General features: G+C 40.3%; 6 protein-coding genes across 7 annotated transcripts; 3 read left to right on the top strand and 3 right to left on the bottom strand.

Moving 5' to 3' along the window:
* The first annotated feature begins 22133 nt into the window (after positions 1 to 22133).
* Positions 22134 to 26733, top strand: LOC115681576 (auxin transporter-like protein 5). The gene is made up of 8 exons (XM_030605555.2): positions 22134 to 22542; positions 22710 to 22895; positions 23022 to 23134; positions 23320 to 23503; positions 23847 to 23944; positions 24549 to 24756; positions 24958 to 25215; positions 26163 to 26733. The coding sequence occupies exons 1-8, from the start codon at positions 22384 to 22386 to the stop codon at positions 26433 to 26435; spliced, it is 1479 nt and encodes a 492-aa protein (XP_030461415.1). The 5' UTR covers positions 22134 to 22383; the 3' UTR covers positions 26436 to 26733.
* A 9635-nt stretch (positions 26734 to 36368) lies between these two features.
* Positions 36369 to 37535, bottom strand: LOC130137503 (glycine-rich protein 2-like). Its single transcript, XM_056308948.1, has one exon. The coding sequence runs from the start codon at positions 37299 to 37301 to the stop codon at positions 36723 to 36725; it is 579 nt and encodes a 192-aa protein (XP_056164923.1). The 5' UTR covers positions 37302 to 37535; the 3' UTR covers positions 36369 to 36722.
* A 15487-nt stretch (positions 37536 to 53022) lies between these two features.
* On the top strand, positions 53023 to 57795 carry LOC115665206 (uncharacterized). Of its 2 annotated transcripts, XM_030587091.2 has the most exons (8): positions 53023 to 53340; positions 54361 to 54566; positions 54661 to 55114; positions 55200 to 55407; positions 55988 to 56095; positions 56201 to 56350; positions 56461 to 56530; positions 57354 to 57795. In XM_030587091.2, exons 1-8 carry the CDS (start codon positions 53039 to 53041, stop codon positions 57437 to 57439), a joined length of 1584 nt encoding a protein of 527 aa, XP_030442951.2. In that variant the 5' UTR covers positions 53023 to 53038; the 3' UTR covers positions 57440 to 57795. The 2 variants fall into 2 exon arrangements, with proteins under 2 accessions (XP_030442951.2, XP_030442954.2); XM_030587094.2 differs by lacking the exons at positions 56461 to 56530; positions 57354 to 57795 and having other exon boundaries at positions 55988 to 56111; positions 56201 to 56227.
* Positions 57796 to 58264: 469 nt separating this feature from the next.
* On the bottom strand, positions 58265 to 59657 carry LOC115665205 (uncharacterized). The gene has a single exon (XM_030587089.2). The coding sequence runs from the start codon at positions 59463 to 59465 to the stop codon at positions 58509 to 58511; it is 957 nt and encodes a 318-aa protein (XP_030442949.1). The 5' UTR covers positions 59466 to 59657; the 3' UTR covers positions 58265 to 58508.
* A 1784-nt stretch (positions 59658 to 61441) lies between these two features.
* On the bottom strand, positions 61442 to 61941 carry LOC115665207 (uncharacterized). The gene has a single exon (XM_030587095.2). The coding sequence runs from the start codon at positions 61868 to 61870 to the stop codon at positions 61442 to 61444; it is 429 nt and encodes a 142-aa protein (XP_030442955.2). The 5' UTR covers positions 61871 to 61941.
* A 4227-nt stretch (positions 61942 to 66168) lies between these two features.
* Positions 66169 to 66975, top strand: LOC115664493 (uncharacterized). Its single transcript, XM_056308939.1, has one exon. It carries the CDS (start codon positions 66197 to 66199, stop codon positions 66950 to 66952), a length of 756 nt encoding a protein of 251 aa, XP_056164914.1. The 5' UTR covers positions 66169 to 66196; the 3' UTR covers positions 66953 to 66975.
* Positions 66976 to 71240: the final 4265 nt, after the last annotated feature.

Raw genomic sequence — 71240 nt, 5'->3', positions numbered from 1 at the left:
TTTCCCAAATGGGGCAAATCCATCAGCACAGAGACCTAACCTGATGTTTCGAGGCTCTATCGCAAACTTAGGGTATGTTCTATCAAAATGTTTCCATGCCTCTACATCTGAAGGATGACACATTAGACCCTCTTCTATTTCATGATTTGCATGCCAAGTCATGTGTTCAACAGTGGCTTGAGACGCATAAAGCCTTTGCAATCGGGGGATTAAGGGCAGATAAAACATTTGCTTGCATGGTCTACGCTTCTGATTACGACCCTGCCTCCTGTTAATCTTGTACCTAGGTTGGCTACAGAATTTGCAAGATTCTACGTTTTCATCATCTCTCCAATATAACATACAACCCCTACTACATACATCAATCATTTCAACTGGAAGACCTAAGTTATTCACTAACTTCTTCATATCGTAAAAATCACTTGGCATGATGTTATCACGAGGCATTATTTTCCGCATTACTTTAACAAAAGAGTTGAAGCAATTCTCAGACACATTATGCTCTGCCTTGATATTTAACAATCTTGCTGTCACTGATAACTGAGTGTGGTTGTCACAACCTGCCCATAAAAGTTCATCTGTTGCTTTCAACACTTCCCAGAACTGATTAGATAGAAAAGTTCCATTACACACATTCTCATCAAAACCTGTTACTCCTATCTCTTCCAATTGTGATGCATGCCTAGTACCCACTTGTTCAAGTGTAGGAGTAAAACTAGTACTTGCATGGTTCGATTCTGAAACGAAATTATGACCAGCTGCATCAACCACCATCCTCTGGTACAGGTTCAATTGGTCATAATAGCTACATTCCTCCCTAACTGAAAATTGGTCACTTCTTCGATATCCTTCATCAGATATAAATGGTTCACCATGGCAAGTCCAATTATAGTAGTTCGGAGTAAACCCAAATCTATAAATATGTTCTCTAACTTTATCACACACATGAAATTTACCATTACTGCACTTGTTACACGGACACCTTAACTTATTTCCATCCATTAACTCGTATTTACTACTAGCAAAGTCTAAAAATAGTTCAAACCCAGTACGAAACTCATCGGTCAATCCTCGACGTCCAGGTAAGCTCTTATTATACATCCAAGCCCTATCTCTTTGCATTGTGTCTATAAAAAATAAAAAAATCTCGTAAAATATTAAAAATATCATATCTACTGTTTAATATTTTTAATTAAAACCATAAAATTCTAAAAATTAAAATTTTGTTTCAGACAAAACAATTACTAAAATTACCATGTCAAGAAGACTTACCCAAGTATTTGACTGAAATCTTTGTAGTAGAAAGTGCTCAATTTGATGAGAATTGCAACATTCACTTGGATTGCGAGACCTTCAAATGGACATGTACCTAAAAAAAAATTTACTTAAGATTTTTTTTAAATTAATTTTTTTTCGAATTTTTATTACCGGTCGTCGGTCCGGTGACCGGCTGAGGCCAGTGAGTTCGACCTCGCCGACGCCACAGATTTGGGCGACGGCGAGGTCGAGCGGTGGCCATAGCGAGGCCGCCGCTCAATCTCGGCCAAATCTGGGCGAGGTCGAGCGGCCTCGCCATGGCCGCTCCACGTTGCCATGGCCGCTCAACCTCGTCGTAGCCCAGATCTGGGGCGACGGCGAGGTCGAGCGGCGACCATGGCGAGGTCGCTCGGCCTCCCCCAGATCTAGCCGAGGTCACCTCGGTGGCCACGGGCGAGGCCGCTGGACCTCGGCGGCCACGGGCGAGGCTGCTCGGCCTCCCCAAATCGCCGGACCTCGGCCGGATGCGGGGAGGCCGAGCGGCTCGCCATGGCCGCCGCTCGACCTCGCGGTCGCCCGGATCCGGGGCGACGGCGAGGTCGAGCGGCGGCCATGGCGAGGCCGCTCGGCCTCCCCCGGATTTAGCCGAGGTCACCTCGCCCATGGCTGGTCAGGTCACCTCGCCCATGGCTGGCGAGGTCTCGCCGGTCACCGGTCACTGAACCGGTGACCAGGTACGAAGTTATAAGTTACGAAAAAAAAATCAATAAAATAAAAAAAAATTCGAATCTAGCAATGAATAGTTTTGCGACGAACCGTCTTCGTCGCCAATTAGCCACGAAATTAGCCACGACACTGACCGGCGGAAAAGCTTTACCGAGACTGATTTGCGCGTCTGCAAAGAGGTTTATCGAGAGAAACGAAAGAGGGAGAGGGAGGGACAACAGCGAGGAGGGATATGAGAAATTAGCAGAGAGAGAGAGAGAAATTGGGGGTGGGGGTATATTACAAGTAGCGAGGGGGACAATTAGCGACGAATTTATTTTCCGTCGCAAATTAGCGACGAATTTATTTTTCATAGCAAATTCCGTCGCAAATTAGCAATGAATTTTTTTTTGTCACAAATTAGCGACGAAATTATTTTTCGTCGCAAAATTAGCGACAAAAAAAAATTCGTCGCTACATCCGTCGCAAATTAACAACGACTTATTTTTCGTCGCAAATTACGTTGCAAATTAGCGACGGATTTTGTTTCGTCGCAAATTAGCAACGAATTTTTTTTCCGTCGCTAAATCCGTTGCAAATTTGCGATGGATTTTTTTCCGTCGCAAATTTGCAACGGATTTTTTTTCGTCGCAAATTAGCGACGAATTTTTTTTTCGTCGCTAATTTGCAACGAATTTAATTTTCGTCGCAAATTCCGTGGCAAATTAGCGACGAATAATTTTTCGTCGCTAATTTCCGTGGCTAAATCCTTGTTTTTTTGTAGTGAGCTTTCAATCTCACAAAGGAATTGTACAAATTCTTACCACAAAATTTAATCGACTACAACACACTCGGATATCTCTAGGGTGTAATTCACCGGCAGAAGCTTCTATTTGATGCTCTTCATAAATAACATCCATTTCTTATTTATAGGCAAGAATTGGATCCAAAGTAGGAAACCTTATCCAACTAGGTAACCTTTTCCAACTAGGAAATCTATTCAAAATAGGAAACTTACTTGAATTAGGAAACTTTCCTATTCGGGCTCAAAATCGAGACATAATTTTAGTACATATAGCCTCCAATAGGGTAAAAACATCTCGCATAATGCTCACCTATTAAACGTAGCTTAAATTAAGGAGGAAATTTGTTTCCCTCTCTGTTGCTGGATAAGGATGAACTATTTCAATGACATGAAACCAGCTACGCCTATAAAATAAACTCACATTTGTCCACTCCAAAGCATCAAGCAGCAAGATCATAGTGCAAAAAGAGAAGGTGTAGTCATGGAAGGTGAAGGATCAAAGAGAATGGTGATGATGTTCCTGTTGGGGTTGATATTCTGGGCATATGTTGTTGAGGCAGATGCAGCAGATGCTATTAACTGCGAAGAGGAGTGTCTAGAGCTATGTGTTGGTCCAGACCCCGCACCTTCCTGCTACCCCAATTGCATGAGACACTGTTCATTCAGGTACTGCTTTGCTAAAATATGATCGGTCATTTCAATTCAAGATTTGAAATTATGATTATATCCACCTAAAATAGGACTCATGGGTATGAAATTATCTTCTTCGATAATTAGCAGTATCAAATTAATAAATTTACCAAGAGCTATATAGTTAGTTTGCCCTTTTTTATTATGAAAAGGATTCGCATATGTAATTTTCAGTGGTTGGGAGAGGATCCTTATAGGCACAAGATTAGGGATAACTTTCCATTGAAAATCTGTGTCTATTCAACAAAATAACACCAGCTCTTTTCTGACTTTTCCCCCATTTTTATGGTTGTAGATCCCAAAAGGGTCGAAGCGGACAAAGAGAAGATTGAAGCTTGTGCGGATTCAAGCTCGGACGATTGCCAAAAGTCTTACCCACTGTACTAGGGTTACGAGCTTGGATGAGGGAGAGAAAAGCGAATAAATGTGTAGTCCCATTATGCCAATGAATTTGTTTAATAGATTCATCCTTTGTTCCAATCGACGTGTAATTGTATGAGCTACTTCCACAGTTATGCGAGATCTTGTGAACGCTGCGGATCGATCCGTGTCACTAAATTCGACGCTTTAGTATCGATCATTGTGAGTGGTGTTCTTGTAGAATTTGGGGAAGGTCACTTACACCTTGCGCAGAGCTTGAATATCTAGATCTCTGAACAAACAAAGTCGATGCCCAACTGTTGTCGTCCTTCTGTCCTACATTTTAACGTTGACAAAATCATCTCGTGGCACCTTGAAGAGCTCAATTTACAACATGATCCCTCCACTAAACTTTTCCCAATTCGTCAATGAGTTGGTCGGTCTGATCCCACATCAACCAGTTAACCTCAGTCAACTTGCTGAAATATGCAGAAATATACGTGCAATCAATAGCATAACTATCAATAAGCTCGTGTTCTATTTATCAATATGTCAAAATATACAGAAAGCCAAATCAATATATGCACAATTGAAAGAAAACATACGTGTAATCTTAAGACATACGGATAATCAACAGCAATATCATAATTATCTCTAACATAATAAAATATCCTAAATAAAATCCTAATTATCTCTAGGATTAATACCATAAAAAACCCAAAATTGGTACACCTGTAACAAATTTATCCCAAACTAATTTTTTGATCACAAAAAACCTCAAACTGATACACCAGTGACAAATTTACCCTCCGTTAGTTTCCGTTAAATTTTACTGTCAAATTGCCCAGTTAAATGACACGTGATAGTTGACGGACGTACTGATTTGGGGTTTAATCCTCCATTCATCACAAGTGTACAAGTTTGTGATTTTTTTTTGTATTAATCTAATTTAACGGAGGGTAAATTTGTCACAAGTGTACCAGTTTAGAGTTTTTGGTAGTAAAAAAATTAGTTTGGAGTAAATTTATTACAGATGTACCATTTTGGGGTTTTGTTTTTCGTGGTATTAACCATTATTTCTAACACCTCCAATGCAATTTTTTTTGGTTGAATCCTCCTACGCAATTAACTAACTGGTTTTTATTTCACAATGGCTTGACTAGGACTGCTGGGGAGAGCGCGGAGAATGTCAATACCTTCACTCGGAGAAATTATCGAGGGGAAGCCCAACTCTGAGCCTGTCAATATATCTAGTTGGACGCACATTCACTCAAAAAATTAAGCCAATGTGTTATGGGTCAACTTGGATTTATTAATTGCTCTACACCGCATTAATTTTCCGATGTAGGATTTTTCTAACACAATTCACACACGCGTCTCAACAATCTCCCCCTCACATGTGAGCTCAGTGTTAACTGCTCTCCCTTAATCTAGATATCATTCTGTATCAAGATACTTCAACTTGAATCTCCATCAATTTCGATTCTTCGAGTGTTATGAGTCTGAAGTCTTTCGCTATAACTGTGGCTTTGATATAAGTGTCACGGTCCAGACCACTCGCCTAGTCCAAAGGATTGTGCAAGCAAGTGAGCAACGTCACGCTGCTAAAGCACATGCACATTTTACAGAATCATTTGTAGGAAATGAATGAAAACGGGTCTTAAGAAAATGTTCTACTCCATTGTATTAATTAACGTTACAAGCAATGTACATCGAGGGACTATCAAGATAGGAGAGTTGGAGTAGGCCCTCCTGAAGAGCTTTAAAGACATCATTTATTCTAGCACAAGTAGACATTACTGATACTTGAAATGGCACTATCCAGCAATTATGAAAAGTTAGAAACATATGAAATGTTTAAAATGCCTCCACACTCTGTTGACACGTGCTTTACCCAAGTGGCCATGGACAGTGTCCAGATCAAGACACTCGCGAAGGACTTGGACGATGCTCGCTGTGATAAAAAAGAAAATACAATATACCGTATGCCATTGTTGTTGCTAATATAAACTGTACAATTTGGAGGAGATATAAAGTGGTGGATATAATGAAGCGGTGTATTAGAACACTTTTATATTTGAGCCAACCTATAGGTCGTATACCAAAAGGATTGGGTTCGATTGTATGGTAGGCTATGAAAATGTGGCCGGAAGTCAAAAGTTAATCTCTCTCTCTTGTCGTCATGCCACCTCCACCCTCAACAGCCACTCTTCGCCTCTTCCAACTCCATGCCCGCGCGCCCGCGACCTTGCATCAAGACCATCCAAGGTCTTCAACCTCCGATCGACCTCCATCCAAGGTCGCGAGGGATTGACTATGGGGGGTTGTGGCCAGGCAGAGAGAGAAGTGAGCAGAGAGAGAGACGCACAAACACGAGTTGAGTCGGACTAGAGAGACTCGTGAGGGACTAGGGGGGGAGGAGAGAGATGTGCGATGTTAGGGGCGACCCTTGCGTGCAAAGAGGCTGGCTTTGGCTTCCTTGAAGGCGGTGGTGATAAGCGAGAACTGCCTTCATGACGAGCAAAGGCTGTTAGGCAGCGCTATAAGTCAGAGGAGGAGGGGACTATGGTTGGTTTATCTTGAGTTTGGCATTAAATACACTTGAAATCTTGGAAAAAGTTTTAAAAAAAAAATCATTCTATCTATGACACAAATACAATTACTGAAAAATGAAAATGATAGATTGATCCCTAATTTGGGAAATAAATTTTCCACCACTAGACCAAATCAAAGTCTAATTTCTTTTATTAAAATTCAATAAAATAGATAAGCAAAGAAAAAGATTAAATGGATAATTTTACTGTGACCTTGAATTTCCTCAAATCACATATTTGTATGGTGTGTTTGGAAACACTCACTACAAAAAAACATCTTTTTCCAACGAAATTTCCAACGAAAAATTGGGAAAAATTCGTTGGAAAACGAATTTCCAACGAATTTTCCAACGAAAAAAAATTCGTCGGTAATTCTTTGTCGCAAATTTTTCCAACGAAAAATTTCAATTTTCGTTGGAAATTTGCGACGAAATTTTTTTCGTTGGAAAAACTACAAAAAAACAACTTTTTTCCAACGAAAAATTTGGAAATCCAACGAAATTTTTTTTTGGTCGAAAAATCGTGGCAAAATTAGTTTCGTCGTGACAAAAATCGTGCGGGCGAGGGCCAGCCTCGCCGCCGGCGAGCTCGAGGTCGCCCAGATCTGGGCGAGTTCGAGCTCACCTAGATCTGGGCGAGTTCTGGGCGACCTCGAGCTCGCCAGCCATGGCGAGCTCGGCCCTCGCCATGACCGGCGAGGGCCAGCCTCGTCGCCGGTGAGCTCGAGGTCGCCCAGATCTGGCCGAGTTCTGGGCGACCTCGAGCTCGCCGGCCATGGCGAGCTCGGCCCTCGCCATGGCCGGCTAGGCCCAGCCTCGTCGCCGGCGAGCTCGAGGTCGCCCAGAACTCGCCCAGATCTGGGCAAGCTCGAGCTCGCCCGCCATGGCGAGGGCATGGCTCACAGCAGTCGCGCTCGGCCTCGCCGCCGCGAACGCAACGGATACCGCCCCCTTCATCGACCGGATGCTCGGCGGCGGCGGCGGGGGGAGCTTAGGCCCGGTGGTGGAGCAGTGCCTCAGCGAGTGCGCCGACCAGTACGCGGACGCGGTGAAGCAGGTGGAGGCATCGATCGCGGAGAGAGAGAGAGAGAGAGAGAGAGAGAGAGAGAGAGAGAGAGAGAGAGAGAGAGAGAGAATCGTTGCGGGAATAATGAGCGCGAAAATGTTGAATAAGGAAGGAGTAGGGTTTTCGTTGCAAAATTCGTGGGAAATTTCCCACGAATTTTGCAACGAAAATTGTACACACTAAAATAATTGCCTGGAAAATTGAAATTCGTTGGAAATTTCCAACGAATTTAAAAAATGCCGAACAATACCGGGTTTTTTTGAATTCGTCGCAAAATTCGTTGGAAATTTCCAACGAAAAATTTTTCGCCGCAAAATTCGTTGGAAATTAGCGACGAAAAATTTTTCGTCGCAAAATTCGTTGGAAATTTCCAACGAAAAATTTTTCGTCGCTAATTTCCAACGAATTTTGCGACGAAAAATTTTTCGTTGGAAATTTCCAACGAATTTTGCGACGAAAAATTTTTCGTCGTTAATTTCCGACGAATTTTACTTTTCGTTGGAAAATTTGTCGCAAATTTGCGACGAAAATTTTTTCGTCGCAAATTTTCGTGGCAAAAATCCAGTTTTTTTGTAGTGACTTTGGGAGGAAGTCTTTGTGAAAATGCAAATAGTGTTTGGTAAAGTGTAATTTAAAAACACATTGGGAAGCAACTTTGACTTAAATACTATTTGGAAAAAACTACACTTTGTAAAGGATTTTTGCTATTTTTTTTTAAATAAATCACAAACCTTTGTTTGCGAAACTCAGGCCGCCCCCACTAGAGAACCAAATTGGCTGCCTGCCAGCCTCGCCTGAGGTCAAGCGACCTCACGTGAAACTAGCAGGGGGTGGAGGCCTTCTCTGGCAAAATTGTGTAAAGGAAGGGTTTTCGAGGTATTTTTCGCAATTATGAAAGTATAGTGAGGGAAAAATTGGAAAAAAAATGTATTTACATTATGGAAATGCACAAAGCTCAAAGCATCTCTGGACCTGCCTTGGGCCAAAGGTATAAATGCCTTTGGAAATGCAATTGCATCTTCCCAAAACTATCCAAAAAATTTGCCCAAACGTCTTTGGCAATGCAGTTCCCAAACGCATTAGTTATATGTTTTATATTGAAATAAGCCTAGAGATTCTTGTTTTGTACCTTAAGATGTCAAAGGCTAACGAGAACAATGGAAAAAAAAAAAACTCATTTTAGCACCCGAATTTTTGAACTTTTTCTTTTTTCCAACATTTGACATCTAAAGCATTTTCGTTCTCTCATCTTCTTTTTCTTTTTCCCCGGTGTTTGCAAAGTAGCTTTCTTGCTTTTTAAAAAAGGGATAATGACACAAACAGTCCATAAATTTTGGCCCAATGTGCAATTTGATCCTTAAACTTTTATTTTGTTCAATTCAGTCTATGAACTATATGAAAATGTTCAATGTACTCCCTCAACTTGAATTAATGGAAAGGACTGCATTGAATATTTTCCTATAGTTCAGGGGCTGAATTGAACATGTACCAAAAGTTCAGGGATGACATTGAATAAATAAAAGTTCAGGGACCACAAATAACATTAGCCTAAAGTTCAGGGACTATATTGAACAAATTAAAAGTTTATGGACCAAATTGCATATTTGGCCAAAGTTTAGGAATTGTTTGTGTCATTTTCTCTTTTAAAAAGGCAAGAACATATGCTCTCTCTGTGTGTCCGAGAGTGCATTCAAAGGGAGGGACATCTTCATCCGAGGAAAAAGAGAGATGTAAAATCCGTGCTACAAAATTGCTCCCACCATGGCAGCCACAAAGAACATTCACATAATGATGTCCCTGTGCAGCCACTGAGTCAACCTCCCCCATTGGGGTTGACCACCATTCCGGATTGGTCTTTCTGTGGTTCTAACTCCTTCTGCTACATCAGGAGTAGCAGAATTATTATGAATACAATGAGGGGTGGAAAAACGTAGTTAAGCACAATTTGCTGCATACTCTCTTGAACTCCTATGAAGAACTAATGAGACTTAGTATCTGTAACAATGTCAAGAGGAACATCACGGTTTAGCTTTCCATGACGATCGAGCTGTTAGCATGTTTAATCTTTAATTAAAGAATTTAATGCATGATAGTTGCTTGCACTGGTGACGCTGAAGCAATCTTATGTCTTAGTAAGTTGGCTCTGTTCATTTGATGAGACGGCGATTAGCCATGGCAATCGCTTGTTCAGTTGAGTTCTTCTCATTCCAAAATACCAAATAGCCCTACAGATAGCCACCCATTTTATCTCTTGAAGAATTTTGCTTGAAGAGTTATGCTAGTCTTACAATTTATATGACACTTAGATTGGGGCTAGTCCCAAACCTATTGACATGATAGTGTGTCACGTAGAACGGCCGGCGATAATTGGACCGCCACGTCAGCAATTTTAAGTGAAAATGAACTACACTAGAATTTAGCAAAAAGATTTAAGACTAAATTGGCAAAATTGAGATATTTAAGACTGAATTGGCATATGTACAATAGATTTAAGGCTGATTGGGTTTTCTCGGCTGGACAACCTGATTCATTTCTTCTAGAGTTTGGTCGATCTAGACCCTGTCAATTTTACTTAACAAAAAGGATTTCTTAGGTTCAAGACGGATTATGTACATTTTTTTCTTCATGGGTAGACACTAGAGAGATAAATAAGGATTTCTTAGGTCAAGCCTTTCATTCATAAGACATATACTGGGATGAAATCCCCTCTCCTGAAAAGAGAAGAGGAAATCAAGGGGGGAAAAGGGGGCCATGTCTATCAAAACAGGCCATGAGCTCGATTTGGATGCAATAGAAATCATTCAGGAGCAGCACCATGATTTCAGGTGTTCATTAGAGAAACCAAAGAAAAGTTCAATTGCCAACCGCAGTTCATTCCCATTATCATAGCCGCTCCGATGATGATTTGAGAGGAAAATAATTGCATGCCCCTATCATGGGTTGACCTCAATTAGCGTGGGCCTACGGCCTGCTTAATTTCCAGCCTCGCAAGATCATTGATTGCTGTCTGTTCTGATGGGGTTCATGCGTTTTGTAAGCACGAGTGGAACTTTTCTAGAGGCCTTAATCCAACCAAATTATTAACCTAATCTTGGGGTTTTCCCTTTCTGTTCCGAGTCATGTGTCTTAGAGAAAGTATTATATGTTTTGGAGTGATCGATTCTATTCTCAGGACCTCTCGTAAAATAAGTCTATAGATGTTGTTTTTGTGTCTGAATATATTTATTATGTTACATAGTTGTTACTAAGGGCATGTTTGGTAACTGGCCAAATAGTGAAAATTTCTGTTCTTTTGTTCCCAAAATCAGTTTTGGAACAGAAATCCGTTTGTTAAATTTTTTGATTCTGGGCACAAATTCTTGCAAATTTGTGCCTAGAATCAGTTTTGGAGCAGAATCAAAATAAAAAAAAAAAAGTAGCTTCTAGATTCTGGGAAAATAAATGAGAATCAATTTTTTTTTCTTCTTCTTTTTCTTGGTTTTTAATGTAGCTTCTAATGTCCGGCGCGAGGGCCACCCTCGCCGTATCTGGCAAGATTAAAATATTTTAATAAAAAAAATTTATTAATAATAAAATATTTTACCGGCCATGAACAAAAAAATTTTATTTTACCAGCCATGGCCAGCGACTAGGCCATGAAAAAAAAATTATTATTAATAAAAAAATATTTTATTGGCCATGGCCAAAAAAAAGGAAAAAAATATTTTAATAAAAAAATTTATTAATACAAAAATGTTAATAAAAAAAATATTTTACAGGCCATAGCCGGCGACCAAGCCATGGCAAAAAAAAAGGAAAAAAATATTTTAATAAAAAATATTATTAATAAAAAAAATGTTAATAAAAAAAATATTTTACCGGCCATGGCCGGCGACCAAGCCATGGCAAAAAAAATAAAAAAATATTTTCAATAAAAATATTTTTTATTAAAATATTTTTAATAAAAAAAATATTATTAAAAAAAATATTTTACGGGCCATGGCCAAAAAAAAGAAAAAAATATTATTAATAAAGAAATTTTTTACCGGCCATGACCAAAAAAATAAAAAATTTATTTTTAATAAAAGTATAATTAATTAAAAAATATTTTACCCGCCATGGCCAAGAAGGAGAAGAAAAAAAGAAAAGAAAGAAATATTAAAATATTTAAAATGTTATTAAAATATTATTAATAAAAATAAATTTTATGCCATTACCAAACACATTTCTGTTCTTTTACTATTTCAAAAATAGAAATTTTGGGCCGTTACCAAACACCTTCAAATACTCAGAATCAGTTCCCGGGCACAGAATCAAAAAGAATCATTTCTGATCAGAATCTGTTCCCGGACACAGAATGGTTGCCATGCGCAACCTAATTCATCTAAATAGATCTCTCTCTTTCCTAAAGACGATCCCAATAGGATTAAGGACTAGGGAAAGCTATGTTATATTCAAAAGACACTTTTTCAATGTTTAAATTTGTTCGTAATGTTTCGACCAAAAAAAAAAAATTAGTTCATAGTGTAATGTAAGCAGTCGGAGTATGTTAGGTTATACTACTTGGCCATGCATTGAAAGCCTTTATCTTCATCAGATTTGAAGAATAACTAACAAGGCTATAATTGAGGAGGTGAATACAAAGATTTATTCCATTGAGACGACATTAAATTTTAAGAAGGATGTAGATGCAGGAAAAGCATCCATGCCTAGGAAAACATTGTAAAAGTTTTTGTATGCCAATTAGATAGGCTAAAGGTCTGAATTAAATTGACTCATGGAGTTTGCAGGATGTTGCATGGGCATTAACGCTTATGTTCAGGGTAACGGAAAACAATACTTTTAATATTGTTATTTCACCTATCATAGCAAAGAATGTGATTTCAATGACTATAAAGAGGCATATTGAGGGGCAGAAATGTAAAACAAAATTAATTTGAAAAATAAAGAATAAGGGGGCAACTATGGATTAATGTGTTGGGTAATCAACTTTCTTCCAATTTTCCCGCAATCTACAAATTAAAGCCCATAAAATCTAGTTAAGAGTTTTTATGTCCATGTGACTTTCTTTTCTTTATTTTTTGAGATAGATGCATTGAAAGTCTTAAAATTTGTCACAAAAGTATAATTGAATTTTAAAACTTTTTAAAAGTGCAATTAAGTCCTAAAACTTATCAAAAAAGTGTAATCGAGTCCTAAAACTTTCAAAAAGTATATTCAAGTTCTAAAACTTATCAAATTAGTCAAATCAATCCATTGATTGATTGCACTTGTTCTCATTGAATTTTCTCTTTGTGTTGTAGATTCTAAAACCAGAAATCTCCATATATCTCATTGAAGTCTTTATTAGTTCTCACATTAAATCTTCACAAACACAGCATTGAGCAACTAGGACAGCAATTACATGACACTGAACAACTGAGATTCAGCCTGCCATTCGATTCAATCCTTCCTCTCTTGTGGTCAAAATCAACCAACTGGGTCATCTGAAAAATGCAATCTCTGATCTCAATCCCTCGCAAGCGAAATGAAGCACAAACAAAACCGGGAGACAAAAGTCAGGAGGGAATGTTTCTGGTCCAAGCGACTAGAGAAAAAGCATGTCACAACCAGCCAGGGAGCGAGCACAACGAACGACCAACCAACCGCATGAATATGTTCGCTCTGCAATAAAAACAAAAGCACTTTTTAGACCTGATGAAGCAGCTGCTGCTGCTGCTTTCACCCCCTCAACAATGCCTCCCTATTCGCGGCCCAATTCCTTAAAAAACCCCAAACTTTAGCCTTTATCTCAATTATATCCCAAACTTTTTTTTGTCTCATAAAAAACCCCAAACTTTTACTTTTGTCCCAAATCTACCCCATTTACTTTTCATCCAATTTTTTAATATTATTTTTTCGAATTTTTTTCTTTTCTTTTCTTTTTTTTTCTTTTTCCTTTCCTTTTTTTTTTTATCACCTTCAACCTCTGGCTGGTCGCCGGTCCGGCGACCGGCCAGAGGCAGGGGCCCGGCGAGGTCGGCCCCGCCGGCCGCCGGGCGAGGCTCGGCCCCGCCGGCACCGGCGAGGTCGGCCTCGCCGCTTCCGGGCGAGGCCGAGCCCCGCGCCGGCCGGCGAGGTCGGCCTCGCCGTTCCGGGCGAGGCCGAGCCCCGCCGCCGGCGGCGAGGTCGGCCTCGCCGTTCTTGGCGAGGCCGAGCCTCGCCGGCCGGCGAGGTAGCCCCCGCGGCGGCGAGGTCGGCCTCGCCATTCTGGGCGAGGCCGAGCCTCGCCACCGCCGGCGGGGCCTAGCCTCGCCGGTCGGCCTCGTCGTTGCGAGGTTCGGCCTCGGCCGACCTCGCCGGCGGCTGGCGGGCCGAGCCTCGCCGGATCCGGCGAGGCTCGGCCCCGCCGGCACCGGCGAGGCTTGGCCCCGCCGGCCGGGGCGAGGTCGGCCTCGCCCGGAACGGCGAGGTCGGCCGAGGCCGAACCTCGCGAGTCCGGGCGAGGCCGAGCCTCGCCGATCTGGCGAGGCTCGGCCTCGCCCAGCAACGGCGAGGCCGACCTCGCCGGCCAGAGGTTGAAGGTGATAAAAAAAAAAAAGAAAAGGAAAGGAAAAAGAAAAGAAAAGAAAAAAATTCGAAAAAATAAAAAATAATATTAAAAAATTAGACGAATAGTAAACGGGGTAGATTTGGGACAAAAGTAAAAGTTTGGGATTTTTTATGAGACAAAAAAAAATTTGAGATATAATTAAGACAAAGACTAAAATTGGGGGTTTTTTAGAGAATTTGGCCCCTTATTCGCTGTCCATCTCCTGCTTTTTAATAAACTGAGTTATTGAAAAGAAGACAAAATTCATTATGATCTTGCTGCATCGTGGGATAGGTCACAATGAGTAGCCTCTCTGGGTTAAATTCTCGCTTGTCTGAATCAGACAACTGGCTGGAGCTATGCAAGCCTAGCAATAATATTTTACATTTGTTTTCGTGTCTTGAGGGTGGTGTGCTGTGATTATTGCACTGTCACTGTATCAGAAGTTGGGGAAATATCTGGAGATTTTACAAGTTTTTCATGGGTTTTTTTTCTTTTTATATTTTGCAGCTCAATACAGGTATCTTACTTTTGATTAGTACTGTGATCATGAGGAAAGTAGCATAGTTGAGGACATGGACCCTTTATCAGGAAGCATGAATCGCCAAGTTCTGTTAGATTTATGTGGCTTTTATGTCTTGCAATCAGGAAAGTTGTTCAACAAATCATGGCTAAAATCTACCTATATAACAAGTGAAGGGATAAAAAGTACTTTGTAGCACCTCCAAATCTGTGGCCTATGGATGGCGCCTAAACGTTTCTAGCTATTTTTTAATGGAAAAATGATACAAATAATCCATAAATTTTGACCTAATAAATAATATTGTCTTCTAAATTTTTAATTTGTTCAATATGATCTCTAAACTCTAGCTCAATGTGCAATGTCATCCCTAAACTTTCAATTTGTTTAATATTATCCATGAACTTTTAATACATGTTAAATTTAGTCCCAGGTTTATATGAAAATGTTTAATGTTGTCCCCAAACTTAAATAAATGAAAGAATAACATTGAACATTTTCATATAGTCCAAGGGCTAACTTGAACATGTATCAAAAGTTTATGATCTATATTGAACAAATTACAAGTTTAGGGATAACATTGCATATTGAATGAAAGTTTAAGGACCACATTGAATAAATTAAACGTTTAGAATCCATATTGCATATTAGGTCAAAGTTCAGGGACTATCATTATCCATGTCTTAATCTACCTCTGAGATTCCTACTAAATTAATTTTGAATTTTTCAAAACAGTCGAGTCCCTATCGATCTATTTCTATTATATAGATCGATTGAACATCTACAACTCTCACATAGTTTCATAAAAAAAAATTAATTTATCTAACCGCGGTGTGCAAGATGACTGGTTCATGTATGTAAAAAAATGAGTCCTGGGTCTGGATTTTAGGTTAGTCGTGAGTAAAGGTAAACATCCCACGATGCCTTTGTGGAATCGTAAGATAAGCGAAATAGGGCACATCATATTGCGACCAAGAATGAGCCGGTTGTATCCGGCTATGTATTTTGGAAATATGAAATTCATGGAGATGTAACATTTAACGATTAAAAATCACATGTGCCGAGTACACAACAAAATGACGCAACGTGTGATGTGGCATGGCATGTAAATATGACATATGCGAATAATGATATGGCAATGTAAATGACAATGACGCAAGGCGTAACGAGGTGGTGTGATGAGAATTTAAATGAAATTGTGTGGAGTCATTTGAAAAATGAAGTTTTTATTTTGAAAACAAGTTTTAAAAAGCATGATTGGCAAGCACAAGGCCTTAGTTCACGTACTTGTGTCAAATGTACGGCCTTTAGCTATCTATAGCCGCATCACCGCAAGGATGCCCTATAGCACCTCATATGTCGCAAACCTAGATCGCCAACTTAGCATGCTTCTTTTTCAAAATCTTCCCCAATTTTAGGTTCAGGTAATCTACTAAACAACGATCAACATATTAAGTATTCAGAGAAAATTATTCAAAAAGTCATAAATTTACGATAAATTTAGTTCTAAACATTTTGATTGTGTCAATTTAATTCCAAACATTTGACAACTTATTAATTTAATCGTATACCTTTCAATTGTATCTATTTAGTCCTAAGCATTTTGATGATTTATCAATATAGTCTTAAACCTTTTAACGATTTGCCAGTTTAGTCCTTCTAGCCAATTTGGCCGGAAACCGCTGCCCTAGACAATTTTTATAATTTTTTCAAATTTTTTTCTTTTTTCCTTTCCTTTTATATTTCTATTTCTTTTCTTTTTTTATTTTTTATTTTTTATTTATTCCATCCATTAGCCATCGCCGGGCATCACCTCCACTAGCCTCAGGCGAGGGCCGCCCTTACCGGATCGATTGAGGGTCACCCGAGGCCCGACAATGGCCAGTGGAGGGAAAAAGGGAAAAAGAAAAAAAGAAAGAAAGAAAATAAAATAAAAGGCAGAAAAGCAAATAAAAAAGAAATTATTAAACACGTTAGTGCCGACCGTGTCACGTAAGACGGCTAACACTGACTAGACCGCCACATCAACAACTTCCGTTCTAAATTGGATAGAAGGACTAAATTAACAAATCGCAAAAAGGTTTAGGACTAAATTGACAAATCATCAAAAAGTTTAGGACTAAATTGAAAAGTTGTCAAAAAGTATATGACTAGATTAGATAATTGAAAGATTTAGGATTGAATTGATCACTGTACAATAAGTGTAGGACTTTTTGGATAATTTTTCCTAAGTATTTGTTTTTGAGTCACCGCTGATCTATCTATTTCAACAAACATCCAAGGAAAAAAGGCGCTTCGGGTCTATTTCCATAAACTCGGAGTTGTAGATTCGGGCGCTCGGTTACATGTTCGAAATGGTTAACGCCCCCGGCAGTAGTCTTTGGATATCACATCTTCTAGTCATGTCCTAGGTTGGGAATGTCAAGTGATGTCCTAGGCCAAGGGATCCAACATTACCTTCTTCTTTTTTTTTTTTGGGTAACCGAGGTGTCCGGGCCAGCTTGCACGCACCTCGATTATTCCTCGGGGGAGACTAGCACAGCAACCCACCGCCATGACCCCCCACTTAAATCACAAGTGCTCAGCTGGGGAATCGAACCTGGGACCAGTGCGCCTAACCACACAATCTCAAGTACGCCCTAACCAACTGAGCTATCCATGGGTGGGTAACATTACCTTTTGATATCAAGCCATCATAAAAATAGCTTGAATCATCTCGTATCTAAGAGATTTGGAAAGTTTCGTGCCAGTCGTGATGCCCTAGTTATGGTTGCAGGCATCCGAGATTGAATTGGACCTCATGAAAGTTTAACCATACTTGGACCAAAAATTACGCTTTCGTCTTTTGTTCAATTGAGTTAATTTTTGTTGCGTTGGCAAGCTTGTAACCTCCATTTTTCTGTTGTAATTTAACAATCGAGAGATCGCAAACTTCCTGATAATGCCGAAAACGGGTCGTCGGATCGAAGGTTCAAAAATTAGCCTTTCGACTGATACGACAACATTGGTATAATAAGGCTTTTTGATAAAATCCATATATAAAATTAGAAAATTATTGTTTACCCTTTTAAATATAGGCCAAATTTTGGCGATCGGTTGAGTTCTCGAACTAAAAAGAAAAAGCATCAACATTCATGATGTTTCTTAAGTATGATCCCTTCGGCATAACGAACAAAGGGTTGGCTAGCATAATAATTGGGTGTTGTAAAATGAAAGATTTGGATAACATTTTCCTAAAAATAATTGCTTGCATCGCTTGAAATAATTAGTCAATAGAAAATGTTATTATTATTGACAATAATTTATGTGTAAACATTTTCATGGACGATGAAAATATTTTTCGTATAGTCATTTTTGTAAGCAACACAGCCCAACATTTTTTAGGAAAATGCTTTTCAAATTTTTTATTTTTCGCGAAACAAACGAAATCTGGTTCCAAATTAAAAAAGAAACTCAAACCAGCGGTATGACAACATTATATGCATTGTACAATTTCTAACAACATTTCGGTGTTAGACAGCACATTGGGACATTAAATAGCTACGCAAATTTCGACATTATAATGATTTAAAAGAACATGCAATTTTTTACCTGTATCCGTAAATATACTAATATCAATTACCCAATGGTCACTTTAACCTCGAACTTTTACAAAAGATATTCTACTAAAAAAACCCATGTATATATATAAAATACCTTATGACCACACATAACTATATATAAACTACGATTTTGTATATATATATAATTTTGTATATATATATATATATAAAATCGTAGTTTATGATAATCGAGATGATTAAAAAGTAATCAATGAATCTCTTACTTTCTAATTTTAAAGTGAAAATGATTGCCAAGTTTTCCATAAATCTCTCATCTTTTTCCTTAAAGACAATCGTGATTATTTTAAAAAATGGATCAAAATCTTTATATATTATTTTAGAGTTAATACCACGAAAAATCATAAACTAGTACACATGTGACAAATTTACCCTAAACTATTTTTTTGACCACAAAAAATTTCAAACTGATATACCTATGATAAATTTATCTCAAACTAATTTTTTAACCACCAAAAACCCAAAACTCCTTTATTAAATTAGATTAATATCACGAAAAATCATAAATTATTACACTTATGATAAATAGAGGGTAAAACCCCAAACTAGTATACTCATCAATTGCCACGTAGTGTCCAATTCAAAAATTTGATTGTAAAATTTAACGAAAATTATCAGAGGGTAAATTTGTCACGAGTGTACTAGTTTGAGGTTTTTTGTGGTCAAAAAATTAGTTTTTGGTAAATTTATCACACCTATTATTTTATTATTTATCAATTTTGCTTTTGAACTATTTCTTGTCATACCCAACACGTGTGCTAATTTGCTAGTACATTTTGAAGCAAACCCATCCACCCCTTTTAACCTCCAATTTTTTTTCAGAATGTTCCGATAATATCCATAATTGGTACCCAACAGATAATAACCTCTCTTTTTTCCTATACAATGAGTCAAATGGTAATGTAAAAGAGTCCGTACAATAGCCCATCAACCTCTTATAGATAGAAAATCTACATTTAAGCATTCCATAGTCTTCAACAATTAAAACTAATATCTTGAAACAAGCCAAATCACAATTTCTCTTCCTTTATTCAATTTTTCTTTCCATCTTTGCAAACATAAATATGTGCTTTTCTCGCTAGTTTATTATAAAATACGCGATTCATCATATTCTCACCACGTGTCTCCCTAAATTCAAGCTTTTTCAAATCATATACCCGTAATTTTACTTTGATATGATCTTTTCCGCGAAATCGGCCCGTTTAATGCGCTAGGTTAGTTACCCTAATCACAATAAAAATAATGAAAAGGATTGCATACGTAAATATGTGCTTTTCTCTCTAGTTTATTACAACATACGAGATTTACCTATTCGTATTCTCACCACACGTCTCACTAAATTCGAGCCTTTTCAAATCATATATCCGTAATTTCACTCTAGATATGATTTTTTTCCGCGAAACCGACCCGTTTAATTCGCTAGGTTAGCTACCCAAACTACAATCAAAATAAATTGCTACACGAGGAAGATGAAAGAGCAAGATAAGATTACTATTCTCAAGAAGAGGCGAAATAATAAGTTGTACTGAACCAAGAGAAAGTAGGGAATATGAAGAGCATACCAAGACAAATTTCTCCACAATATACTATAGACTAATTACCCGATGCTCTTTCCAAGGGCACATGATGGTCTAACCACTCCTAAAATTGGCTCCTTATATTTATTAAATCTATTTATATATCTATATATATAAGATATATACACATATTTATCTTATTAGATAGATAGATAGAGTGCATGTGAGTATAGACTTTTCGGGTTTTGCGCAAACGAAGAAGAGAGAGAGGGGGTAGAAAAGATAAATATTATTATAATTTTTATCATTACAATTGTTGTTATTATAATTATAATAATAATTATTATTATTATTATGGAATTCAAGCAAGAGCTATGCCATGTGAGAAAAGCAGCTTTCATCTTCTTGTAAAGCGACCACGCCCGTTTGGCTGCAATCATGCGGTCTACCTTGTTATAATTCCCTTCACTTGTTCCTTCTCGTTCTTGCATATTCTCTCTCCCTTTCTCTCTCTTCTTCTTCTTCTTCTTCTTCTTCTTTTTACCTTGTTTTTCGAAAACAAAAGGAGGGTCTTCTGCCAAATTGTCTCTACCCCTTGCCATCGCGTGCCTCGCCCTTATTTTAACCTTGGTCTCGAAAATTGCCCCAATCTTTTATACAATTGATCAACGTATGGCGAATGTGATTGGAAACCCAAAGCTTCTTCGACCTTCCTTCTAAGTTAATTCCTTATTTACCCCCAAAGATGGTGACGAATGATTGTTAATTTCTCGCGGTCGCGTGCTTGTCGACTATGCTTCAAAGCGCTCTTACACACGAATTTGAGAGGTGCTTGCGATGCTAACCGCACCGAGTCATGCCTAACGTGGCAAGGCAGTTTCTATTATGGTAAACCAAGCCGTGGTACTATACGCTATTCGTGGCTAATTTCATTCACTCTTTTTCATTTTTGGGCATGAGATCCATCTCCTTTTCTTTGGGAAAATACCAATTAAGAGTATTCATTTGAGAGAGCACTTCAAGTTCTTATTTGAAATAATGTTCACTTTAAGCTTTTATTTAAGAAAGTAAGGGAACTTCAGGCTCTTATTTGGAAATTTTATCCTTTTCTTTTTCTCATCTTGCGTAAAAAATGGATTACAAATAATCCACGTGGCTTAATTAGACAAATTAATTTGCAAGAAAAAAGGGGGAAAGTGGCCAATTTAATCAAAGCAAAAAATTGTGACACTTCGTGGTTGGGAAGCGTGGAGACCCGCTCGTGCGGAGAAGCCGCTCACGCTCCCTAAGAAAAATCAATTAAGAAGAGGGAGAGTTCCACCAAAATGCACAGTATTATTTTAATCATGAGCTAAACTCCAAAAGTCTTCAATGCAACAAAGGCATCGAAGACCACAACTTGGCTCGTCGGACTCACCATTTCTAGCCCACCATCACTCTTTTACTCTCTAATGAAAATTTACTTTAACTTTTTTATGTGGGATGAATCTCGAGTTGTGAAATACATCGCTAATTTCGACTCGAGTCACGATATTGGCCCGCGTGATAAGAATGTAAAGTCGATCGTGGCGCAAGGGTTTCGGTCCCGTGTCGGATTCGTGTGTGCGCACAAGAGGTTTTTTAAACGGTGGAACGGAGACGTAAGCAACGCTTGAATTAGGTGTTTTGCTACCCCGTCTTTGCAAAGTTGAAAAAAGAGGGATTAGATCGAGAGCAAAATAAGCGTGGGGAGTGCAATAAAGACTTATATTTACAATTTAGTCAGAAAAAATGCAAATGGAAAGCACCTAATCAAATTTATGTTGAGCTCCTAATCCATACATGTGCGTGAGTTCATGCAATGCTAGGCTCTTTCATCTTCGTCCATCGCTCCTTTGTGTTCGTCTTTGTAAACAGGTTCATCGGTCACAACCTTACAAGCGAGCTGTTGTCACGAGGGTCTCATGCTAAAGTCCACATGATCAAAGGCTCTTTTTTTTTTTTTTTGAGGAAAAAAAATACAAATGGTCCATGAAATTTAATTTAATGTGTAATATGATTCCTGAACTTTTAATTTATCTAGTTTGGTCCCTGAACTTTAACCCGATGTACAATGTAGTCCATGAACTTTTAATTTTTTTTATACATGCTCCACTTAATTCTTGAACTATATGAAAATATTCAATATTATCCTTAGTATTAATTTAAGTTCAAGGGCCACGTTTAACAAATTAAAAGTTCAGGGATCACATCGCATATCGAATTAAAGTTTAGGGATCATTTGTATTGTTATTATTTTTTTTGTCGAATATATGATCAAAGGTTGAAATGGGCTGGTCTTTGAGCATGCAATGTTTTTTATTTTCCATACAAGCAATAGCATACGTTAATTAAGAAAGGAAAAGGAAAAAAAAAAGAGAAAGAAATGGCTTATACTTTGCTCGCTTCCCAAAACATCTCTCTGTCTCTCTCTCTAACATACCTTTCAAAGGAGACACAGCCTTTCCTCAGCCTTAGCGAATCCTGTCCCAATCGATCCACCTATATATTAACACCACCAACTTCCATTCTTTCTTCAGACCCCCCATTCCTCTTCCCCTTTGCTTCTCAGACTCGCAGCATGCTTGCTGTCTAGTTACTCCCCAAGTCAGTCGCCCCAACTAGAGGAAGCCACAGCAGAGAGAGAGAGAGAGAGAGAGAGAGAGAGAGAGAGAGAGAGAGATGGCGAGCGACAAGGTGGTGGAGACAGTGATAGTGGGGAACTATGAGGAGATGGAGGCGGAGGAAGGGAAGCCCACGAGCGTCAAGACCAAGATGTCCAACTTCTTCTGGCACGGCGGTTCCGTCTACGATGCTTGGTTCAGCTGCGCTTCAAACCAGGTTTCCCACAATCAGATCTAATTCCATCCCTTCTTAGTCCCTTTTCACCTGAGATGGGTTATCTGCAAGATTCACATAAAGATCACTGTTTGGTTAGGGATTTCTTTGGCCGTTTCGGTAGTGATGAACATCTCCCCGATCAACTGTTCCATTGCTGTGTGTCTCAGGTGGCTCAGGTCCTGCTCACGCTGCCCTACTCCTTCTCCCAGCTCGGGATGCTCTCGGGCATACTCTTCCAGCTCTTCTATGGCTTGCTGGGGAGCTGGACTGCGTACCTCATCAGTGCCCTTTACGTGGAGTACAGAACCAGGAAAGAGCGAGAAAAAGCCGATTTCAGGAACCATGTCATTCAGGTAATCCACCCAACAACAACAAGAACAACAGCAAAACTCGAATAAAAGCCCATCCCAGAAGCACCCACGTCTTCTTCTTCTTCCTTCTTTATGCCCTGTTTCATGTCCTTCCTGTATCGTTTTCAGTGGTTTGAAGTTCTGGATGGGCTGCTGGGGAAGCACTGGAGGAACGTGGGTCTGGCGTTTAACTGCACTTTCCTTCTGTTTGGTTCTGTCATTCAGCTCATAGCCTGCGCAAGGTCTCTCCTTGTCCTCTCTGCTCTCTCTCTCTCTCTCTCTGACTGCTATTTCATCTCTATCCTCCTCAATCTTTATAATATTCATGCAACACCCATTAAAGAGAGAGAGAGAGAGAAAGGGAGAGAATCGGAATGATGTGAATATGTTTTCGGTCTGTGATCTCTGCAATCTTGTGGAAATGCAGCAACATATACTACATAAACGACAACCTGGACAAGAGGACGTGGACGTACATCTTCGGGGCGTGCTGCGCCACCACCGTCTTCATCCCTTCCTTCCACAACTACCGCATCTGGTCCTTCCTCGGCCTCGTCATGACCACCTACACCGCCTGGTACCTCACCATCGCCTCCCTCCTCCACGGCCAGGTAACGCAAATTCCACCACACACCCGAATATGGCTCTTGATGCTCCAACATTGCATGCTCCTTGATCATTGTACGTTCGGTCCGGGCGCGCTAGCACCGTCCCGTGGTGGACGGAGCCGGTCAAACGATCGACACATGTAGGGTCGGGAGGGACTCACTAGATCTCACGATGACAGTAGATTTCGTTGCATGTTAGAAATCTTTCGTCCATGTTGTCAAGGGCTAGAATATGTGAATTTGAGCGAACACATAAGCCAACCGTTTCCACAAATCAAGTGACTAAATTAATCATATCTTGTTGTTGTTGTTATTGTTATGAAATTTTGAAATTTTTTCTGATTAGGTGGAAGGGGTCAAGCACTCGGGTCCGACCAAGATGGTCCTGTACTTCACCGGGGCCACAAACATTCTCTACACATTTGGGGGACACGCTGTCACTGTGTAAGTGCTGTCTCAAGTGATTTTATACTATTTATTGTCCAGTCCATGTCCTTTACGTTATTTACAAATCTGCATGTTCATGTTCATGTTCATGTTCATGTTCATGCTGTGTCGCTCTTAATAATTTGCTCGAAAACATTATCTTAAAGCCGGTCCGAAAATGACCGGAGCCAGAGAACTTGCGCTTCCTGAGGGACACGATCTGACCCCTTGCGATCCATCATGCAACCAATCGCCATCAAGAAGCTCATTCATTGTCTCTTTCTTCCTTCTTTTCTCTTGTCGGTGAAAAGAAGGGGGGGTGAAAATGACATAAAAAAGAAATTATTGTCCTTCTTGGTAAAATTTGAAGACTTTTTTCCTTTATGGGGAGAAAAGTCAATCGATCTTTCTCATGTTGCTTTTGCTTTTATCATGAGGGGCATCCCAAAAGGGATCTGTTTTCATGAAAGGACCTCTTAGCGTTAGAAGCTGGCATTAATGTTGTCCCAGGAAAAATAATAATAATAAAAAGTCGAAGGACCCAAAAATTAAAAAAATAAAAATAATATTTTCCATCTAGAGATACCAATTTTCTGAAATTAATTTGTCTTTCTTGGTGCAGGGAAATCATGCACGCGATGTGGAAGCCCCAGAAGTTCAAGGCCATATACTTGTTGGCGACGGTGTATGTGCTGACCCTGACCCTTCCGTCGGCGTCGGCGGTCTACTGGGCGTTCGGTGATATGCTCCTCAACCACGCCAACGCCTTCTCGCTCCTCCCCAGGTCGCCGTTCCGTGATATGGCCGTCATTCTGATGCTCATTCACCAAGTAGGTTTCGTCGGCTTCGACTTTGTTAACTCTATGATTCCTAAACTTATAAGTAGACAAATTATTGGTAGAAAGTATTATTGTTAATTACAGATTTGATCAATCTTGCATATCCACTACATTTAATTTTTCCCTTAACTCAATAATTTATCGACCATATTGAAATCCTTTGCATTGATCATATACATTGCTTCCGTGCAGTTCATCACATTTGGGTTCGCCTGCACACCGCTCTACTTCGTGTGGGAGAAGGCAATAGGGATGCACGAGTGCAAGAGCATGTGCAAGCGGGCGGCAGCGAGGCTCCCGGTGGTCGTCCCGATCTGGTTCCTGGCCATCATCTTCCCTTTCTTCGGCCCCATCAACTCCACCGTCGGATCCCTCCTCGTCAGCTTCACCGTCTATATCATTCCGGCCCTCGCCCACATCTTCACCTTCAAATCCGCAGCTGCTAGGGAGGTAAAACCACTGAATTTTTACACTGATCTCTCTCATTAACTCCCCCTAGATTAACATTATAGGAAAGACCCAGTATGCAATTCACCACAGTAATGAAGAAATGAAGTGACAGTGGCTCTGGGAGTAAACCACTGAATCTTTACTCTGATCTCTCTCATTAACTTCCCTAGATTATTAACGTTATAGGCAAGACCCAGTATGGAATTCACCACAGTAATGAAGAAATAAAGTGACACTGGCTCTGTGGAAAATCTGAGCAAAAGCGAGTGATGCTTTTTGTCAGTGCCACAGCTGTTTGCCTCTGAAAGTTTTGACTGAATTAGGGAAAGAATTGAATAGAATCTCTCCCTCTCTCTCTCTCTCTCTCTCTGCACGTTTGTTTTAATGCGTATGAACAAAGGCTGTTGTGTGTAGTAGAAGAGATAGGGGGAAGAAACAGAGTGATGGCGTGTGGTCACAGTCCAGCAGACCAGACCCGGCCCTTTCTCCTATACATTTGATGTCTGAGATTTTCACCTTTTCATGCCATCTTTTCTGCATTATTTTTTTTTAGTATAAGATGAATTTCAAGAATTGCAATATTATTCATTATTCTTTTTTATTGTGGGAACACCGAACACCTGCTAGTTTTTCAAATGATGACATGCCAACCGACCCATTTTAAACAGTGGTTCAAAACTTTTTTTTTTGGGTTCTCTTGTTTTTTTACCTAGACAAGGTAAGTTGGACATGAATGGTCCATATAGTACAAAGTCTGAAAAGAACCAAGGGAGTCCTCCAGCTGCCACAGAGCAGAGAATCTGCTCATCAGTGTACCATACAAATTTCACTACTACATTTTGGAATATGAAATTCATTCAAACTGTAAAATTTAATGGCAATGTATCCTAAGGAATTTTCATGAAACAATTTTCTTAAGGGAATCTTTCATTGTTTGTGTGGTGCAGAACGCGGTGGAGCAACCCCCGAAATTCGTGGGCCGATGGATAGGGGCGTACACGATCAACATGTTCGTGGTCGGGTGGGTGCTGGTGGTTGGGTTTGGGTTCGGCGGGTGGGCAAGCCTGACCAATTTCATCCACCAGATCGACACGTTCGGGCTCTTCACCAAGTGTTACCAATGCCCTCCTCCGACGCTTCCCCCGCCGTCCCCCCAGCCCCTCAACATCACTGCATCTCTGCCCCTCCAGCACCCTCGCCACGGCCTTCGCAACCCTTGAATTCTCCTTTTCCTTTTCCCACAATCGGCGGCTCGGGAATTCGCGAGATCTCAAAGTCCATGCCAAAGAAAGCTTCAAATGCTACTCCTAAAAGTAAACCTTGGGGATTTTCCTAGTAGGCAGAGGAGATAGGAACTGAAATGCACAATCGCCCCCAAAAATTGTCTATTTCCATTTTTCCATTTTACCTCGACACCACTTCCTATTTTCCGAATTTAGCTTATAGTGATATGAGATGATGTACTCAATTGGCTCTCGACTGTCCATCCCTACCAGTTCAAATAGTTCATTCACATGAGTTTTTTCTTCTTCTTTCTTTTTCTGATCCGTGAGAGAATTAACTTTAATCAGCTATGCTAACTCATTACCTATCACTCAGCATACCTCTGATCTTATTGTAAAATGCCAAACCCACGTGAAAGTTATAAGTTGAATTCAGACCAGCAACAAGAAAAGCAAAGGAATTAGAGAACAAGCAGTCGAAGTTTGGGGCCATGTTTGCAATGGAAGCTGCATTACATATCAGTTCGAAAAGAACTACATGTGATGGAAATGATAATTTCAGAACATGTTTTATATTTTACTTCTTGATTAACACTCTCTTTTTCTATTAAAGGGTAATCAAGATGCACGTAACTTAACGTATGCGAACTCGACACGGGTCGATGAAAGAATGGTTAATGCTTATGATGCGCTTATAGGGAAAACCCACTAATTGATTGATGAGGGAATCGGACATTCTCTAATTCATTTAAAGGGTAATCAAGATGAACGTAACTTAACATATGCAAACTTGACATGGGTCGAAAACAAAATGGTTAAAGCTCATGACACGCTTATAGGGAAAAACCACAAATTGATTGAAGGGGGAATCGAACGTTCTCTATTTCACTTAAAGGATAATCAAGATGAACGTAGCTTAACGAATGCAAAGTCGACACGGTTCAATGAAAGAATGGTTAAATCTCATGACGCGCTTATAGGGAAAACCCACTAATTGATTGAAAGGGAGTCGAACATTTGACTCGTGATACTATAATTACTTTAAAAGGGTTAACACCACGAAAAATCCTAAACTGGTACATATGTGACAAATTTTACCCTAAACTAATTTTTTGACCATCAAAAACTCCAAACTAGTATACCTATGACAATTTTACCCCCCGTTAATTTCTGTTAAAATTTATCGTCAAATTACTGAGTTGGATGATACGTGGCAGTTAATGGGTGTACCGGTTTGGGGTTTTATCCTCCATTTGTCACAAGTTTACCAATTTGTAATTTTTCGTGGTATTAATCCAATTTAACTGAACTAATATAGGGTAAATTTGTCACATATGCACAAATTTAGGGTTTTTGGTGATAAAAAAATTAGTTTTGGGTAAATTTGTCATATGTGTACCAGTGTCGTGTTTTTTGTGGTCAACAAATTAGTTTGGGGTAAAATTATCACAGGTGTATCGGTTTAGAGTTTTTCGTGATATTAACCCTACTTTAAATGTGTGTAGTAATGTACAAAAGAATTAAATTGTTCAAGAATGGTGCTAAAAGTAAAATTTGCATATTTTAGCCTCACAGGAAACGTTGGTTATCAATAGTCGACGGGAGAATAGAGTAGTGATGTTTCAAAAAATTTTCCTCTTGGGAAGTGACATTCCTAAATCCTAGAGGGGATAAAAGTCCCCTATAGAATTTTTGGAGCATGATCTAAATTGGGACACTCTGAAACCTATATGGAACCGAACCAACCAGTTCTAGGATAGATTAGGAAACCGGGTTGCAAGTTTGTTGTTCATTTTTAAGAGGATTAATATCACAAAAAACCCTAAACTAGTTAACTTGTGATAAATTTATCCCAAACTAATTTTTTGACGACTAAAAACCCAAAATCGGTACATCTGTAACATTCATAAGGTTTTTGCTGATGAACTTACCTAGTTCACTTTAGAACGAGCTGGTTCAGGTCGGAAATGATGCTCAACTTAAACCAGTTAAGTTATAATACACCAATCTTCTAGAGCATTGAAGATGGTTTCTAGCTTATCCCTTAATCTACAAAAGTTAAACCACAAGTTTTGATTATGGCATTATATATATATATAGGCACACATTTTCTGAGCTGATTTTTTATGGAATTCTCGCAATTTGCGTTAAGAAAACATGTTGGGTAGAAACTTCGACTTTAATTCAAGTGCTGTCAACTTGCCAAGTACATGACAGACAGTTCGATCGTGATGATTCGAAGACTGCCATGTCAAATAAAGTTTATTACAAGATGACTATCTCTCTGGGGGCATCCCGACGTGCCTTCAGAAAGTTGTCTAAGCTGCACCTCTTCTTTACCTCGTTGATTTGTTGACGAAGTGATGTTCCAATATTATCGAAGTTCAAATGTGTAGCGATATGTATGTTAAGGAGAGACGATGATTCGTTGATCTGCGAAAGCATAAATATCGCGATGGTTGCATTCATAGTAAAAGAAAAAGGAATAGTAATCACTTGAACAAACCGTTATAGATAACACTAGTTCGAGTTAATGAAGCACCTATATTTTCTTTGGAGAAAATTATCAAAAAAATCCTAAATTTATTGCATTTATGTTAATACAGTCCTAAACCTTTTAACATAACCAATTGAATTATAAATCTTTTGATAGTTTATCAATATAGTCCATCCAGCCAACTTTGGCTGGAAATCACTGATGTGGACTCCGGCTTACCTATGTGGCAAAATGGCACGAACATGGACATTTTTTGCAAATTTTTAAAAAAAATTGAATTTTTTTTTTCCTATTTTTTTTCTTTATTGCGGCTTGCAAGAGACGGGCAACCCTCGCCGACCATTGGGCAATGCTTGCAAGCCCTCGTGGGCCACTGGCAAGGGTCACGCCCTTGCCCAAATCTAGCAAGGGCTGCCCTTGCCTATGGTCGGTGCAGGTGACCCTCGCAGGCCACCGGCGAAAAAGAAAGAAACAAAATAGAAAAAGGAAAAACGGAATTTTTGTTTAAAAATTGTCTATGTCAGCGTTGACCACAATTGCTATGTTAGCGTTTTCCTGTCAAAATTGGCCGAAAAAATAATATTAACAAATCGTCAAAAGGTCTAAAACCGAATTGACACAATTAAAATGTTTAGGATTTTTTTGGTTATTTTCCCTTTTCTTTGAGATGGGTACTCACCGGTGACACCAAAAATGACATAATTCACCATGTTGTAACCTACATAGTTGAGTTAACCATATGATCAGATCATTCTTAGGAGAGAACTTGGAGTTAACATTGCTTTAACTTTACAAGATCACTGGAGGAAACATAAAGGACAAAAATGCTGCAGTTCCATTGATTATCAAGTCCATAATCTCAAAGAACTTTTGTCCTCGTGATTCCCTCCAATCTCTCTCTCTCTCTCTCTCTATATATATATATATATATATATATATATATATATATATATATATATATTTAGGGCAACTAGGCTCTTGAAAACGATCAGTCATGGACCAAAGTCACTGCATGCAGCGGAGAGAGCGGAGCAAGAGCGTACTAAGGAGCACCTTTCGTTTTTCATCTACTCTTTTTCAGACCCCTTTTCTCAGCAAGAAAAAGATATCGGTGCACACTGCACAGGGTCAGACGAAACCCTAATAATTAAAGAAGCAAAGAGAGCGACGGCAAATGGTTTCGAAGGCTTCGAAACAGGCTTTGAGAACACTGTCATGCTTCCACTTTGGGTGGTGAAGGCATGGTTTTTGCCTTTGGCTCCTTTTGCTTGGAATCTCATGATTCTCTCTTCTGGGGATCTGCGATTGAATTTTGAAGAACATAAGTGTGTGCGTATGAGCCTTACTTTCTTGGAAAGCACCAATCTCTTTACATGCGCATGCAACACTAGGTGCGAGGAAAGGTCTTTGTCTTTTCAGTTCAAGTCAATTTCAGTCCATTATAGTCTCTGGCCAGAATTCTTGAAAATAAATAAATGAAACATAGGGACCAATATCTCCATCGGGGAGACATGTCTACATGTTCATATGTACAGGTCCATTTTAGCAACAAAAAAAAAAAACATATGTACAGGTCCATGTCGCAGGCTTTTGAGCACACCTTTTTCTTTTTCTTTTGTCTTCTTTTTTCAACATAAAGGTTGAATTTTGCCCTTACCCAAGTTTTGATATCGAGACAATTGAAATGTTATAATTATCATTGCAAATTTAAGTAGAAGAACGAAAATGAGGGAGGAAGAATGAGTGGCAGCATCTTTTCATGGATTAGGGCCTAATTCCCTAAAAAATCATCAACTTTAGGTCAAGCCCTAAATCTGACCCGACCTTTTTTTGGTCTTAGAAAAAACCCTAAACTTTACGTTCAAATTTTGAGTCCCAATTCTAAATCTGCCTCAAATTTTGAGTCCCAATTCTAAATTTTGAGTCCCAATTGTCCCAGAAAAAAATCCCAAACTTTGAGTCCAATTCTAAATCTGCCTCAAATTTTGTTTTTGTGTAAAAAAAATGCCAAAATTCAAATTATTTTAAAAAATATACCCCCGTGATCAAGTTCCAACTTGACTTGGCACTTCCACGTCGATAACAAATCTACATCAACAAAGTAACGGGGCTTCTTTTTAGACAAAAAAAAGTTCGAGACAAATTAGGACTAAACCTAAAAATTGGGTTTTTTTTAAATTAAAAAAAATTGGGGTGGATTTGTTATCGTCCCTACTTTCATATCCTATAACGGTTTTATTTTGGGGAATTTCAACAATTTTTATTGGGTTGGATTTGTTATCGAAGTGGAAATGCGACGTCGGTATGTAGCTATCGCCCCATTACTTTGTTGATGCGGATTTGTTATCGATGTGGAAGTGTCATGTCAAGTTGGGACTGGATCACGGGGTATATTTTTGAAAATAAATTGAAATTTGCTGATTTTTTTATACAAAACAAAATTTGAGATAGATTTGGGACTGAATTTAAAGTTTGGGGTTTTTTCTGAGACAAAAAAAAGTTCATGGCATAGTTGGGACTAGACCTAAAGGTTGGGGTATTTATTGAGACAAAAAAAAGTTAGGGGTAGATTTGGAACTTAATCTAAAGTGGGGGTTTTTTAGGGAACTCACCCCATGGATTAAGTTAGTACTTTTCCATGAGCAATGCCGGGTATATGGGGAACAATTTACATAATTGATTTAGAAATAGATGGGGTAGGCTTGACCACCGGACCACCGATTTAAATGCTCAATCTTAGTCTTTCTACTCACACCACATAGTATGTACTGGATATGGAGCACGACTCATTTTTTTTATAGGTGATCTTATCAGCAGTATTTGTTTTTTGGTCTCACTCCTCTCGTCTATGTATATGTGTGCGCGGTGCTCACAGAAATCGAACCCCCATGATACTCTTCAGCCCTGCCCCCAATCCCTTTACCAATAGGACCGCTTGGTATCTTATCAGCATATAAACACCACAGTTCGATGGGCTATTGACTAAATCCATCACATCTATCCTTTCTCCCACTAGACCCAGGCTCTTAAACAAATTCCCCATTTAGAGAGAGAGAGAGCCCAAAAAATGATTAAAAGCCCACTTTCCTAACTCAATTACTTACGAGGACACAGAACTGCGAATGAGTAAGGCCATCTATCGTCTTTCGTTCTAGAGTCCGAAATCATGGCATCGGACAGATTCAATCTACGTAGTTACGAGCTCAAAATGGGAAATTACCGAATGGAAAAAGTCCGTTGAATCCTGCAGTATAACCGCGACTTATCTTCTTGGCTGTCTCAAGGGCGGAAATGATCCTTAAGGACAGTACTTGCATATCTTAGACATTCGTGATCTGATAAGTGATTATCGAAAAATTTTCACTAACGTTCCAAACCCGAGTTCCGAGTGAACTAGCTAAAACTTCATCATGAATAACATAGAACCGGTCTGTCTTGCTTCTTGACTCTAGATTCTTAAAACTACTTCACAATCGTAAACCTTGTACCATAAAAGATGGGCCTTAACGATGAATCTTGGTTGTTAGAGCCAAGTTCGATTAATTCTATCAAATGAACAAGCCTAGACAAGCAACGGCGACCTCTCCAAGGAGGTTCATCTCGGTCCGACAATCGAATTTCTAAGGGAAAATGACACAAATAATATCTGAATTTTTGCCCAATGTTTTCTTAGCTGCCTCAAGGACGGAAATGATCCTTAAGGATAGTACTTGCATGCCTCATACATTCATGATCTGATCGGTGATTGTCGAAAAAATTTCACTAACGTTCCAAACCCGAGTTCCGAGTGAACCAGCTAGAACTTCATCTTGAATAACATAGAACCGGTTTGTCTTGCTTCTCGACTCTAGATTCTTAAAACTACTTCACGATTGTAAACCTTGTACCACAAAAGATGGACGGTGAATCTTGGTTGTTAAAGCCTAGTTCGATTAATTCTATCAAATGAACAAGCCTAGACGAGCAACAAGCACGACCTCTCTAAGGAGGTTCATCTCGGTCCGACAATCGAATTTCTAAGGGAAAATAACACAAATGGTTTCTGAACTTTCACTCAATGTGCAATGTGGTCTCTAAACTTTTAATTTGTTCAATAGGGTCCCTGAAATTTAACCCAATGTGCAATATGATCCATGAACTTTCAAATTATTCAATGTGACCTCTGGACTTTTGGAAAATGTTCAATTTAATCACTGGACTACATAAAAATGTTCAATGTTGTTCATGAACTTGAATTGACGGAAGGACAATATTGAACATTTTCATATTGTTCAAGGACTAAATTGATTACGCACCAAAAGTCCATGAACCACATTGAACAAATTGAAAATTAGGGGAATACATTGCACATTAGGCTAAAGTTTAAGAGCTAAATTGAACAAATTAAAAGTTCAAAGAACATATTGTACATTTGACCAAAGTTTAAGGACTATTTATATCGTTATCTCAAATTCTAAAGAACATTGGTCGAATTTATTTTGAGCATAAGCGACCTAGGCAAGGGCCTTTAGGCTTGATACCGACTGAGCCTAACCCAACATGAGCTGACAGTCATGATTTTCATTAGGCACGACCAGCTTGAGCCCACTTAGACCTGCCATTAATCAGATCTAATGGAGAGAATCGGCCTGACCAAATTTCATAAACCGACTGAAAACCGAGTGCCAACCGAGTTTTTTTTTTTTCCCTCTCCATCAAGTTTGACACCGAAGAGTCCTCAAGAAAAAAGACAAAAGAAAAAAAAAAATATAAAAAAAATACCTCAATTTTCACTTAACCACCGATTACATGTCTGTACGATTCAAAATGCATTTTTCATTCTTTAGCCCATTTGAAATGATGAGAACAGCTTCATTTTCTAAAAGCCCTGAAAATCCCTAGCCTCAAACCGGCCAAACCCCCAAATATGCCACCACCTTCCCATTGGCGGTCATCGCCGCCGCCGTCTCAAACCTCTCTCCTCCGTCAACGCCGGCACCGCCATTCCCCACGCTCCAACTCCCTTCTCTCTCTTTTTTCACGGTTATAGCTGTGGCTATGCTATAACCATGATGGTTGTGTTTGAGTCGTGCCGTGTTGTGACTTGGGCTTTTCGTAACACATGTTTTAAAATTGCAGCAGTTCGCGCGGGTATTGCAACTCCGAGGAGTTTGCCAAACACATTATAAAAGCCGCAGAACTTCACCCAATTGGCAATTATAACGGTTGCAAGTAAGCTAGGTCAAACAAGCTCCTACGAACTATGGGCATGCAAGAAGTTAACATGGCCCAATTCTAAGGTCTACCCATTATCATGTTTACCCGGCCATATTCCAAGGTTTACCTGACTTGTTTGCAGGTTTCAGGTTTCCTAGAATTGACACCACAGGGCCCAATCCGACATTGAAAAACGAATCGACCCGACATCCTAGTTGTCTATAGAGATAAAAATTCGCACCAATGACTTGCTATACGAGATCCAAAGAAAGGGAGTTTCTTCTTGCAGGGCCTCCTCCGCCTGTCCGATAACCCGGCGGGTTGCAAGGATGCAGGAAGCTGGTGCCCGCACGCCTTGCACCGTCAATTCCCTCCATATATTTGTCTTCCTTAAGATAAGAAAATACCCTCTTATTGTTTTACATCCCGGTAATCTCGTGATCGGGATTAAACCGAGATGAAACCTTTTAAGGACTCGTTCTTTTTTATTCTAAACCTTCTTAGAAATTGCTAGACATCGACACTGACACAGACCCACCAAAGCTTGTTAAAAGTAGGTGTTAAATTTCACAATTTCGCTTCTGAAAAGCGTCCTTCCTGAGGCCGAAGCCTCAACGATAGAGGGAAACCTCTACATTTTTAAAGACACAGAAGCAAATTTCAATGTGAACGTGGTTGGCAGTCCCCACGACATCAACTCGATAGCGACTGAGTTGGTCCCTCTTTTTTCTTGGCCAAACGATTGAGTTGGCCCTTTAGATAAGAGGAAAAGGTCAATTTGACTCTATCCAATGGAAAATAAGGACCAAAACGGATACTTTCCAAAGAAGGTCGTGATAAAACTCAAAAAGAAATCTACAAGTATCAAGTGACATACTGTTGGTCCCGTTCTTGGTCCCCCGTAAACGAAATCTGTGAAATCCCCGTTCGACGACGTTAGGAATTTTGAACATTTCTCCAAAAGACGTATCCTTCGTCCTAAAAAGATCGTACCCTACTACGAAAGCACTTCAAAAGATTTCGACAAAATGACCAAAACGTATTCTTATGTGATCGAACGGTCACCAGTATCAAGAATCGGATTCGCAAAAATGCCCACCAATGACCGAAATCATCAAACCTACTTTACGCACTCGGTCATGCATCTACTTTAAAGATAAATGAACCAATGAGAAACACCTTTTTGGGGGATGACCCATGAGAAAAACCTAGAACCCCACTTTCCAGCCAACTCTGTAGTCCCCCCCTTTAATCGCTGAAATACGGATGATGATGGACCACAGAGACCCAAAACCTAAAAGATCCCAAGACTTTAAGAACAGTGTTCTCCTATAATTGGGTGTCTTTTAGGCTCTGCATTATTTTAATAAATGTTCCCAATCCTTTTCTACCAAGCTTCTACCAAAACAAAGGCAAGCACTCGAGATTTCCTCCATCTTTGATTCCCCCCTCCATCAGAAAAGAGAACATTTTAAAGGCCCAAGCGCACATCACTTTCACTTGCTTTTCATTTCTGTTTCAGAACATTGGCAACCACATTCCACGCAAACACAAAGTCTCCCTTCGAATCCTTGTCACTAGCATCATCGCAAAGAATATTCTCTCCCTAAACATACATGTTCAAGTCACGTTAATCGTACTTATGCTTGACAAGAGTTTGATTTCCACAGGATTGGGATTCCTTTTGCTGAGAAAGAATCCTCTGGAAATCAAAGATCTATGATCGAGTCATGTTGATCTTACTCATGCTTGATAAGGGTTTGGTTTCCAGAGGATTCATCACATATATCAAGAGAAAAATTGATACAGTAAACACCCCAATATCTCCTTATATGTAAGTTAGGGAGTGCTTAGGGTTGCTCTTTGACAAAATCCATGCTTATACTACATGAGATAACATTAGTTAGGACTTAACAATCACAATAGTCTTGAATCTCATACCCCCTGTCAATGGCCATTAAATGTTGATAGACACTTGTCTGTCAAATCAAATGAGCTCACCAAGGAACAGCCAAAGGAGAACTATGGACCAATCCAACTGAAAGCTGAACCAACACACCAACCAAAATGAATGGCAATTTCTATGAACACACACTTCAAGAGAGTTCATTTGAGTGAAATCAGAACCATCAAAGGATCACCACTCATCCCCTGCAACCTATGAAAAGTGGAACCAAACACCAATGAAAAATGGATGGCAATCCCTATGAAACCCCCACCCTCTTCAAGAGAGAGCATTCGAGTAAAATCAGAACAGAGATTCACGATTCATCCCCTGCAAATTCACAGTCCAGTCCAACCAGCCATGGAAGGCTCAAATCCAGCAAGGCAACAACAGGTCACAATAACTAGAACATGGAAAGAGAAACAGCATTCACCCAGTAGAAAATCACACATCTTCTTGAGGGTTAAGCGTTAACCGACCCACAGGAACACACGAAATTAACAGAGAGAAACAGATGACAAAAACATGAAAAGTCCCATGTACCAAAAACAGTTCACCAAGCTCACCCACCAGCAAAAGAGAGACAGTCGCCAAGCCAAGACGATTTTTTTATGGACCTAACCCATCTGGGTTATCGTTACCTCAGTCAACCATTCCCGGGACACTCCCTGGCAAAGTGCCCTACTTCCCCACAGTTGTAGCAGCTTCCGCCGCCGCCGCCTCCTCCTCCTCCCCCGTACCTTCCTCCCCCGCCGCTGCCTCCGTACCTACCTCCCCCGCCACCGGCGTAGCCACCACCGGCGTAGCCGCCACCGCCGTAGCCGCCCCCGCCGTAGCCGCCCCCGCCGTAGCCGCCGCCCCCGCCGTAACCCCCGCCGCCCCGGCCGCCGTAGCCCCCGCCGCCCCTGCTCCCGTAGCCCCCGCCCCTGCCGCCGCCGCCGCCGCCGTAGCCCCCGCCGCCGCCGCCCCTGCTGCCCCCGCCGCCGCGGCCGCTCCCCTGGACGGCGGCGCCGCCGGGACCGGTCATGTCGACGGCCTTGGTGCGGTTGCCGTCGGACTCGATCTGGAACTCGACGGTCTCGCCCTCGGCGAGGCTGCGGAAGCCCTCGGACTGGATGGAGGACTGGTGGACGAAGAGATCCTCGGAGCCGTCGTCCGGGGTGATGAACCCGAACCCCTTCTGGTCGCTGAACCACTTGACCTTCCCCGTGATTCTCTCGGCCATGGCCACCCCCTCCTCCTTCCTCCTTCCTCCTTCCTCCTTCAAGAATCGACCTCGCTCGCCTCAAAGAAACCGCGGGTAGCGACAAGACCCACCACCCAGAAGAGGCGAGAGAGCGAGATGTGGGAAGGGAGAGAGAGATCTCTCCTTCTGCGCTTCCTCCCTTGGTCCTCGCTCGAGAGCTGCGAAGATTCCTGTGGGTTCTTGGGTCCGTTCTTGAAGGGGTTGTGGGGGAAGGGGGCCGTGGTGGCGCTACGCTACTGATGGAAGAATATATCTACACGGAAAAGGTCAAAAAACCACGGGGGGAGGTGGAATTACCGATTTACCCCGCCCGGGGCCTCCTTTTCACTTTTGTAGAACTTTTTTGACCTAATTTCTTCCCTTTGGCCCCTCTCTTTGGATTTCGTGATGGCCGATTCCGAGTTGCCGAGCTTCGTTCCCTGCCTCGAACGAAGAGGTAATTTTGGGGTGCTCTTTCGTCGATGCGAACAACTTGAAAAAACGAGGACGAAAGGTCGCGTGGGTATCGTATTCGACCTACCTCGTCTCTCGTTGTGAATGCGAGTCTGGCTCGCATGAATCGACGGTGTTCGAATATAATTTTCCTTTCGGAGAATTGCTTGGCGTCGTAGCGAGTCAGTATTTTGGATGAAGTTCGGTATGTGACTTCTTTGCTAGAAAGATATTTTGGAAGTCGATTATCTTAATACGAAATGTTTATGTGAATTGTGGCAGTTCGAAATAATTTCGGCCAATTCAAACGGAACATGAAACGGTATTTAATTTATCCGGAACCCTTTGAAAATACCTCATTTGCTACTCATAAATTAAATTCCAATAAATTTTGGACATCTATTACCTGTTCTATGGTATGTTATTAAAGCCGGATTCGAAAAAATATCTGCTTTATTGCTCACCAGGTGGCACTATACTTTGCCTCTGTGCTTGCCACGTGACATGTGTCACATTTTTGTCATGTAGCGCACATTCAACTAACAATCTTTTTCAGCTCGATGATTTTGTCATCCGCTAGATTCTCTCTCTTATTGATGTAACAAAATAATAAAAAAATATATATTGAGTTTAAACTAAAAAAAACGATAAATTAGATAAAGCATTTTCATTATCTCTCAATTTCTATATTCTATTTGTTTTGACCATAAATTTTAGAAATTGGATAAAGAGAAAGTATATGGAGATTTTATCTCTTATTAAGTTCAAATTCAAGAAAATATAAAGTAGAGACTCTTCACTACCCGGCTTATTTTCAACATAGTTTCTTAAAGGGTTAATATCGCGAAAAACCCTAAATTAGTACATTCGTGATAAATTTACCACAAATTAATTTTTTGACCACCAAAAATCCCAAACTAGTACACCTATGACAATTTTACCTTAGTTTTCCATTAAATTTTACCTTCAAATTACTGAGTTAAATAACATGTGGTAGTTGACGGATGTACCGGTTTGAGATTTTACCCTATGTTTGTCACATGTGTACCGGTTTATGATTTTTCGTGGTAATAATCCAATTTAACGGAAATTGACGGAAGGTAAATTTATCACAAATGTACCAATTTAGGATTTTTGGTGGTCAAAAAATTAATTTTCGATAAAATTGTCACAAGTGTACCGATTTAGGGTTTTTCGTGATATTAACCATTTCTTAAATGTTTTTGTAAATAGCGACAAGTTTGAACCAAATATAAAAATTCTACATAAATGTTTCAGTGCTTAACAGTTCTTATTGGCAAACGCAATTATCCAATCAAATTAGCATATGTACTCATAGCTTAACAATTAAACTTCAACGAAGATATCGGTCGATGGATGAGCAAACATCAAATTAACACTTATCTGTATCAAATAAAAAATGGATATGATATTATTTAAATAAAAGTAAATATAGGTCAAAATGTCAATTGTAATTTTACAATCTTAATTTTCACTAATCAAGAGCAATCCCAAGGATGAAAGACTCCTTACATCCTCTCTATAAATAAGAGGCATCTTTATTCGTTTTGGGACGGACGGATGGACTTTAAATTTTGTGGAGTTGCTATCAAGTTCTTCAAAATTAAAGAACTTCAAAACATGAGACTGTCGGATTCAATTATCAAGACCTCGGCCATCTTATATTTCAGATCAAGAAGCTTTCAATCCTTAAATCCGATTTGTGAAAAAGAATCAAAGATCGTGTTATTTGATTCGAGATCAAGCCACTAAGGCCCTCAAATTGCCCCGATGGCCATGGGAATGGAGAGGTGAGAGTTCGAAACTCCCTTCCTCCAAATAGGAGAGGTTATGGGTTTAGGGTCCATTTGGTTCAATTTTTAAAATGCTACTTGGGGGAATGCAAATACCTTTAGGTTAAAGTCTTTTGGGGAAATGCAAGAGGCGTATGGTAAAAAATCATTTGTAAAGCTACTTTGGCCCAAGTAGTATTTGGTAAATTTTTTTTTGCCAAAGGGCTTTGGGAATTAACTTTTTTATTAAAAAAAAAAACCTATCCTACCCTTTGCCGGAGCCGGCGAGTTAGATCTGGCGCCGGCGGCCGTCTCCCGAGGTCGGGCGACCCCCGGCGAGCTAGATCTGCCGCTGGCGGTCATCGCCGGAGGCCAGGCGACCCTCGGCGAGGGTCGCGCGACCCAAGCGACCGGCGCCTGGGTTGTGCAACTTTGCCGGCCCGATCCGGTGTCGGCCGCCCTCGCCGGCCTCCCTCGTCAGCCACCTCACGAAGAAAATGAACAGTATCAAGAGGGGCAAAACCGGAATAAGCCAAAATAAGTAAGGGTAGTTTGGGGATAAAAAATTTTGGTTCAGCATTTCAAATGCTAGCATTTGGCCAATGCTAGGCCGAATGCTGAACCAAAGGTTCAAAGATTTTGGAAGGGGCTTTCGAGGCCGAAAGCTCATTCCTAAAGCTGAACCAAACGGGCCTCACAGGATTTCCCAGGTGAGCTTACTCAGGGCCCACCAAATTTCTCGTACAGGAACTTCAAAGTACAGGAATATAAAATGAAAAAAAGAAGCCTTAAGCCCTCGAATTGTATTTAAAGAGGAATTAAAGCTCGTGCTATTCCATAGAAGATTGTACCTTCCGGGCCCTTGAATTGTCATTTCATGACTAAAAAAACATCAGATGGGATCTCATTGAAAAAAACGTGCTTTTGAATCTAAAATAATAATTTTTTTTACTGTTTTGCATATATTAATGACTTATATCCTGTGAGGTGCAAAAAAGGCTCAGCAACGCAACTCCTGTATTTTTATTACAATTCAAATATTTGAGTTTAAAGTAGAAAAAAAATAGATAAGGAGAAATTGATTCTAAATACATTCTCACATATTATTGCTCACTTTGGAATATTGGAATAGTAAAAATAAAGAAAACCTCTTCATAGAAAAGTAAACAAAAGTAGATCAAACTGAAGGAATCTAAATATTTTATCTTAGTAATACAAATTAATGCATCAAAAAAAAATTATAGCGGCTAAGGAAGTTCACAAAGTTCGTTGACTTCAATTTTAGTAACACAACTTTTAAATAATATATCTTCAGTTCGAATATTTGAAATTAAATTTGAATAAAAAGATTAAGGTATCTTTAAATGATACTAAAGTGATGTTATTTATTTTTTAATAAATTACAATAGTGAATTCTAGGAAATCCATTTAATATAAAATATAATGTTCTCTATTTAAATGCACCATCTAAATTTGAAACTATAAGTTACATCTTTTTTATCAAATCTCACCTCTAAAAATAAATATCAGTTATTAAAATAATTACATTTATGATTTCAAATATAACCTATTTCTTTACATGTAGTTCACTTGATTAAAAAATTCATTGACTAAGAATCAAATATACTCTACTTCGTTACATCTATTTCACTTAATTGATATCTTACAATCAATTTAGTTTTGAAAAGAGTTAAAAAAAGAAAAACTTAAAACATTCCAATCCGCTCTAATATATAATTGATAACTATATTCTCGCTAACTAAAGTGTTATTGATTTTCCTCAAAGAATTTGATTTAGTATACTAGAAGAATTACATTAAATAAATAACTTCACTTAGTTTGTGAAATAAAATAATTTAAATAAATTAAAGCTAATTTATAACACAAAGAATTAAATTATTATGAGGATATATATGGAATAAACAACTACTGTTACTTAAATATTACCAAACTATAAAGTTCAATTTGCAACTTGCAATAAAATATTTAAACAAAAAAAAGATTGAATTTAAAAATAGATAATTTATATTTTTTTATTTTAATATTTTACTTTTTGAACAAACATATTTCAAATACACCTTTCGTAAATGTACACTAAAAGTCGTTGGAATTATATTTTACGTGTTCATAAATCTTAACATCATAACATTTTTTCTTGCCACATATCAATGTTAGGCATTCATAAAGTATGATACTCTTCTACGAAACTATAACTAGATTATACAAAATCTCATCTTATTCTCTTACATCACATTTTGGGAAAAGTGTAATTTTAGCCCTAAGCCTGCTGTACAAATCTGAATTTAGTCATAAACAATTCAATTAATTCAATATAGTGCTAAACTTTGAATGAAAATGCGATCAAGCCTTTCCTAATAAAGTCTTGCATGAAATTGCTGACATTACGCTTCAGTCATCGCTAGATGTAATCATTGCCCGTTATTCTACTTGTCACAACCGTCGGTGGTCGGACATGGACAATTTTACTCAAAACAATGCTTTTTAACTTAATTTTTGGAATTGCTTAATTCATCTTCCTCTTTTTCGCGGATCATATTTAATGTCACAAACAACAGACTCTTCGGCGAAATCCCAGCAAACCCCACATTATTGAGGTTGAATGCCTCATCCTTCTCCGGCATTGTCAATCTTTGTAGGTCACCGTTCGACAAACCCTATAATGGGACCATGTGAATTAGATTATACAAGATCTAGGTGAGGGGCTCGTGGTCCTCCCCGGCCAACAGGCGTGCCCTCGCCCTCGCCTAGAATTACGTGAGGGTGTTGATGCCCTTGCCTGTGGCAGGCAAAGGCCGCGACAACCTCGCCCAGCCCAAGCGAGAGTCGCTGGCCCTCACCTCTGGCCGGCGAGGTTTGAAAAAAAAAAGGAAGGAAAGAAAAGAAAAGAAAAGAAAAATTAAAAATTCGAAAAAATAATAAAATGCTATCATGTCCACATCAGAGCTAGTCATGCCACGTAGGTCAGTCAATATCCACATCAGCGATTTCTGGCCAAAATTGACCGGATATACTCAATTGGCAAAATATGAAAAGGTTTAGGACTCAATTGGAAAAATTGAAAGTGTTAGGGCTAAATTGATAGAAGTGCAATAGGTTTAAGACTTTTTAGATAATTTTTTGTCACCCGTATGTACACACCCCATCCACTTTATTGAAATTGTCATGCCTTCAATCTATGCAGCAACCCTCGCTTTTCGCCACTTCCTCGCCACATATCTGTTGTAAATATGAATGGCTTCGAATCAAAGAGCAATCAAGTCGGACTTTGAGGCGTGATATCACTTTCCTTAAGGATTTATTTACCCCACAATGTTGCTAATGGTCACCGGCAAAAATCCTCCAGGATACAACAAAGTCTCAAAATGAGAATACTAGATAGCAATTCTAGTATTTCTCCAGGGTCTCTCTAGGAAACAATTGAAAATGATGGCTGTAGTTTTTCGAAAGAAGACTTGAAAAAATTGATTTCTAATTTCTTTCTTGCCAAAAACTGACATATATAGAAATCGGTCTTAAAGAACATTGGCAACTCTTCACGAAAGGTTGCAAAGCTAACAAAGATATTCCTTCGGAAGAAGTTGCAAACTGAATAGATGCAACCCTTCGGAAAAGATTGAAAACTGAACAAGTATAATCTTCAAAAGTTGTCTTGGAAAGACACATGTAAAATTCGGAATAAAATAAATAAATAAATAAATATATAATTCCGAATTTTCATAATTTAGAAAATTACTTAATAAACAAAAAACAACCTTTCAAATAATAAAAAATTAATAAGATAACCTTACGAAATAAGATAAAAATATAAAGGGATTAGTGCTAATTAAACCGCGGCCGCGCAAGACCGCGGCCGCGCAAGCGTGCAAAGTGCTAAGTGCGCCTAATAATCGCGCAATTATTCGCGCACCCGCACGCGGGTATTGTGTGGACTAGCACACACCCCATTGTCTTCACTCTAAAGAGCAAGAAGATATTCACAGTTATAAAGTGGCCCACTTTCTCAAAACTTTCCTACGTGGGACAAAGGAAAATGCACTATTTTGTTTGTTTTACAAACAAACAACCAACAATATCTCCATCACCAAATATTTCTCACCTCCAATTTCCACTCATGCATTCATCCTCATCGTCATTGAGCCCGAGCTCAATCGATAATCAAGCCATAGATCTAAGGTATGAGGTATAGGGAGGTTGGAGCCAAAGGGGCTAGCATGCATCCGAGGGAAGAGAGAGAGTCATGCGAGTGCTTGTGAATAGAGGGATTTTTGTGAACAGTAGCAAGAAAAGAAAAGAAGAGCGAAAAAGAAAAAAAGAAGAAGCAAAACGACATCATTTCGAGTAAAGTTGTCCACTGACAGATTGTCGGCCATAATATGTAGGAGGGCCGGTCATTATTAGACCTTTACATTAGCAATTTAGGCAAGACTTAGTCTAGGGACTTAATTGTATTTTCCCTCGTTGGTTTATAATTGTACTTATTCAATTGAAATGTGTAGAATTGAATTTAAATCCGTATTATAGGTTTATGATTGAAATTGCACTTTTTCCTCTCATCTCATAATAATGGATTGCTAACAACATAAAAATATGCATATACGCAAGCTAAGTAATTCCAACGCAAATTAAAATGATGCCACTTAGGAGAAACTATCTAAGCAAGATGGGCTACTACCACGAAAAATCTCAAACCGGTACACATGTGACAAATTTACTCCAAACTAATTTTTTGACCACTAAAAACCCCAAACTGATACACCTGTGAGAAATTTACCGTAAACCAACTTTTTTTCCACCAAAAGCCCAAAACGGTACACTTGTGACAAATTTATCATTTGTTAAATTAGATTTATACCATGAAAAATCACAAACTGGTAAACTTGTGATAAACAGAGGGGTGAAACCCTAAACTGGTACATCCGCCAACTGTCACGTGTCGTTAAACTTATCAATTTGACAGTAAAATTTAACGGAAACAAACTGAGGGTAAATTTGTCACATGTGTACCGGTTTGGGATTTTTGGTGATTAAAAAATTAGTTTTGGGTAAATTTATCACAAATGTACTAGTTTAGATTTTTTTGTGGTATTAACCCAAGTACGATTTATTGCCTATTTAAGTAATGTTGGATAAGTTTTTTAGAATTTTGTTAAAGAGTGTGCCTTAGAGGTACTTGTCACAGATGTACTAGTTTAGAGTTTTATTGTGGTATTAACCCAAGTAAGATTTATTGCCTATTTAAGTAACGTTGGATAAGTTTTTTAGAATTTTGTTAAAGAGTGCCTTAGAGGCACTTGTTGAGCGGCACATTAAGAAAATTTTACGATTTTCAATGCATTAACTGTCTTGTATTATTATGTAAATTCAATGCTTTGACGGTTGTAACTTCCAAATAAGTATATCAGGGCAATCATTAACATGACCCAGATCCAATCTGCAATTTTGGTAGCTGAATGATTGGGTTGTCCGATCCAACATTAGAGGCAAATTTGATCTTAATATATTTTACTTTGATGTGAATATATTAACATGACCCAGATCCTAAACCATTGTATATAAACCAATTGAGTCATAAACTTTTTCATTTGACCAATGTAATCATAACTCCTTTGAAGGAAAATTCAATCAAGTCCTCTCAGCCCAGTCTCATTGGATTTATCTAACGTGGCAGTCTAGTCATCATCGGCCATCCTACTTGTAACGGCAACGGCGTGATACGGAAGAAATGACTTTTTATTTTCTTTTAACTTTTTTGATTTCTTCTTTTCTTTTTTATTTTATTTGTTCTTTTTTATGTACAAGTTACTATTCATTGCCTTTATGCTCGCATTACTTCGGCCAAAGCCGCTCCGACACTCATCTGTTATTGACTCCTGCCGCCTAACCTACGGGGACCTCAGAGCCACGAATGGCGACTTTGAACTCCATGGCCACAAGCAAAGGAAACAGAGACAGAGAGACTTGTGGTCTCCTTACAAATCACAATCATGAAGGCTCTTGGCCTCGTGAGACCACAGATCTGGGATTGCGCAAGGCGGGCGACCTCTTGTTGGAGAGAAGCGATGGAGGTTTGTGGCTCCATGACCTTTGTGGCCACGAATGGGCAACCTTGAACGGTATGACTGCAGGTGAGAGAAACAGAGTTAGGGAGACCCCAGTATCTATAAAAATCTCTGCCATGGTGGCCGTAAGTGTCACGATCTAAAATTTTCCATATAATTTAAACTTTGAGTGAATAAATAATTTTACTTCAATTCAATCCTCAGATGAATGATAATTTATCCAAAATTTTACAAATAATATAACCTCAACCAATATATACCGAAATCTTCTATATAGAAATACATCTCTACCCTCGTTGTGCACTCTGATCCAATCCTTAAATGACATCTTCGGAAGCGCTAATCTAAATACCCTTGAGTTCCGAACTCGAGCAATCTGCGAGGTATTTTGTGATAAGCCAAAGCTTAGTAAATGAAAACTCTAGATCTGAAGTAGGAGATCTAGTCACCACTCGACCGTAGAGCACAGCATCATAGTAACAATTAACAAATAATATTACATATCTTTTCAAGTCACTGTGATTTAGAAACTACCAATCGCTTATTTATTCAAGGTAATTCTTAGATATTTACATCATTATAAAAGAATAATTCAATCAATCAAGGAACCCAACATATATTCTACATAATTGACGTGCTTGTAATCTATTCCTAATCTAACATTTTGATTAATTCATCTATTGTAAGCACCCATCATGACAAAGATTCACAAGCATATCAAGAATCCACAAACTCACAAAGGAAGTTACAAGGACTAACCAACCATGTCGATTTTCCTTTAACACTTACCCACTACAGTAAGGAGATTAACATATTCAAACAACGAGTGTTCACGTACACTTTCAAAACAAATCATTTAAGCTTATTCAAGATAATGTAATTCATACATTTTGACAATACTCATGTGTGCAGTGAATAAATAGATGACATGAGTTAATATTCAATTTAACACTCAAATGCACACAGATAAACATATCAATGTCATATGCATAAATACCACATAGTAGCTCACTGATATACACAAGTGAGTATCTATTTCCCACTCGTTACTGGCTAGGATCCATCTCGACTAATGAGGCATCATTACCACTAATTAATGGTGGACATAAACATAAAATCCTCTTTGACACACCTCTCAGTCTATCCATCACGAGTGCTTTTTACGTCAGCAAGGATAAATACACCACTGTACATCCGCCTGATGATAGTTATTAAATAATATTCACAGGCTACTCAAGCCATATCGAGCAACTCAAGCCGTATCATTTCATGCATGATTCATAGGACTTCACGTCATCTTGTAGAGACCGTCCTCGATGGTCCGTCCTAGATAGTAGAACATCTAACTAACTTCAGAGTCTTTTACACATACTCATATAAAGGAGTTTGCTTTCAAGTGAATAGGCCGTGGCAAAGGTCTTCATCGCTTTACATCATTCACATGCAAATCATCGTAACATAACAATTGCCATGTATATTTCAATAACCACGTCACAAATAACATCATACTAAACTTTTGGCAATTTCTTGAAGGGAACTTTGAACACACAAAGCCTTTAATCACCTTGTAGGACACTTGATGGTTGGAACTAAACATAAATTTGATAAACTCTGGGCTTCGTTTAAAGTTAAGTTAAAACTTGGCTTTCTTTATTGAAGAATGGAAGGTAAGAACAATTGAATTTGAAAAAGTAGAGATGGTGATCTTTTTTGGTTTGTTTAAGAGAAGGAAAGGGATGGTTTGTTTTTTCTTTTCTCTTTTTATCTTCACCTTTAATGATTACTATAAACCATGGTTAAGTTAAATTGTCATGAATGATGTCATTCGATAGTCTAAGCTCAACGTCATAAATTAAGCGCATGTGAGTTATTTATATGGGTGACAAGTGGCTTAATTTGAATAGCTAAATGAAGATAATGATTGGAGAGAGCATAAAACCACCCAAATAGATGTATAAATGAGAATCATTATTCGATTTGTAATTATTCAAGCTAATCAAGAGATGCCATGAATGATGTCATCTCAGGGGTATATTCAATGGCACAAATAAGAGCATGTGGGTAATACTAGGTGGAAAATGAAAAGAGGTGTTCCGATAGAAAAGCTACAAGGGGCTAATAAAGTATGGTCATGAGAGAGGGAGATAAACATGTAATAATAAATATTATACGGAGAAATATGAGTTTTATTTCTATATAACACAATATTGCTAACATGATAAATAGAATGAAAATTTTAGGATGCTACAGTAAGCCTCACATGACCACAGATTTTGGGTCATGTGAGGTGGGACCTTGGTTGGAGAGAAGTGACGAAGATCTTGACCTCCATGGCTTCGAACGGCAACCTTGAACTCCATAGCTACAGTGAGAGAAATAGAGACAGATAGACAATGGAGTCCAGACTCCATGGATGATGGTGCCCTCTAGCTGTCGAGCAATAGTTGACCCGGTGGCAGCACACCACCGGAGGGTCTAGGTAGTAGTAGGTAGCGACGGAGGAGCGCTAGGGGAGCTCTCGGTGAGTGATCGTGAGCTTGAAGACCATGAACATTAACTTGTGCGCAGTAAAGAAGGAAAATAAAAAAACAATAAAATGGATAAAAAGGAATCAAAGTTGGAAAAATCAGAAGAAAAATGGTCGTTTTGTCCACGTCACATTATCGGGGTTACATGTAGAATGATATGATGATTGGACTACCACATCAGATAAATCCAGCAAGACTTGGATGATGGTTGATTGCATTTTCCCTCAACGGTTTATGATTACATTGATTGATTTAAATGTTCACGACTTGGTTTGTTCTGTACAATAAGTTTATGACTGGTTGTGCAATTTTCCAGATTAAGATGAATGTGAAATAATTGTCAAGTTTTTGTACTTAATTACATGATAAATTAATTGGAAATTCTCCATGAATTTCGCATCTTTATAAGAGCCGCGAACCTCAATGGAATCTTCCCTTGATTCCTCTGTCATGCCCATTAAACAAAGCAAATATTGTTCCATTTGATAAGTTACTTTGATCAAATAGGTAACGTTGACCGTAGTTTTTCATTTAGACTGAGGCAATATGAAGAAAACTCCATGTCAATCTTTATAATCTGTGAAAATATTATTCTCACCGTCCTATAGTAAAATAATTTTCCAAAAACTTAAGTTGGATATAGAAAAATCAAATACCAAGCTACATATTAAGAAAAATCCCACATTTTAGAGTGTAAAATCTAATTAGATCTTCTGGTTTTTATCCATGAAGTACACGACTTAGGGGTGGTAAGTATAAAAACAAGTTCACCTGTTTTACCGTATGTACACGCAATGTTTTTTCACCAATTCGGAATTACCACAACCAAAGCACATTCATGCACATATTATTCATTAATTACCAATAAGAATTCTAAAAATTAGTATAAATGCTTACAAAGCTAGACTCAGTCCGTGTTTGCATGAGATAGAGAGAATCATATGAGATTTATGCTCCGTTTATTTTGCAAACGATAAATGATTTGAAAAATATTTTCTTAAAACCGATCGCTTATAAAAATAAATAAGCGAAAAATATTTTCATTGTCCATAAAAATGTTTAGGAATAAATTATTGTCGATAAATAGAAAAATTTTCCATTGACTAATTATTTCAAGCAATACAAGTGATTAGTTTGAAGGAAAATATTTTCGAAATCATTCATTTTTCGCGAAATAAACGGAGCCTTAGCTATTTAATATTTTGATACCGTCGCTATTATCTCATATTGACGCAATTGGCGAATGCAATAACTAAATATTGTATAAACAAGACCATCGTCTCAAACCGAACAAATTGCGAACTGGGTTTGGGATTTATCAAATTGAAAGAGACAATGTGCTCGAACTAACCAAGACGAAATCATGGATTTGGACCCAAATTTTCGATTTGGAACCAAGGTTGTTAACAACATTTTTTGAGTAAATTTGCTGTGAGGTTTACAAAACCTTATCACAAGATTGGATCGTAAAATCTGCTATACAAAATATATAATATATAATTGTAAAGTGGTAAAATACACACATATAATTGTGATAATTCATACAAGAAAACAAACGAAATACAAATAAAACTAACTACTTTATAGCTCCACAGCTCATACCTTTATCTAAAAACTAACATACTTCAAAGACCAGCAAATTATATTTTCAACTTAAAATATAAGCATAATCAGAATTTTTATCAAAGTCTAGATTATGATCAGAACATATTTTATCGGATCATTGAGCTAAACTAGCGCAAAATTAGTGGCAAAACGTTTTACACAAATCATATTTTTATCCCAACCATATGTTTTTTCTTACTTAATTTGGCTCAAGTATTCTCTTTTTTGTTTTTCCCAATCCAACAGAGGATCGAAAATTGTAAAATCGCTTTATTTATTTTTCATGTCATACAAATTTGAAACGTTAAGATGTTGACATTATTAAAAGGGATAAGATCACTGGAAGTTTTAAAATATATCATGAAAGTATTTTTTTTTTTGGTAAGTACATGAAAGTATTATTAAGTCCTAAAACTTTCAAAAAAAGTGCAATCAAGTTATAAAACTTGTCACAAAAGTGTTATTGAGTCTTAAAACTTTCAAAAAGTGCAATCAAATTCTAAAACTTGTCGAGTTAGTGCAATCAAGTCTTAAAACTTGTTAGCATTTTCTATCTGTCAAGTTGGACGGAATTAACGGAAGGACTTGATTGCACCAACTTGACAAGTTTTGGGATTTGATTGCACTTTTTGAAAGTTTTATGACTTAATTGTACTTTTGTGACAAGTTTTATGTCTTTCAGTGCACTTCTCCCATACTAAAATTATTCATTTGGGATTGTAAAATCTTAATATTTGAAGATTTCAATTTGGGTTTTACTAAATTCTACCCATTTAGATTTTAACGAGATTTGATCTTTCAATGCATTTAGAATGGCAAAATCGTAAAATTTTGAAATTTAAATCTCGATTAAACAACAAGATTTTGAGCTCAAATCTTCTGTTTGGACCTTAGTTGGGCCCCTAGTTTTCAATTTGGATGCGAACTCGGTTTGGATACACTTGGCATTTTCCCCTCCTTGTTGCATTTTTTAATTTCAGGATGAAGTTTAATTTTCGAACCTTTTGTGGTTGAATCATTTGGTCTTTCTGCTTGTATTCCCTCTCAATTCAACCCTAAATTTTGGATTTATGACAAAAACACCACTCTTGGTACACATCGCCATCCTAATTTTCACTCACATGACGTGTCATTTCTACATGTCACCACCGTTTGCCGTGGTAGCTGCCGCATAACCTTGTTGGCATCAAAAAATCAACCATGGATGCTTTTGTCCCACGGGCAAAATTTTTTTTTTTGCTTTTTCCTTTTGTTTTTATAAAAGGGGGTATTTGTGTCAATTTGGGGCCTTATTAAAAAAAAATAGTACTGATTTTACATTGAGTGACAATTCTGGCTTGAACTTTTTTTGTCTCATAAAAAATTATAAACTTTCACTTAAATCTCGAATCTGACCCGAACAATTTAAAAATTAATGCTTTTTCACATAACGGAAGGCTGGATTTGTGACTAGAGTAAAAGTTAGTACTTTTTATTGAGATAAAAAATGAGTTCGGATCAGAATTATCAAGGTAAAGTTGATAACTTTTTTTGAAATTAGCCCGTCAATTTGGTTATAAATCTGTACTTTTCTTTTGACGTATGTGTGATAAATTTACTCCGGAAAAAGGTAGAAAAAAAGGGAGAAGATTTGAAGAGGGAGCAGGTGAAATTGAGAGTGACATCGAGGCTCCGCCCTTTTCCTGTGTGGTCAATAGAGTTATCAACCATCGCATGCATGTCAACGGATAGGATTTCTTTAATATAAATGAATGGATAAACATGACATCGAAGGGAAATTTCTCCTCAAAACACTCGTCATCACAATCCTTAACTTTGTGGTCTCGCGTGGATCTTTCGGCAATCGAGAGGGATCAGGATCCGAATCAAAAGTTGAAAATCCGAAGGGTTAATATAATGAAAAATATCAAATTAATATAATTATAATAAATTTATTTCAAAACTTCAAATTAGTATAACTGTCACAAATTTATCTTTCGTTAGTTTCCGTTAAATTTTATCATCAAATTGCTAAGTTGAATGATACATGACAGTTGACAAATATATCAATTTGAGGTTTTATCATCCGTTTACCACAAATATATCATTTTTATAATTTTTCGTGATATTAATCTAAGTTAACGAAAATTAATGAAGGATAAATTTATCATAAATATATCAATTCGAAATTTCTATTGGTCAAAAATTTAATTTGACATAAATTTATGGGAAAAAACCACCAAAAACCCCAAACTTTGCCATCTGTGACACATTTACCCCGAACTTTTTTTTGTGACACCAAAAACCCCGAACTTTGCTTTTTGTGACATATTTACCCCAATGTATTTAGTCCATGGGCATTTTCGTCTTTTTTGCTTTTTCTTTTTTTTTTCCTTTCCGGCGAGGGGGGGGCCTCGCCGGCGTCGGGCGAGGGCTGCCCTCGCTCGCCCAGGCGAGGGCGACCCTCGCCGGCGTCGAGCGAGGGCGGCCCTCACTCGATCCGGCGAGGCGACCTTCGCTCGACGCCGGCGAGGGTCGCCTCGCCCAATCTAGCGAGGGCCGCCGCCGGCGTCGGCGAGGGCCGCCTCGCCCGACGCCGGCGAGGGCCGCCCTCACTTGACGCCGGCGAGGGTCGACCTCGCCAGACGGGCGAGGGCCGCCTCGCTCACCCGAGCGAGGCGGACCTCGCCCGACGCCGGCGAGGGTCGCCCTCGTCGGGCGAGCGAGGGCGGCCCTCGCCCGACTCGTGTGAGGTCAACCCTCGCCGACGCCGGCGAGGGTCGACCTCGCCGAGCCTGGGCGAGGGCGAACCTCGCCCAACGCCGGCGAGGGCCGCCCTCGCCGGATCTGGCGAGGGCCGCCCTCGCTCGACGCCGGCGAGAGCCCCCCTCGCCGGATCCGGCGAGGCAGCCCTCGCCGACGCCGGCGAGGGCAGCCCTCGCCGACGCCGGCGAGGCCCCCTCACGGAAAGGAAAAAAAAAAAAGCAAAAAGACGAAAATGCCCATGGACTAAATACATTGGGGTAAATGTGTCACAAAAAGCAAAGTTCGGGGTTTTTGGTGTCACAAAAAAAAGTTCGGGATAAATGTGTCACAGATGACAAAGTTTGGGGTTTTTGGTGATTTTTTTCCTAAATTTATTAGATTAATATGGAGTTTTTCGTGCGATTAACTCAAATCCGAATCTAGATAATAATTTCTCCAAAAGAAGCCATTTTGCATCACAGTCCATAGTGGACCCGACCCGACCCATGGAAAGGTACTGCGGACAAGCGCTCCAACGAGTTTTGTTTGTTTCAATGGCGAAGGAGGATGTATGTCGGCGATGGAGACTTGAAGCCGGAAGTGACCCTTTCGAGCCGAAGAAGATGAAGAACAAGAAGCGGAGGAGGGAGCAGCCCCGACCCACGATCCACCCCAGGAACAAGTACTCCGAGAACCCGCCGGATTTCGCGCTCCTGGCCTCCCTCTACCCTTCCTTCCGCCCCTTCGTCTCCTACGGCGGCCGCGGGGGCGGCCGACCCAGGATCGACTGGACCGACTTCAACGCCTCCCGCGAGCTCACCCGGGTCCTGCTCCTCCACGACCACGGCCTCGACTGGTGCTCCCTCCATTTCGCCGAGCAAAATTCGAACTTTGAACACCCCCGTTTTTTTTAATCTTGTTCTTTTTTCCGTTTAGCGTGCTGATTTGTTGCTGACCCATCGTGGGAGTCTGTCTGCTTCTGCTTTCTTGGTGGGTGTTTCGTGATTTTCTTGGAGTTTCTCTTCCGCGCATGATTATGAAAACTGATGGGTCAGTTAGCTGGTGAAGGAGCTGTTTGATGAGGCTCATGATGCAAACAGCTAATTTCGATGACCCGCGATAATAACTTCCAAGTTGCTCCGTGTCCGAGCAGCAACAACTCTTTGCAAGTTGGTTTCTGGGTGATATCAAAATTTCAGTATCAGTTATGTTGGGACACTGAAACGGGGGAAATCTCAGCTTCATAGTGTCATGTTCTTATCAACTGATATGCACGGGAATGGAAACTTGGAAGAAAGATTTCAATCACTTGAATGGTATGGAACGGAACATAGTGGCATAAGAGAACCCATATACTCGACGCACTTAGTGGAGAACAAAGAGCTTGGTTGTTATTGGTGCAGCCGTCGCTTATTTTGTGCCTTCCTATGTATATTATGATATAGAGAAAAAAGGGCTCTAGCGAAGCGTCTCTTCCGCCTGTTTTGGATCTTTAGGAAGTTAAAAGTTTCAGTGATACACTAACTACTTGGGCATAGTTATTGCACTTGTCTTTGGACTCGAATGTGCATTTTGAGGTTCATATCATGGTTCGAGAGCGCCTTTATAGCCTTTATGATTGCAAACCTGGCTAGTTCCTCCTTTATCATACTTTAATTCTCAATATGCTGCGGGCAGAACTGATCATATACTGCCCATCCCCGTGAGGGAAATTTACAGTCTAATTAGAGAATGAAATTTGGTAGTGTGTTGTCTGAGACTTTGAATAGGGTTGATGACTCTTTTCAAGATTGGCCTTTTATATGGTGTAATTGTTTGTTTTTCTGTTTCTAACACCGTTTATCTTTTTGTCATTGTGCATATGATTGTTATTTAGGTGGATTCCTGATGGACAACTTTGCCCTACGGTGCCCAATAGATCCAATTACATCCACTGGATTGAAGACCTTCTTTCATCTGAAATTATTCCTAAGATTAATAACAATGCCGATAATATTAGGGGATTTGACATAGGAACTGGAGCAAACTGCATATATCCTCTTCTTGGTGCATCTCTTTTGGGGTGGAGCTTCGTCGGGTCAGGTGAGCTTCTTAGTTTCATTGTCAATTGTCGACATCTAGATTTGAAGATGTCCTTTAAATGACTCAATCGTGATATTTCTTGACTTTGTTGTAGATGTGACGGATGTGGCATTAGAGTGGGCAGAGCGAAATGTTAAAACTAATCCACAAATTACAGACCTAATAGAAATTAGAAAGGTCGACACCTGTATGGATGCTTTTCTTGGGGAAGATTCTTCTAAGGACGATCTCCTAAGCTATGGAAGCAAAACAAATCCTAGCAACGGCACAGGTAGAGAGTCAGTGCCCGTATCTTCTTCTACACGTGATGATGCAGTTGAGGAGAACAATTATTCAGGACCACCTATCCTATTTGGTGTGGTCAGGGATGGTGAGACATTTGACTTCTGCATGTGCAATCCTCCATTTTTTGAGTCAATGGAGGAAGCAGGTCTGAACCCGAGAACTTCATGTGGTGGGACTCCCCAAGAGATGGTTTGTCCTGGTGGGGAGAAGGCTTTCATCACACGCATTATTGAGGATAGTATTAGACTGAAGCAGTCATTTCGGTATATATTTGTTTTCATCTTCTTGTGTGACATGCGTATATGTTCTTTTGCACACATATGACATTGTCATTTGTCATTTGTTTAGATGGTATACTTCAATGGTCGGTAGGAAATCAAACCTCAAATCCCTAATTGCAAAGCTACGAGAGGCTGGGGTCACCATTGTGAAGACAACTGAATTTGTGCAGGGACAAACATGTCGATGGGGAATTGCTTGGTCTTTTCTACCTCCTGCCAGGAAGATAATTTCACCTTATGTGGCTGAGAAAAGCAATCTGTCTTTTATTCTTGAGGTGTCAGTAAATTTTATCTCGCAGTTGTAGTAAGTTTGTTATTTTGAATCTTCAGTCGTGAGAATTTGTAGCTACTATTCTGCAACTTAAGAGATAACACGCAGCCACTTAAACTTGATTCGCGCTTTCTCTGTAAGCTGCCAAGAAAGATGCCTTCCCGCTTTTATCTGCTTTATGATTTTGCCTTTGCTTAGTGGTGACTAAAGCCATTATAGTTTTTCTAGGTTATTTGTATGGCTGCTTTATATCGTGTCAGTCTTTCCCTGACTTTATATATCTGTATGGATGGGTTGTTTCTTTGTTGTGGTAGATTAAAGATGTACTATAACCGCCGTTGGTTAGGTTTTTGCTCTTAAAAATTTGAGATACTTAGATAGATTCTGTAGTTTCAAGAGCTGCAAGCTCGGCTTAGTTGTTATGTCAACCAATATTAAGCAAAGACTTGACTTTAAATTCCAATTCTAAAGCTTGAAGGAGTACCACTTTTTAATTTCTTACTCCTACCATTCTATATGCATTCCTTTTCTTTGCTGATACTTTTCCCTTTGTGATGTAATACTTGAACTTTTGGTATCTCTAGGGCCTTCAACGTCAGTTTGGTGCCATACATGTCTTGCAATCAGTTGAATCCTTTTTCCATGAAACTGGCGCATCCTGTAAATTGAATGTCAGTTCATTTTCTGCCGATGTAAGCTTTTTATGGCGTAAGTATGAGTGTGTTTTAGCTTCCCAAAAACTGTTGTGTTAGCGGTGCACAAGTTTTCCTTACATCTAGGCCTTCTATTTTGAACAGATTACTGCATCAAATGATCATCTAAAAGGAATTTTGAGGAATAAGGAAGGGCTTCTTCAGGAATCTTTTGGTGGCAATTGTGAGGAAGAGCCACCTAGTTGCTCAGACACTATGCCGTGTCCTTCAGATGACTTAAGTTTCCGTATAACAGTAAAGCTCTCACCATTCTATGCTATGCTTGGAAAGAAATGTGTTTTAATCAGTGAAAACAAACCTTTCTTATTCGCCAATGATATAGTTTTATCTTATTTCCTAATCAGGTATTTCAGCAAATTCCCGGCACCCTGCTAGTGAAAGGATCATTACAGCGTAAAGATGGCTCAATTGCAGGTTCCTATAATTCATTATCTGCTTGCAACTAGCAAAAATAGCGAATGTTCTCACTGGAGATTAGGTGTTTCTTTTTTGTCAATGATGACTGATAAAAGAATTCTGTCAAGGGGTTGATGATTCATCTGTGGGTTATTTCCCGTCAGTGTGTACTTTTTTATGGTTATCTGTATCTTGAAAAACACCAGCATTTATTCCCGGAGCATTACCTGATTAACATTCATTAAATAGAACTTTCTTGCCATTTCAGAATGAGGGTAAGCCTCCCTTCATGGTAAATTTATTAGGTACTCCCGGCTTATGTTAGCCCACTCCACATGAGCCGTCAAAGGGCTTCTTAGGTAAATTTATTAGGTACTCCCTGCATGGTAGATTCATGAACGGCTCATGTGGAGGTAGGGTCCAATAAAAGCTCTCTCGGGCTCGACCTCTACGTTGATGCTTCTGCTTCTAGTTGTATCTGCAAGGCCTACTCTCATTAGTTTTCAGATATCCTTTCTTGACTCCGGGCACCCCGGCTTTGCTCTATGATTATGTCCAGTTGTTTCCTGTCTTGGGTGATGAATCCTTAAGTATCTTTAATGGCTCTTGGCTTTGCTTTGCTCACATCGGTTGGGTAGAGAGGATCTGTCATGTGGCTCTCATCTCAAAGGGAAAATAAATAAAAACAAACGGTTGATGCCATACTCATATCTGGTGGGTCTACATTGTCTGACATATCTTACCATTTGGCCTGCTAAATGTATAGGACATCAAGTCGGTCTGGACCTTCTCAAAGTTTCCAGCATTTGGTGTAAGATAATTTTGCATTGTCATGTTGCAGGAGTTTTTTCATCCATCTTCCAGCGGTTAGAGGAAGTCCTGAAGCAAAATTTTTGTAGAGAGAAGGCTTCTGTCCCTATTTCTTAGCAGGATACATGCCATCAAACTCGCACCTACATCCGATGCAAGCATCAATGCATATTCTGCTAGAAGAAATACCGTGCTTAGCATCCCTGGCAGAAAAACTCGCTCTGAGGACCTTATTGCAGCTCATGAGCATCCCCGCAAGATAGAACCTTTTGACCTGTGGGTCGAAGTAGGAAACTTATTGTGCTTAGCTGCTTCTATCTTTGAGTTTCCATTGATGCCTGCTTTTCCAGAACCTTGGTCTAGTTACATTTCCAATGCAATTTGCTAGTATGACTTGAGTTCTTTTTCTACAATTTGATGAGAGTCAATGTAAGGATATGAGTTCGGTATGGCATCATCCATTATTAAGGTTACTTCTGCTTGGGTTTTATCTTCCTCGTCTCGTTATGGTTCATTTATTCAGCTCTCTTGTGCACATAATTTGGTTTATGAGATCAATCAATCCGAGGCCTTTGGTTTATGAGATCAATCAATCCGAGGCCACTTTTAGAAATGGGAAGATATTGGGAAAAATGTGGTTTGGCACTCAAAAGCGTGCTGAACATCTTTATGGGGAAATATGCATCAGCCAAACTAGTGAGTGAACGTAATCTTATTCTAAAACTCTGCTTTCAATCCCCAATTCTGTAAAGTGAAGCCTCTTGTAAAAGGTTTACATTTTGGCCTATGTCACCCCACTTAAAAAGCGTTTGTCTTGTAGTCACATTGTTACTTTATCAGAAGCCAGTTGGATGCATGTGATTTGCATATTGCTCTTTCAGGCTACAATGTACTCCGTTGAAAGAAAATAGGAAGCTTCCTCCAGAATCCAACAAGGTACAGAGAGTGCCGACGCATTTTCATCTCATACCATTATTTGATTACACAGACAACTCTTTGTACACAATAAACCACAAACAAACAAATACATTAACTTAAGACCAAACAAATCTTACATACCATCTGACCCCAAATCAATAACTGTCACCTCTGATGCAGATGATTTGGTAGCGGGAAGGAGATCTCAAGCTCAATACAGGGACCGTGACATTTACACAAATAATACAGAGAAAAAATCACTCGAATTTCATGCTTTCCCTTCTATCCTGGCATGTGTGAGCCCGACACACGCTTCGACAAAATCCTCGTCGATGAAGTCCGTCGACAGAACCTGCAGATGATCAGCGCAACCCTTTGCAAAGCACTGTGATATAAAGAGCCGTGCGTACCCATGGATTCGGCCTGTCACTGGCTTGACGCACAAGACAGGATTGTCTGCTTTTGGCGTGACTGTGTTCTCCACCCGATAGAAGTACTTCCTGGACGACGCTGGCTGCTGGTCGCTCAAATGTTTTATGTTGCTGTCGAATTTAGTCGATGGCAAATCGGTGTCAATCCAATTGTCCTTCAAATACCCCGCGCTCCACAGAGGATCGCCCGCTTTCGGATGAGGCGACTTCCTAGGTTTCCAAACACAGATTATCCTCCTCGGCAACAATTCCTCGACCGTTTTCCCAAAGACATGGTCATCCTGGTGGATCAGGAATTCCCCTAGCTGGTCAACCAAGTACTTGTCGAAGTCCGGCGGGTCCGGGTGCCCGAATTCAGTCCTGATCTCGAGAATCACAATCTCCTTTTCAGTCTCCGATAGAAACTTCTTGATATCCCGGATCACGACGTCGACGCTGTAGGTGACTAGAATCCCGTGGCAGACCTTGCGATCCTCCTGGACCCGGATGTCCAGGACCCGCGTTCCCCGGACGAGCTGGTGGTAGATGGACAGGCTCTGGCATTGAGCGAAAGGGCGAGTCACGAAGGGTATGCCGATCTTGTTAGTCGCGGAGTCGTGGGTTCCCGGCCAAACAATCTTGTTTATGTGGAGTTTCTCCGGCCCAAGTCCGGCCATCCAGGCTTTCCTATCTGGCGGGCGGTAGTCGCAGCCGGGGAAATCGCAGCCACAGGATTGGTGGAGATCACACAGGACCTTCTTCTCTGTTGATAAGGCCTTTCTTTTCTGGACCTGTGTGGAGACCGTGGAACCCATTCTTGAAACTCAGAAGGAGGAGGAGGAAGATCAGAGTCTTCTCTTCCTCTTCTTGCTTGCGGGTGTAACTGGTGGCAGAATAATTATATTCTCATCAAGTATGGGACATTGTAACCACTGGTGGATTAGTACCAGGGAGCTTGGACTTCTTTGTTATTGCAGGAAAGACCAGATGGGAAAAACTATGACCTACCATTAGGATCCTTTTGTTTTTATATCATTTGTATTTTTACAAAGTTGCTGGGTGTGAAATGTGGATTGGGTGTGTTGCATTCTTGTTCATATGGTGGGCCATGTTGATTGCATTATTGGTAGGAGGGAGCTATCATCATCAGTGCTAATTGGGTTGGTCCACTTGTGTGGCCATCAATCTAGAAAGTTTTATCCAGCCTTGTTGGGATATCCACCGTCTCTTCCTTCACCTGCTTTTTTCCAATTTTTGGCCAACGGAAATGAAGAAACTCTGTGCTGAATTAGTTAGCGGCGCTGGAAAATCAATGTTTTATGGGGAAGATGGCCATATGACAGTAAGAACCATGTAAGGAGAGTACATGCAGGGACATTCTCTCGGCTTTAGATTTAGTAAATTTCAAAAGGATGTATTAGGTTAAAGAAAAGGGACAATTACTCGAAAAAAAGTCATAAACCTATTGTGCTGATGCCAATTCAGATCTAAACCTTTCAATTTGATCAATTTGGTCTTAAATCTTTTGACGATTTGCCAATTTAGTCCTTCCGGCCAATTTTGACCGGGAATCGCTAACATGGATACCGGATAACTGGCACTGACGCGGATAATTTTAAATAATTTTTTTGAATTTTTTCCTTTTTCCTTTTTCCTTTTCTTTCTTATTTTGTTTTGACCCTCACCCGCCCTTGCTGTGGCCGGCAAGGGCATCGCCGCCCTCGCCCACAACCCTCACTGGCCACTAGGTGAGGGCTCGCAAGCCCTCGTTGTGGCCTGCGATGGCCTAGGCAAGGGTCAAAACAAAAAACAAAAAAAAAAGAAAAAACAAAAATTTAAAAGAAATTATAAAAATTTGTAAAACTTATCCACGTCAACGCCGGCCGTGCTACATAGGACAATCGATGTCCACGTTAGCAATTTTCGGCCAAAGTTGGCCGGAATGACTAAATTTGCTAAATTAAAAGGTTTAAAGACTAGATCCGTACAATAGATTTTTGATTTTTTTTTTTAATAATTTTTCCTAAAAAAAGATAGATGTAGATGTTGTGCACCCTGTCCATGTCTAGGGAAGATCTTGAGCTCGATCTGAACTCTAAAATTGTATTCATCCATCTAATTGATCTTCTTGCATGACCCCAGATCATCTTTGTAAATCCTTTCCTCTGTTTCTTTCTTGCAAAGGAGAAGTAGAAGGTCAGTATGTTTTTCAATGTCGATCCTCAGGGGTGAGAGATGATTAGTCTTCGGCCCAATACCCAAAAAAACCCTAAACTTTAGACTTTGTCCTAATTATATCCAAAACTTTTTTTTATCTCATAAAAAACCCCAAACTTTTACTTTTGTCCCAAATTTACCACCGTTAACTATCCGTCCAATATGGCCGTTAATGATCCTACGTGGATTTCCACATCAACCCTCAATCGGACGTGGCTCTGATGTGGCGCCACGCGAGCGCTACATTGGAAAAAAAAAAAATTACACTGTTCATCATCTTCTCCACAGCCGCGAGCACTGTTCATGGCGTCATCCTCTTCAATCGGTTGGCCAAACTCCTCCGGCGCTCTTGCTTCGCTGGCCACTGCTACCTAGACCTCCGGCGGCTCTCGTCGGCGCTTGCCGGACCATCCACCAGCTTCGAAGATCGAGGTTCAAGCCAAGCTTTGAGCTCGAGCGGCCATGGCAGCCGCAAGCTTCGAGCTAGAGCGGTCATGGCGGCCGCGAGCTTCGAAGCAGCTTGAAGCTCGACCTTCGAAGCTCGCGGGTGGTCGCAAACTATTTTTTGTGAAATTCAACCTACTGCCGAATTGTAAGGCGCGAAGTGATGCTGGGCGCTAGATCTCGAGTTCCTGTGCAGCGAGCACCAGAACGACCCGGGATGCGTCGTCGGAGAGCACATGCACGTCTTCTTCTGGTTCGGCATGGTCGCCGCCTTGCCGCCGCCGCCCCCGATCTGGTTCCTGACGGAGATCGAGTGGCCGGGGGACGTGGGCCAGTCGATTGAGAAGCGGACGGACGGGGACGACTGGCTCGAGTGCTGCCCGGACATCCGGACGCGCAGCGGGGAGGCGTCGCGGGAGAAGAAGGTGGGCGATCGCGCGGCGAAGCTCGAGCTCGACGAAGCAAAACCTGAGGATGACGAGGAAGCGATTGACAGGGAAGAGGTGTGGAACGTGGAGCAGAGATGGCCCCTGGATCTGCTTCTCGACGAGGACGCCATTGTTGCACCAGTAAGGAAGGAACTCAGTGAAGAAGAAGAAGAAGAAGAAGAAGAAGCAGTTAAAAGGTTCTTTTTTTTTTTCTTTTTCTTGAGCGATGGTCGAGCTAGAGCGGTCATGGCGGCTTGCGACCACTTGCGAGCTTCGAAGCTCGACCTTCAAGCTACTTCGAAGCTCGCGGCCGCCATGACTGCTCTAGCTCGAAGCTTGCGGCTGCCATGGCCGCTCGAGCTCGAAGCTTGGCTTGAACCTCGATCTTCGAAGCTGGTGGATGGTCCGGCAAGCACCGACGAGAGCCGCCGGAGATCTAGGTAGCAGTGGCCAGCGAAGCAAGAGCGCCGGACGAGTTTGGCCAACCGATTGAAGAGGATGAACGTCATGAACAGTGCTCGCGGCTGTAGAGAAGACGATGAACAGTGTATATTTTTTTTCCAATGTGGCACTCGCGTGGCGCCACATCAGAGCCACGTCCAATTGAGGGTTGACATGAAAATCCACGTAGGATCATTAACGGTCACGTTGGACGGAAAGTTAACAGTGATAAATTTAGGACAAAAATAAAAATTTAGAATTTTTTATGAGATAAAAAAATTTTGAATATATTTGGAACAAAATCTAAAGTTCGGAATTTTTTTTGGGTATTGGGCCATTAGTCTTTAGCGATGTTTACAAAATGTTGGGAAAGAAATGGCTGCTTCCACAGGAAAAGCTGGACGGCAGGCTGGACAGGCATGATGATGATCTAGGTCTAATCTTTACAAAAAGTGAAAAACTTAAAAGTAAAAATCACTCCAAACATAAAGTGAAAGTAACATACTTTTAGGAAAGGTACTTGTTTAAATTGGCTTGCGAAAATTTGGACTGATTTCAAGAGCAGAGGCATAGATAATTCAACATCAGCCGGGGGAGTTCGTTTAAGATTTGTTTGGAGATACAGTAGGCTAGGCTCTACTGTTTTTAGATGTTACTCATTTTTCTTTCTTGGTTATAAGTCCTGATGACACCTAAATTTTGGCGTATCATTTAGTGTAATTTGCATAGAAAATTAGGGATTAAATTTTTAACCCCTAAACAAAAATATTTAAATTGCATAAACATATAGTTGAGGTCCATTTAATTTAATTGCATTTTTTGCATCAGATTGGCAGTGGCGAATGAGCTTAAAATTTCATCGAACGAGACTCGGCTCGCTTGGAATGCAAGGGCCGGGAATTACAAGTCAAACGGGCTCGGTTGTTTTAATTTGAGCTTAATTCAGCCCATTATCCTTAATTAATTCAGCCCATTTAAATTAAATTAAAATCTAAGCCAAAGCCTAAGCCCATTAAGACTAGGAAGCCCGGTTAATTAACCTAGGGTTGCGATATAAATATGTCGTTATGCGTCATAATCAGGGGGGCTCTCATAATTTTTCAAAGAACACAATTTCTGAGAGCAAGAGAGACACACGTGAGCGAGAGTAAGAGTGAGAGGAGAAGACGGCCGCACGTGCCACGCCGCCGCCGCACCAATCGCTATCGCGAGTGCCCGTGTCGCGTTCAAGCCCGTGCCGCCTCACGCCGCGCCCTTTGCTCACGGCCAGACCTGTGGCCGTGAGTTGCCGCCACTGTTTCGCCACCGGTGCCGTCCCCGGCGTCACACCAGTCACTGCCGCTGCGCCAACGTCCTTGCTGCACTGGCCGCTGCCTAACGAAGCCGAGAAGCCGCTGCATCGCTGAACATCGTCGAGCATCCTTTGCCGCAGCGCTTCAGCCTTGAAGAGCCGCCAATCAGCCTTTGTGTGATTCGTGGGTGATACGCAAAGGAATAGAAAGAGAAAAATCGTAAGTGGGAGCCAAAGAAGAAATATTGTGGTGCCCTGGAAGATTGAAGATGGTGATCCAGTGGTGACGTTCGTGAGTGCAGTTTCACAGAGTAAGATTTCTTCACAGCTACAAGACAAAAGAAAAGACAACCAAAAGGGTAGTTGCAATTGAAGACTTCGGTTGGAGCAAGCAATGTCAACATCCACAAATCCGTGAACCCATACCAACACCGCAATACTGGCGACATAGCAAGTTTCCTCGGCGATTGTTTTTTAGTTCTTTTTGCAGGTTCTTTTGGTCAAGCACTCCCCCGTCGAGTCATAACCACCGTGAACCACCACCACGGCTAGCCGTGCTGGTCATTGTCGGTCACCCGCCATTGGCCCTGATCCGCGATCCCGAGTCCGATCTTGAGACGATTCAAATTTGGAAGTTATCCGCCAATTAGGTAAGATTATCCGAATATTTATTTAATTTCCTAGTTTTCGGGTGTTTGAATATTTCGTGAATATCATGTGGATATTTAGAGATCTTAGGATAATGTTCGATATATCCGCAACATTTTTAAATATTCAAAATTAGGAAAACTTCCTAATTTAGCAACGTATCTGGACGACTATCCGACCTTATCCCTAAGGTTCGATACGCGGCGATACGGAAAATTATTATCCTATCCATAACCACTTGGGTACGATAATGATTTTTATCCGCTTTCCAAATTTGAATAATCGGCTTTCCGTCGATATCTATAACCCTATAGATATGACCGATAGTTTGATTTTTGTGCTTAATCCGAGTTTGAAACAAATATGGCGGATCGCGTGGACGTTTTGAATGTGGTTGCTATCCTTGTTTATTTAATTGCTTTCCTTTTTCAAATAAACAGAAAATTCAAAAAATATTAATTAGATTTGAATTAGAGTTTTTGCATGTCTAGGAATCCTAAATATATCTAGAAGATAGAGTAGTTATTTAATTTAAATTAGGACTTGAGATAATTTATTTCCTAGTTTAAATTAAGTAATATTCTAATCTTAATAGATTATTCAGGTTATTTTATTATTTCGAATTTTAACAAAAATCCTAAAAAGAAATCATGCTAGGGTAGATTAAGTCATCATAGTTTGCATGTTAATTTAGGCATTTTTATTATTCCGAATTTAAATTGAGAAAATACCAAAAATAATCATTCGTCCTGTCATTAGAAATAGGTCACGTCGTCGCACGACATATAGTTTGCATGCTAGGTTGCATTAATCGCATGTCATTTTCGCATGTCATTGCATATAGGCTAGATTTCATTTAAATAAGTGAAAATCCAAAAAAAAAGAAATTGAGTGAATTGCTTGTTAATTAGAAATCATATTAGGGTGTCAATGTGATTTTCTAGCTAACAATGCAGATGCTTACGTTGCTTCCAGGTAAGTAATTCTTCCAAACTTGCAATTTATTTAATGCTTTCTGGGTGTTAAATTGGTGGTTTGCGCACTTGCATGAACACCTCACATGTTAGTAACTAAGTTGAAATGGATCCAAACTGCCTGCCAAAACATTTTTGAAAAGAAAAAGGTACCGAAAGGGCGTTAGACCAGATCTAGCGTAATCAAGTCCCCGGGCTTAGAATCTATGGTTCGTAGGAATAAAACATATCTCCCTATGTTTTATTTAGGTTTCTAATCAACCTACCACAAATAGATTAGTGGCGACTCCAAGCATGAAAACTTTTGCATGTTAAAAATTTAAACCCTAAGTTGCGAATTGGTAGGGCTTGGGAGGGCCCGAGTTAGGCTTAGTCTTAACAATCCATTAGCCTGAAAGAAATTTTAGGTCGCGACAGCTTGGCGACTCCGCTGGGGACTTGAGTTAAAACTCTTAGTGGACTTAGGCCAGTTTTTCTTTTCAAAAAAATATTTTTGTTTGGCAGCGAGGATCCCAGGTACGTCCCTAACATTTTAGGTGTTAAATGTTTTTGCAGAATGGGAGGTATAAGGGGAGGCGTGATTGTTAACCCTTGTTTTGCAGGGAGGTGTTTGGATGTATGATTTATTTTATTCACGAAGCGCTGTTTGATATAACATGTTGTGCATGCCTTGCATTTACACTACACCGCACACACTACCCGCTGCCGGACCTGGGCGGCACAGGTTTAGGATGGTACTGAGACAGCGGACACCCCGACCACACCCGCGTGGTACGGGTCGCCCTCCTTGGTCTCGAAAGTTCTTTCACGGTGTCATTGAGTTCCCACCACGGTTGCACCCTTTGCAACCCGGGTCGGCTCCTTGACTAAGCCGGAGTAAGGGGAACCCCGGCCTAACCACAACCATGACTGGTTTAGCCCGGTAATCCTCGCGTCTCTATTTTGCAAGCCAGAGTCTAGATAGAAATCGAACCTCACATTTCATGCGCATGTCTATGTGATTGCCATGGTCCTATCGGGTAAAGTAAGTTTTCTGAACCTTTATTTCGCAATTTATTTATGTTCCGTATTTTCTTTGGTCGGTCCATGACATTAGGTCGGTCATGAGTCTTGGTCTATACACTATGGGAGGGGCAGACATCCGGATTCTTGATGCTCCTAAGGACGAGCTCCGTGCCTGGTGGAATCTACTCAGTCTGACCAACCGCAAGCTAGTTGAGGGCCACATCGGGAGGCTGCTCCCCCTACTGGAGGTCAAAGTCCGTACCGGCCTCGTTCGAGCATTAGCGCACTTCTGGTGTCCCGAGACCTCTACCTTTATATTCGGTAAGCACGAGCTCACCCCGACGTTGGAAGAATATAGCGTGCTCATTGGAAAACCATTGGAGTCGGAGTTAGTCACACCACCTTTGGGAATTGATTCTACTTTAATGTTGGCTGAATTTTTGAATGTTGGAAAAGATGAATTGGGAAAAGTTTTAAAAGCAAATCGCGGCACATGTCCTTTTTCATTCCTGAGTCAGTGTTTTGAAAAAGCCACATCTTTTCAAAAGGGCAAAATCTTTTTGTTAGCATTTTTCGGGTTCGTGATTTTTCCTCACTGTAAGAATGCATGTAGTCCGTCAATCGCATGGTTGGTCCAACAAGTCTGTCTTGAAAAGAATTTTGGCAACACCATTTTAGCCGAGACTTTCATTTCACTCACTAAATTTAAGCAACATGTTGACAAAACGTTTCATGCCCCCCTCGAACTTTTGCAAATTTGGTTTTTGTCTCACATAAAAGGATGTGGCGATTTACTCACAATATCCGAGCTTAGTGATTCTAACCATCCCATTTTAAGCTATAAAGGAAAATAAGGAAATGCACCTGATTATCATTATTCCGAATGGATCATTTTCATGAAAAACGCTAGACCCCAAGGTTTCCATTGGCATGCTAATTGGTTCAAGGTCGAAGAAGCTCGGCTTACGTGTAATGGTGTTGGACCGGTGCCACTTTTGGGCTTCACTGGCGCAATCGAGTACTACCCTGCCAGAGTGTCCCGACAGTACCAGATTCTCCAGGGACTCCCTCCGGCGTTACAACCGGAACTCCTCCGGGTCGACTTCGCCGATGATGATAAAGACCACGAAGAGACCGTAGCTCAGTTCAATAAGATGTGGAAGAAGTGCCGTGTGTTAAAGATAGCTCGGCCCGAAGAAGAACTAAAGGGAGAGCAGAAGTCCTATTTCGCGACGACCCAGTACATTCGACGGCACAGAATCCCACAGGATTTGCTCCCGAGGATACCCAAGGTGCCTCTCAAGTCCGCCAATCGCTCAGAGAACAATCGCCTCAAAAGGAAGGCCGAAGAAGCTGAAGAAAAGGCATCCAAGATAGCTCGAGCTTATGAGCAATTGAAGAAGGAAGTCGCCTCCCATATGTCTATAGATCAAGCTAAATAATAAGCTCGAAGTTCTTTTCTCATTTCAGTTTCAGTTTTTAAATTTGTTTAGGAATTGAGTCATTTGTCTTTATATTCAGTTCAATTTTAAGTCATTAATTGGTGTAAAAATTTTCACCATTTCAATAAAGGGGTCTTTTTAATTCAAAGCGGTTAGACCAATGTCATGGATCGGCGTATGATTTTGCTTGACACTTATGTATGCCTGTTTCGTTCCGAAATTAGGTAACTATGGACCGATCACGATCGCCCATTCGTACACGGTCGAGAGCCAGAATGGCCGATCAAACCGACTTGCAAGAGCGTGTTGTTGGTATGGAAGACCAGATGAAGCAACTTGTCATCGCGATGCAACAAATGTCCGCTGAGATCAAAGCTCTTCGGTCGATCCCTGTTCCGGCATCCCTCGAAACATCATTCCCAAAGCAGAAAGTTAGAAAAAGTGTCGATGTTGACGGAGATGACTATATTCCTGATTTAGAAGATGACCCCGTCCAGATTATCGACAACAAAGACAAACCTGACGAACGAGTCAACAAGCTTGAAGAAAGAGTGAAGCAGCTGGAAGGTTCGCAGAATTCACCTTCGATCGATCTGTCCCTGTACTCACAGATCAAAATCCCAAAGAAGTTCAAAATGCCAGATTTTGACAAGTACAATGGCACCACATGTCCAAAAGCCCACCTGCAGCTCTATCACGTACAGATGACTTCGTATGTTGACAACGAACTCCTGATGATCCATGCCTTTCAAGCAAGTTTGACGGGTCCTGCTTTGAACTGGTATCTCATGAAGAAGATAAATGGCCTCAAAACTTGGAAAGAAGCCAGTGAAGCATTCTTAAAGCAGTACAGATTCATAACGGACATCATTCCTACCCGTGATGATCTCGAACGTGCTCAAATGAAAAAGACTGAGTCCTTCAAAGACTATGCTATCAGATGGAGGAATTTAGCTGCTCAGGTTGTCCCAGAACCCATAGACAATTGAGTTGAAGAGGATGTTCGTAAAAACTCTCCCGTTCGAATACCGTAATCGGATGGTTGCCATTCCGGCTGACAACTTCAACCAACTCATCCCCATAGGCGAACAGATTGAGATAGGGCTGAAAGATGGATGGTTTGTCGAGCCGTCCTCCTCGACCAGAAGATTTGGTGCGAGAAAAGAGAAAGAACCGGCAGCTGAAGTGAATGTGGCTTATAACCAACCGAGCCGGCGGAATACTAACTCCGCCCCAGCAATCCAAGTAGCGGAAGCTCAGCAACAAAACTCGGGTCGTCAACCTTTTCAAAGGAGGAACAACAAGAGGCAATTCACCTCCCTCCCCGGGTCGTTGTCTCAAGTATTGGCAGTACTTCAGAAGAAAGGCTTGCTTACTACTGAGCCAAAGCGGCCCAATCCTGAGCGGTTCTATAACTTCGACCCGTCAAAGAAATGTGATTATCACATGGATGAGCTGGGACACTCAACCGATGATTGCTATGTCCTCAAGCACCGAATCCAGAACCTCCTGGACACGAGGGCTTTCTCATTCCAACCCGCTAAGCCGAATGTTCAGAATAACCCACTCCCCGATCACGCGGGCAATGTGAATGCCATTTTTAGCTTCGATGCTGGTCGAATTAAGAACGTCAAGGTGTATACTACGGACGTCTATGGCGAGTTGGTGAAAGCCGGTTATTACCCGAGTAACGAGACCCTTCCCCTGGCTGTCATGAGAGAAAGAATCTCAAGGATGGTAGAAGCTGGGATGATTGTTTATGCTGACCACACTGGCATTGTTTCCACTATTTCTGAAGTGGTTATTAATTGGGAAGAAGAGTTTGCTACATTGAACATCGGGAAGGACAAGTTCGACCCTTTGCTTGAAGACATGCCTCCGCTCGAAGACGCGTCCGATGATGAAGAGATCGTAGTAAGCACGCCTACAGCTGATGAAGGGATAGTGATCGAGATACCTCAACCACATGAGTACAGTGATAATAAGGCGGTCTCTTGGTCTTACAGCCTCGATGTCGACTTGGTTACCAGATCTGGGCGTACCTATAGCGAAGCTAATGCCCAACCTGCAAAACCTGTTACTGATGAAGAAGCCAAAGAGTTTCTAGAAGTGATTAAGGCTAGCGAATACAACATAGTTGAACAATTGCGCAAGATGCCCGCGCAAATCTCTCTCCTTGAACTACTCCAGACATCTGTCAAGCATCAGAAGGCCCTAATGAAGGTGTTAAGTGAAGTCCACGTGCCAGAAACGATCGATCATGATAAATTGAAGGAATTTGTCGGTTCTATACTCCTCAAGGACCTCATAGCCTTTTCAGATGAAGAGTTTCCTCTGGAAGGGAGGGGGCATACCAAGGCACTTTACATTTCTGTCAAATATAAGGCCTCGCATGTAGCCCGGGTACTCATTGATAACGGATCAGCCTTGAATATCTGTCCTTTAGCGACTTTACACCGCCTCAAGATAGATCCTTCTAGGATAAATTCTGCAAAGACCTCTGTGCGAGCCTTTGATGGAACGAAGAAAGAAGTAATGGGAGAAATCCACCTTGACATATAGATAGGACCAACAATGTTCAACATCCTATTTCAAGTTATGGACATTCCCACTGCATTTAATTTTCTGTTGGGTCGTCCATGGATTCATACTGCGGGAGCTGTGCCATCCGGTCTACATCAGAAGGTGAAGTTCGTTGTGGAGAGAAAGTTAGTCACAGTCCACGGTGAAGAGGAGCACCCAATTTACCACGCAACGGCTATCCCCTATGTTGAGCCGGATTGCAAAATAGAATCAAGCTATCAGTCGCTCGAGCTCGTGTCAACCATACATGCATCGAGAGGATCATCACCGCCTATTCCTGAGGTGTCAAATGCTGCAGTCATGGTTGGAAGAGTAATGGTGTCCCATGGCTTTATTCCGGGTGAAGGCCTTGGTAGGAATGGTCAAGGTATCCGCCAGCCGGTGGAAGTCTCTCGAAGGCCCCACACTACTGGGTTGGGATACCAGGGGTCAAGCGGGCCAAATAATAGGGGACGTGGACATGAACGTGGACGCAGCCGAGGTCGAGGTCGAGGAGATGGATATAATAGACAGCGATCCGAAGAAGAGCCGAATGAAATTACCCACAACAATGGAGAGCTTGGGCATGGTAGGTTGCTTCCACATATCTGCACCACATTTCCGGGCCCTACAAGAATGATGCATGAAGAGAAAGAGGTGATCGACACTTTGGGGCAACCGAGCGGCAAGTTCGATTTTTATGTGAAATACTCGGCGCCCCCGAGCTTCTATGTTAACCCCTGTGACATTGTCCCGGATGGATGGGGAGGTATGGATGATCCAACACCTCTAATGACAAAAGATTCTGATGATGCAATGGATGGAATCACTGCCCTGTTTGATGATTTCTTCGTTGGAGCTATCGAGGAAGGACCGTTAGAGGGAATGGGCACAGGCCCACAAGAGTAAAACTTTTACTTTTTCGCACACTCCCCTGCGTGGGAATTTTTACTGCTTTTTAGGACTTGCCCCGTTTCGGGCGCTACTTTCCATTTTCATTTCTAGGATTTGATTGTTGCAATTTCCATTCAATAAATGTAATTCATTTTGAAATAATCAATGAAATTACAAGTTATTTTCGTTTTGAGGACATGTTGAGGTACATCAAACCAGCCCGGTGATGATATCCAACCGATAA

This window comes from Syzygium oleosum, unplaced genomic scaffold, assembly GCF_021117445.2.
Source record: "Syzygium oleosum isolate NSW1041296 unplaced genomic scaffold, Sole_v2.1 Sole_v2.02, whole genome shotgun sequence".
Lineage (NCBI taxonomy): Eukaryota > Viridiplantae > Streptophyta > Magnoliopsida > Myrtales > Myrtaceae > Syzygium > Syzygium oleosum.
This window is presented reverse-complemented; position numbering and strand designations above follow the sequence as displayed.

What these genes read in the sequence shown, in the direction of transcription:
- LOC115664493 (XM_056308939.1), top strand. Translation starts at nt 66,197, where the DNA reads ATGAGTCTTGGTCTATACACTATGGGAGGGGCAGACATCCGGATTCTT.
- LOC115681576 (XM_030605555.2), top strand. Translation starts at nt 22,384, where the DNA reads ATGGCGAGCGACAAGGTGGTGGAGACAGTGATAGTGGGGAACTATGAG. An exon ending in CCTCCCTCCTCCACGGCCAG is followed by an intron (nt 23,504 to 23,846) that starts GTAACGCAAATT and finishes TTTTCTGATTAG; the next exon opens with GTGGAAGGGGTCAAGCACTC. An exon ending in TTCTGATGCTCATTCACCAA is followed by an intron (nt 24,757 to 24,957) that starts GTAGGTTTCGTC and finishes GCTTCCGTGCAG; the next exon opens with TTCATCACATTTGGGTTCGC.
- LOC115665206 (XM_030587091.2), top strand. Translation starts at nt 53,039, where the DNA reads ATGGCGAAGGAGGATGTATGTCGGCGATGGAGACTTGAAGCCGGAAGT. An exon ending in CACGACCACGGCCTCGACTG is followed by an intron (nt 53,341 to 54,360) that starts GTGCTCCCTCCA and finishes ATTGTTATTTAG; the next exon opens with GTGGATTCCTGATGGACAAC. An exon ending in ATCTGTCTTTTATTCTTGAG is followed by an intron (nt 55,408 to 55,987) that starts GTGTCAGTAAAT and finishes TGGTATCTCTAG; the next exon opens with GGCCTTCAACGTCAGTTTGG.
- LOC115665207 (XM_030587095.2), bottom strand. Translation starts at nt 61,870, where the DNA reads ATGGCGTCCTCGTCGAGAAGCAGATCCAGGGGCCATCTCTGCTCCACG.
- LOC130137503 (XM_056308948.1), bottom strand. Translation starts at nt 37,301, where the DNA reads ATGGCCGAGAGAATCACGGGGAAGGTCAAGTGGTTCAGCGACCAGAAG.
- LOC115665205 (XM_030587089.2), bottom strand. Translation starts at nt 59,465, where the DNA reads ATGGGTTCCACGGTCTCCACACAGGTCCAGAAAAGAAAGGCCTTATCA.